This window comes from Pinus tabuliformis, chromosome 3_2 (assembly GCF_031772625.1).
Source record: "Pinus tabuliformis cultivar Carrire ecotype Pingquan chromosome 3_2, CPIR1, whole genome shotgun sequence".
Taxonomy (NCBI): domain Eukaryota; kingdom Viridiplantae; phylum Streptophyta; class Pinopsida; order Pinales; family Pinaceae; genus Pinus; species Pinus tabuliformis.
In genome coordinates, this window is record NC_142302.1 from 291903099 (window position 1) to 291975187 (window position 72089).

The 72089-nt window shown below is 34.7% G+C and overlaps 1 non-coding gene across 1 annotated transcript; it reads left to right on the forward strand.

Annotated features, from left to right (window-relative positions):
• Nucleotides 1–26585: 26585 nt before the first annotated feature.
• LOC149180750 (U6 spliceosomal RNA) lies at nt 26586–26688 on the forward strand. Its single transcript, XR_016257877.1, has one exon. It is a non-coding gene; the product is annotated as a U6 spliceosomal RNA (small nuclear RNA).
• Nucleotides 26689–72089: the final 45401 nt, after the last annotated feature.

Sequence of the window (72089 nt, forward strand, 5' to 3'; positions counted from 1 at the left end):
ATTTGCAGCTGGTCGTCCTCTTCCACCAAGTCCTCATCCTCTTCCAACTCTAAAAGCCATATTAACTTTCCATCTCCTACTTCTGAGATTCAATTCAATGTCAACGGGTTGCTCTGATACCACTAATGGTGGCCTGGGTTCAGGCGATATAGAGAATCTTCCAAATACATCTACAATTTCTTCTGAATCTGGCTAAATTCCTCCTTCCACTTCAATTGGTGCATCAATCATCTATTGTTAGACTAACTACTTATGAATTTCCCTTTTCTTGGTTACTATCACTACTCCATTCCCCTTAATTGCCCCAACCCTTGTTATCGAGAACAATTTACAAACAGAGCTCTTTTCCATTATCAGAACTGTAATTCCATAGGAATTACACAAAACACTATTGACAGGGATTTTGAATGGATTTAATGCAAATAGCGTAAATTACACTATCCGCACTTCAGCGAAAGGAAATGTGTTAATACGAAAAATACATAGTCGGCGGGGCTTTATTCCAAAGAAATGGAATAACACTATCAGCGGGGTTTTACGAAAGGGAACGTAAACACACTATCGCAATTGTCATTGGCAGTTCCAATGCTCTTTTCCCCGATGCGATATAACACGTGACTATCATCAGAAATCGCAATCAGTGATTCTGATACACCCTGCTAAGCATTCCCCATTAATACTTGCGATGCGATAACACTCATGGACTCGATAGGCTACCAAAACCCTCTCTATAATATCTTGGTTCCGCGCTATCAGTGTTTCGGACTTCGACGATACCAAAGGTCCTTCTCGCTCCACTGTGGTTCTCCGATGCGATAATGGTTCGGACTCGATACTGGAATGAGCTAGATTTGATAAGATTTCAGGTCCAGAATTTCATTCAGGCTAAGTATTTTCACGGTTTTCCTGTGTAAAATAGATTTTCCACTTAGAGAACTCAACAATGATTATTAGAGAAATAGGGCATGCCGATATAAGGGAAAACCACACCAACAAGCTTAAATCAAGTATTAATAAGAAAAACAAGGCCGAATCACCATTAACAGGGTTCAGAAGAAAATAACCGCAACCAAATACACATACAAATACTAGTTAACGGAGAACTGTAAGTTCAGATGCACAGAGAGGGTTTCGAAGATCATCATTTCTCTGGGATCAATCAATACAAATATGTGTTGATCTTTCCTTTTGAAAATAATTGATAAAGCCCACTTGGTCCTTATCCCTTTACAATAGCATGCCAATTACACATCTACTGGTTCATTTTAGCAACCAGTTCCTAAAAAGGAAACTTAGTTATTATGACTAACATTTCTATGAGACATCCCCCTCGAGAACCTCTATTACAGCTAATCCATGCAACAATTATTACAAAAAGATCTTATCCCTAGATTCTGTCCCTATCCTAAACTAGAAAAGCATGGAAATTGATGGCTAAAGGACACCACTCCTTTGCCTGTAGATTTTTTTGGATTTTTGGAGTAAGTTTGAAGATTTTTTTCTCTAAGTCACATGCTCCTACATTAGTTAGAGATTTTAATATTTGATTTCATTTGAATTTTTTAAAATTTAAAGTCGGAGATAAACCTACGGAAGAAGAATCACTCGATTGGTTTGAACATATAAGCTCTCTTCCTCCCATTCCCAATTCATATGAAATTAGTTCAAGTTTTGTTTGATCCCCTTCCAACATAAATGAGAATTCCAATATGCATGTTCAAATAAATTATGTTGAAGTGGCCTCACAAGCTTAGAAAATATTTCTAACCAAATGTAAGAAGACAACAACAACAATTTTGGAGAAAAACCTGCCTTGAAATCTGAAATTTACTCTGCAGTGAATTCAGAAAATCAGATTGCAAATCATCAAGTACAAGCAGTAATCAAAGTAAATAATATCATGCAAACTGTCGTACAAATTTTTGAATTTTTTGATGATGAGCAAACACCAAATTCAGAGAACTAAAGCACAATTCTTGAAGAAAGCACGAGTAGACAAAGGAATGATCTCCATTTTGAAATTTACAATGAGCATAATGTACAAGAATTCTCAAACAGAGACATTTTTAAATGCATTGTTTCAGATTCACATTTTTCCCTTTATCCTACTATTTTGACTGATCGTAATTTTCCTCATCTTGTGAGTACTAATATTTCAGAAAATAAAGAGGTTGATCTAAATAAATTACCAATAAGTTTTTATCAAGATAGAGAAACAATTATTGATTATTCTTTTGCCATTAATGAACATGAAATTTTTATTCCTCCTTGTTTTGATATATTGGATGAGATCGAAGGGAATTCTAGAGAATATTGTGAAGTCGTTTATGATAATTACTCTGACATTGAGGATGTTGATCTCTATTCTTCTCAAGAGAATTCTCATGAGAAAATTCAAATAACATCTAAAAATGAGGAATGTTTCAAATTAGAAATTATTCCAACCAATCCTCATTCTAGAGCAGCAAATTATCTTCATGATTTCACCATTCGAGAAAACATTCCAATTTACGATTCATATCATGATCAAGATATCATTCCTACTCATAATCATAATTCTCTTTTTAATTCACAAGTTGGAATTAGCAATTATTCAAATTCCATTATTCTGGCCAATCTTTGTGAAAAACATATTATTTCAAAACAATCCCAATTGTGTTGCAACATTAGTTGTACCAATATTGATTTCATTTTATTTTTTCTTTTACAATTATTTTGTTTAAATTTAGATTTATTTTATGATTTTATTTTTCAAATTTTTGACACTTTACGCTAGCATATTGAACACTTTAATAGAGAACACTCAATTGATGCATTTCCCGATTGAGAAATCAAAGTTTCATGTTATAACCATGAACATCAAAAGCTATTAATATTTCAATTTCAATCGATGTTCATCTCTTATCAATTGCGTCTTTCTTCTCAAAGGCAGTGTTAACAAAAGAGTTCATTTTAACAACCTCATCAGCAATCTAATCCAATTAATAATTTTCCATTTTATTTAACAAACTTTCATCCATTTTATGGCCTATTCGAAAACTATTTGGAAAGTTTTCCTTCGAGGAAGATTGTTAATAGTTTAACATTTGTAAATAACACTGACAATTTTTTTTAGGCCTTTGGATCTAAAAGCTCAACTCCACAATCTAGCATGTTATCTTCTCTTTTCAAACCTTTCCAATCATTAATAGAAAACCATCAAGATTTCTATGATCCAATTGGTATTCAACTGGAAAGGAAATTTCAAGAAAAGGAGATTTTAATTAAGGTTCTAACAATAACCGTGAATTCTACTTACAGATTTATTTTTCTTAGTTTAATTATATTTGTATTTTTATTACTAACATTTGAGCTATGTATATATGAAGCAATTAAAATGAGAGAATGGTTACGATGCAAATATGACTATACCTAGTCATTTTCATGTATATGGTTAGAATAGCAGTAGAATTAATTTATTTATTTGTTTTATGTAGTTAATTTATTCTTAATAGTTCTGCGGATAAAAAAATAAAGCAAAGAAATTAGCCCTTCTCATACATGTTCAATGAAAAAATTTCTACCCATCAGAAACTTTTTGATTCTTGCTTCCCTTTTTTAAATCAAAATTTATTATAACAATACCTCTACTCATGACTATGTCTCTGCGTATTTTGAATAATGTCTTGACTAAATTCAATTGAGTTTTCACTTGGCACCCATCACCTCAAAGCGACTTTTCTTAATTTCAAGATTTCCTTCTAAGATTTTCTTTTGAGATTAATATATCGAAGGTTTCGATGATAAAAAGCTTTTTCACATCATTATCTTGTGAAAAATATAATTGTCTGAGCTCAAAAGCTTAATACCAATTTGATTATTATTAATCAGTCTAACTTTTCACTATAATAACATGAAGCTTATGTTATTTTCCTCGAAATTAGTTAAAATGACCTTAAGGGTGTCCATTCTATTATGTGCAAACATTTGAATCTGTAATTATATACTTTCGTAATGAGTGGCTTTATCTTATTCTGATCTTTAGTTTATTATCTGATGCTACAATATGCATCATATTTATTTACTAAAGGCATTGTTGAATAGTCACTATAACAATACAGATTTTTCTCAAGTTAATTCAGAATGAGCAGAGGTAATAAATTGTTGTTTCAATTCAAAAGGGAGCATATTCTCATTTACGTTTCTAATGAATTCTATGAATTTCAAATTTTCTGAACATAAATAATTGATTTTCTTTAGCTTGATTTCCCACTCTAATTTGGAATAAATAATGAGATGATTTTGAACAAAGTCAGAATTTTGATAAATCCAAGGAAGAATTTTAAGATTTATGAGGTAAAACTTACAGAAAATTTCGTTCCAAGTATGCATTTACAAGTTCATTTTCATTTAGTTTCTATTTTCCTTAGTTTATTTCTGATTCTTGTTCTGTTTCATTTGCAGGTTTCCATTTATTTTTGGAACTTGAATTAAGCAACAAACCCATTTCAAATTTGCAAAAAGTTTAGGGAAATTTTATTTGTGATTCATTAGAATTTGAGCATTCTTTAACTTTCTTTTCATTCATTAGAAAACCCAATAGACATTTAAAACAATATCGGAAGATTCATATTGGAACATTTCATTTTGCCAATACTACAAAGTCCATACATCTCCGATGTTCCTTTTCGCTCATTCTCGGATAAAATGACTTTACCAATATTGTGATGTTCACATAATTCTGGACCTGCTATGAAATTTAAATCTTGTTCATAAAAATATTGCATCCATTGAACCACAATAATGGTAGGGGAATAATTTTAAAAGTACCAATGTCTTGGATCTGATATGATATTAAATTCTCATAATAAATTTATCGGGTCCATTCTTCATCGCATATCGGCGTATCAAAAATATTACATTCTGTACTAAAGTTTGTCAATCGCCAATTTCTTTTGAGGTCCAAAGCCGGTCGCACCTAATAGCCCTGTCATCCATCAAATGGCCGCAGTCACAGAATCATATTGGCATTTCCAACATGACTATTTTCCAATATTCCAATATGCCGATATCGCAATCACTTCATCGCATTTTATTTATGCTCATATCACAATTCTAAATCTATGATATGCGAAGTACAAAAGCATGATGTGACTATTCCTCAATCCTCAATATAACAATTCTTCAATATTGTGATCGCTCCATCTCATCGCATGTTCTCATATCGCAAATTTGCCATTGCAACAAATATATTGTATTGCAAAATTAAAATGAAACCTTATCTTAAAATTTTCCGATGCAATAGACTCCAATGCATACCTCTATGACATTAACATTTAAATCAATATATGGCATATCAGCAAAGGTGAAATTTTGCAATTTGAACTTTAAGCATGGTGAAGAAACATGCAATGCGAATCATCCGATAAGGCATTGTGTTGTATGAAATATTTTAAAGCAATCTTGGGTAACCACTATGGTACTAAAGCAATTGATAACAAATTTGCAGCATATTTAAATCATTTCGATTTTTCATATATTTTAGTTTTAAATATATAATTCCATAATTAATATGAAATTCAAGACTTCTCTATCTTCACATTTAAATTTCATTATCTTGAATTTGGTCTTAATTCTGGAGAATTTATAAAAATCATGGAGTTTATATCAAACTTATAATATTTTGAGAACATTCATCATTGCATATTTTCATGCTCATTTCTGATGCATTTGTTTTAATTTCGATTCCCTTTAACATAAAGCATTCCCTTTTTTACATTTTACTGCTTGCTTTAGTTTAAATAAAATAAATAATGATTTTGGGTTATAAGATTTTGGTTAGGTTGACTTCTTCATGTTTTTAATGTTAACTAAAAGAAGAAGTTAGTTAGTATTGGAAAAACTGATACCTCTCAAGTAAGATCAAATGCAATTATCCAATGGTAAGATTCATGTACCCACTTTCATTAATTTCCATTTCATTACTTTAGTTTCAGTTTTGTTTTTAAATTTTGTTGATATATAAATCTATTTTGCAGCTCTTCATAAAAGTTTTCAATCCTCCACCAGATCATATTTGAAGTCCTATACTATTTTCCTGGTTTGCTTTTGAGAAGCAGCGATAATCTTTGTTGAAACAACTACACTAGGAAGTTTCTAAACCTTTAGTTTATTTCTTTAAGCATTCCTTTTATTAGAAAATGATTAAGATGTTGTCTTGAAACAAGAATATTGACATCAGGCAGAAAGTTTTCATTGTGGCTGAATTCTATCATCACTACTATATAAAGCCTAAAACATTTACAACCCTGCAAGGTATAATTTATCTGAATCTCGACATAATAAGGAATGATTACATGATTATTTTCTTTTACTTCATTCTATTGAGACATTGGTATAAACATTCTTATTAGAGTTTATCTTTTAAAACTTCGATTTTCATTTCTGCTCGTACATTTTTTTTTCATTTTGTATTTTTGTTTGTTGATTTCTTTTTCAGATTAGGAATTCTTTTCCTTTTTTTATTTTTTTAGTTTTGATTTTAGTGACTCTGCCATAATTTATATGAAAGGCCTTTTTGTTACCTAACAATGGTCGGCATACACAGAAAAAGAATGATTAATAGTCAACCATTAGATTTTTCTTAAATCTCTTAATAAAGTTTATTTTTCTTATTATAAAGGTAGACATACTTAGGGAAGAGATTACAAAACAAGAGAAGTTGACAAAGTATCATAAAATTTGAGAAATTTCTTTGTCATCAAAATTGTAATTATTTTGAGATTTCAATATTTTATTAAGATCTTTCAAAATTCTATTATCAGTCAAGAAAAGTTATTTTTAACCAAGTAAAGACACTTTACCGCAAAACACCTTTAACTCTAAAATTGTTATTCTTAACTCTTAAGGAGTCGATAACTCTCCGTGTCCAAAAAAATCTTTTTTCTTAGAGTGTAATCTAAAAATATATTTAAACTTAAAAGATAAGAGGTCTCATCATGATCCTGTTTACGATGATCATAGGAGAAAAATAGGTTGGTATTACCAACACTGCTAAACAAACCAGGGTAATGGCTTATGATTGCAAACAATTATAATACAAGGGGTCTCATCATGAGCCAGCTTATTCTGTCCAATTATAAACAGTAAATGGCATTGTCAACTATCTGGCTACCAAACCAGGACAATGGCTTTTAAGAACTAAAAAATAAAAAACAAATACAAAGAAATATAAACATATATAAATGGATTTATCTCTAGGTCAATAATTCTTCAATAGATGGGATTCTGAATCATTGATGACTAAAGGGTAACCCTGTCGAGACTATAGATATTTGCTGGCAGTAGTGGCTCTACCTGTGACAAATAAGTATATTTTAAAAGCTAAGCTGTAAAGTGACCTATGCTTTATCTCTACATCTAAGTAAGGACTGATATTAAGTTTTGAAATATTTTAATTTATGAGGAATGTTGGGCGATTTAGTTGTCTGCTAAATCCCTGTCATTTAATTTATCAATCTGAGGGTATCGTAAACTTAGAAGCAAACCAAAATATATGGGACCTCAGATGAAACAGGTGTAGGAAGTTTATTTAGAATGGAAATGCATATTACAAATCTAAACCATCAGATCTATTTTATAAAAGCATAAAAATGTTTGATCAATGGAATTATTTTACTTTAGAAGATAGAGAAAAGTCTCTTGTTCAAGAGTCCTAATTGTCCTTCTACAATCTTCCTATAATAACATTTCCAAACACCTAAGAAAGCAGGAAAGAAAGCATATAAATGAAAGAAAGTAAATATTATTTTCAGTTCAGTTCTTAGCTCATGGAGAAGAGTCTCATAACTGAGGAGATCTTGGTTTTCCTTCTCACATAAAAACTAGCTACTGAAAGGAAATCAATCTTCACATAAATGTAATCTAGGAAAGCATATAAGAAAGTAAATCTTGTTTCAGTTTAGTCTAGCTCATGGAGAAGAGGCTCCTATCTGAGGAGATCCTGGTTGTCCTTCTGACATAAAAACTAGCTACTAAAAGGAGAACAACCTTCACACAACAAAACATGGCCATAATATGAATTCATACTGAAATGATTTATACGTATTTACAACAAAGAAATAAGATGAACATCATAATTAAAATTAGTATATTCACAACATTACTCTACAACAAAGTGTACTTATGTCAGTATGGGGATCCTTCCATTCCTCAATGAGCACACATGAAAAACTATCACACCTTAAGAATCAAACAACACTCATAACTCATGATTTGGAGAAAATGATATTATTCATGTTGAATAAACAATCATAAATCTGATGCTAATGAATAACTGATAATTGTTCTCCCTTCCTCCTTTCCTTTGAAGGATGCTCCTCTTATTTATACATGAATTAGGAATATCTACTCAATAAATGTAGATCCCTTAAATATCTACTAGACCCATACTTGTCTCAACTTATCCCTAAATATTAGATACAAATCCCATGACACATCAAAATCTCCATGATCTTTCTCCTTGGAATATGCTCCACCTCTTGAGTTGAAATTCGAATTTGATCTTGGGAGGCCACATAAGGGTGCCTTGGAATCTTCTAAATGATCTACACATGTCATCAAACTCAAGTCACTTTTAGGTATACGCAAATACATGCTATTTCTCCAACTTTTAATCATAAATTCACTCTATAACTTTGGAAAATGAAAATATAAACTCATATGGTAATGCAAATATAGTGTTATGTAATGATAATATGATGAAATGAGGTGAAAAAATGAGGATAAAGGTAAAAATGGAATGAAAATTTATGTTAATTTGGCGGCCCAACATACCCCCCAACTTAAGTTATTACATGTCCTCATGCAATCTATTACATTGATCATGATTTGATCTTTTGAATTCTCCTGCTTTTTCATGAACTTTGGCTGATATTGATTTTTTTAACTTCACATAATTTTCTTTTTGACAACTTTGTTCCTTTTTGCAAAGTCTTATTTCTTAAAAACATTTGATTGCAACATATTATTTTGGGTGGTTCTTGTGTGACAACCAAACTTTGATTAGTATTGGTTCTTGTGTAACAATACTTTCGTTTTTTTTGTGTTGCATCAAAAGACTTTGAAAACATTTAATCAACCATTCATTCTTTCATCATTATTTGCAAAACATGTAACATTTGAATCATAATGCAATAGTAGTTGTTTGGAAAAAGTATGTTGGTTAGGATGACATGTTCATGAAGGACATATATGACATATGAAACATGATAATGGAGTATGTATGTGAATATGAGGTATGAAAGTGAACATGGTGTAACATTTTCCAAAAAATATAATTTTAGTATTAAAGGAATTGGATGATAAAAAGCTAGAAAAGAACATACCTTTACTTACCTGAGTGGACAAACCGTGTATATGTAGAAAAGTGTAGCTCTTGATACTGAATCATGGAATGAAGAATACAATAATGTGATCTGTGTCTTGGTTGCATACATGATGGATGAAGTCATAAATGTGGATCCTTTATTACTGCTGAATCTGCTACTGAATCATATAGTTTTCATGTCGTTCCATATCGTGGCACAATTCTTTCCATGTGAATAAATGTGTCGATGTCAAACATGAAAATAAGTCATTGGATTACCGACCATTGATGAATGTCGTTAACCAATGTGAGGCAAACTCACCATTAATGTCAATGAGTGCCAAGGTACCCAAGTACATCTTGCAAAGTGCGAATAAATGAGCTGATGTCGAGCCACTTGCGAGATCCAACAAACAATGGACATTAATGTATTCCCATTGTTCGTTGGCGAGAAGAATTGCCATTAAGGAATGCAAGACTTAAGGTACTAATAATGACTCTAGTCTTTATCGCAGATACGATGCTGAGATCGATGGGTCAAGACTTGTTGAAAGGTGGGCCTTAAGGAATCCCACATCATTCAACGCGAGTTCTTACAAAATGATTGGTAGGACTATAGCTACAAGATGTTATGGTCAAATAGTTTTTATGGTAAGGAAAACAAGGCAATGTAGAGAGATGGTTGGTTTATTTGTGAGGGAAAAAGATGAACTGAAAAGAAGGAAAAAATGTATGCGACTCAGAAAAGTAGACATGCATGAAGTCATGATGGATAAGGCAATGAATCAGTGGACTTTAACATGAATGATTGATAAGGCTTTGAAGGAGAGGTGTGGGTAACATGGGTAACATAAGATTGGGTAACCTATTTGAAAGATTTTTTTGTATCGAAATATGTCCCAACATATGTAATTAGCTCCTTCAAGCTTCCAATGATGAGTGTGATTTCTGGAGATCACATTGGCATGGACTTGTCGCGCACCTGTAACAGCTTAGTACAAATTCTGCATGAAAATTGTGAGAGATTTTTGAAGGACATAAAATGTAAGAATGAGTATGAATTCTTAGCAACCAAGATATAAAATGAACTTTTTTTTACTTGTTTCTCTTGCCCACAAGTTCCTTTGAAGTATCTCTAGGAAAGTATAAATTTTGTTCAAGAAGTATGAAATGTCCATTTGCAAAAATTTTAATTTTATTTATTTGTTGTTGTTGTTTTTTTCTAAAACCAAAATTTGTTTTGTATTGTTATTTAAAAATAATAATAATAATAATAATAATAATAAGATCACAAAAATTTGTATTGTTTTGATTTTTTTCTTCATAAGATTTATTATTATGAATGTCTTAAAGGCACTAAGATACACTTACAATATGAAAAGTGTTAAAAGAATCCAAAGATCGTGAATTAGAAATGATTATTCACTGTTCACGACATGAAATTCTAAAAGCATTTATATAAAATCCAAATAAAGTTTTTTATTGATTATTATTACAGTGAAGCTACATATCACTAGCTACAAAACTGTAAACCACAATATGTAATCTAAACAAAATGTTATCATCAAAAAAAAAAATATGGCCAAAAACAAATGTTTGGGCACCGAATGCAAGGTAATCTTTAAAATTCCAGTCACATGCAATGTTTCAGATTCGTGATACTTACTTCTGAACCAAATCCTCCCTTTATATTCATGCTTCATCGATATGATAATGTTGAGGCGACAGAAGGATGCAATCAATTGAAAATAATTTTCAGAGTCACAGTGCCATCACGAAATTAATATTAGTCAGGCAAGGAGGAGATTTCTGAGTTGCAGATCTCTGCAATGTTATTTTTCAATCAATGAGTTTGATCAAAAGTATAACAGTCTTAGTAGTTCAATGGTGCAGGGCCTCTGCGACAATCTTCACTGTTTCACTGCAACTGAGAAACCTTATGCTAATTTGCGATAAAATTCCTTGTAGAAACTAAGCGTTGGATCCATTTTCTGATCTGGATATTGTTCTCGATTTAGCAGATTTCTTCTACAAAGTCGATGCCAGGTATGACATTGATTTTCGCTACACACCAGCTACCACTCGGAGATATTTCTTCACTGTTGGGACATGACTGTGTAGGTTATTTTTAATGGTTTGTAGCCAGATCACTTCACCTACATCATCGATTTTTCAATGAATTATGTAGCTGGAGATTACGGTGGAGCGACATTGTCCCACGTCAAATTACATTCCTTCTTATCTGCTAGCCAGGATTTTTGCACCTGCAACCAAAGAAAATCTGAATTAATAATATCGAAAGCGTCAAAATGAACAAATAGGAAAACGCTTTGCTGTTGGTTCTGTTGTATGTATATAGTACTTGTACATTCACGGAAGACACAGCAGAGCCAGAATTATATAATGCATCTTAAACCCTAGATCAAACCGAAACAACCAATGAAGAGTGGCAAACGCAGCAAAATCAGGATTCTTCGATCATGCTAGAGAATCTTGGCACGATCTCTTCCTTATTTTATGAACTGAAACCTGATTTTCCTCATGGATTTTCGATCTCCATTATTTTTGGGATTCGTTGTCATCTTGCCACTTTTTTCCAACGCAGCATCTCTTGTCTTTCTCTAACGCAGCAATTGACTTTCTCCCTCACAAACTGACAAACTCTACCTCGTTTCCATCATCAAGTGCATTCTTCGTTCCTTGTCCTCGTTGTCAAAACGAACAACTGAATGATCTCATTCCTTGGGCTCCAGGTGGTGTGCACAGGGAATGACCGGTTGACAAATATTCTTCCGTTGATTGGTTGTCCTTAGAATTCTGGCGAGCCATAACTATCTGGTGTTGCGCACAAAATATGGCCTATCGGCCCTTCAACTCTGATTGAACCACGACCTCTAATGTTCCCATTGCGTTGATCCCATTGTGAGTGTTATGATATCTCCGTGATCTTCATAAAAGGGAATGGTCAACTTGTTTAAGGAGATATACAATAGGTTTGGTTTTCATTTGTTTTTTTTGTTTTTATTACTTTTAAATGTATTTTTTATGCTTTGTTTTATTCATTGTCTTATTGTTTCTTCTTTAAATTAAAATAAAAAATTTTATTCCTATTTTTTTTTATGTTGCAACAATTAAGATTTTTTTTTTTTTTTTTTTAAATCAAAATCTTTTAAAAATACTTTTTTTATTCTAACCCTAAAACAATGTAGGATTTTTTATTAATTTAGGATGAAATTTTTTTAGCAAATGGAGACAAGTATATTCCAACCCTGAAAACATTTATAAACATTCTACTTTCTGATCCTCGAGATCATGCAAAAACACGAGAGGAGAGCATACTTATTCGAAACATAAAATATCATTCTACCTAATCTATGCTAATTGAAAATTACAAATCATTACGTGTAATTAAATTTCCAATGTAACCATTCACGCAATAGTAGTAAAAATATATTCATTTTCAATTTCGCAAATTTAAAATGAAAATATACAAGGATGATCAAATCTAGTTTTTGTGAGTGTGATATAATGAAATAAAAACAACATCGATCTAACCTCGTACTTGTTTGAAACCATTGAAACCACCTTTCGATAAGGCTTTCATAGGCATGATTTCCACTCTCATTCAGACCATGCTGCAACTTCTCTTCGTCCTCCTCAATCTCCTGTTCAAATAATTGTTCATCATCAAACATATAGGATTCTTCGAATGTTAATTCATTGTTTTCTTCTGGATGAGTAGTTAAGCTTTTGGCTACTGTCAAGATCTCTTCTTCACAAGAAGAGGAGATCCTAACATTTGCTAGGATCTAAGTGAGTTGTTCCAAACTTATACTCATCGTTCTTCCATATATACATATGGATTTTTATTGTATTTTTGTTTTCTTTTTTTTTATTGAATGGGGGTTTCTGATTTGTGTTCCATTTCTATGTTTTCTATATGAGAATAAACTTAAATGAAAATTCCTAAATGTAATTAACCCTAAATAAAAATGATCCTAAATAAAAATGCTTCCTAAGCAATCCTCCTAACTAGCTTAAATCTAAGTTTTCTTCCCCGGCAACGGTGCCAAAATGTTGGGTGATTTAGTTGTCTGCTAAATCCTTGTCATTTAATTTATCAATCCGGGGGTATTGTAAACTTAAAAGCAAACCAAAATATATAGGACCTCACATGAAACAGTTGTAGGAAGTTTGTTTAGAATGGAAATGCATATTACAAATCTAAACCATCAGATCTATTTTATAAAAGCATAAAAATGTTTGATCAATGGAATTATTTTACTTTAGAAGATAGAGAAGAGTCTCTTGTTCAAGAGTCTTGATTGTCCTTCTACAATCTCCCTATAATAACATTTCCAAACACCTAAGAAAGTAGGAAAGAAAGCATATAAATGAAAGAAAGTAAATATTGTTTTTAGTTCAGTTCTTAGCTCATGGAGAAGAGTCTCCTAACTTAGGAGATCTTGGTTTTCCTTCTCACATAAAAACTATCTACTGAAAGGAAATCAATTTTCACATAAATGTAATCTAGGAAAGCATATAAGAAAGTAAATCTTGTTTCAGTTTAGTCTAGCTCATGGAGAAGAGGCTCCTATCTGAGGAGATCCCGGTTGTCCTTCTCACATAAAAACTAGCTATTGAAAGGAGATCAACCTTCACACAAAAAAACATGGCCATAACATGAATTCATACTGAAATTATCTACAAGTATTTACAACAAAGAAATAAGATGAACATCATAATTAAAATTAGTATATTCACAACATTACTCTACAACAAAGTGTACTTATCTTAGTATGGGGATCCTTCCATTCCTCAATGAGCACACATGAACAACTGTCACACCTTAAGAATCAAACAACACTCATAACTCATGATTTGGAGAAAATGATATTATTCATGTTGAATAAACAATCATAAATCTGATGCTAATAAATAACTGATAGTTGTTCTCCATTCCTCCTATCCTTTGAAGGATGCTCCTCTTATTTATACACGAATTAGGGATATGTACTCAATAAATGTAGATCCCTTAAATATCTACTAGACCCATACTTGTCTCAACTTATCCCTAAATATTAGATACAAATCCCATGACACATCAAAATCTCCATGATCTTTCTCCTTGGAATATGATCCACCTCTTGAGTTGAAATTCGAATTTGATTTTGGGAGGCCACATAAGGGTGCCTTGGAAGCTTCTAAATGATCTACACTTGTCATCAAACTAAAGTCACTTTTAGGTACAAGCAAATACATGCTATTTCTCCAACTTTTAATCATAAATTCACTTTAAATACATAAAATTAATAACTTTGGAAAATGAAAATATAAACTCATATGGTAATGGAAATATAGGCTTATGTAATGATAATATGATGAAATGAGGTGACAAAATGAGGATAAAGGTAAAAATGGAGTGAAAATTTATGTTAATTTGGCGACCCAACAAGGAATTTTAATAAAAATTACAGTAAGATGATTCTTTCTTTTATTTAGACTAATGAACCTAGTCAAACATTCCAAAAAATAATTTTCTCTTCTTTAATTATTTTTACTTTAATTTTAGGAAAATCTCATTCATATCAAACAAAGATAACTGATTCTTCTCTCGTGTATCGCGATTGTTGTGATAAAACACAACCCCCCCATTTTTCACTTGTTTACTTCAAATAGTGGGGACTCTTTCTATAAAATTTTTGGCTAAACACCTTTACGATTTTTATTAAGTTAATTATCCTACAATTTTGTTAATTTTTCATTTTTTTAGATTTTCATTTTGATTGCTTTGTTGAAATAAATTTTTGCCAAGCTTTCCATCGATACTTATTTTGCCTTATTTGGTCAACTAGTTTGTAAATGGCATTCTTTTGAAGTTTAATCATTTATGTCGCATGGGTTAGAAATGAGTAAAATGTACAATATTCCATTTTTGTAATTAAATTAGTTCAATAATACATTTATTTTAAATATGAACCCTTAGTTAGTTATTATTAACATTTTTCATTTTTCACTTATGATCCTATTACATAACCCAGTGAAATTATGGAGCTTTGGGATTTCAGTAATTTGTTTCAATTTTCTATTTTCAAATAAATTACTAATCTCAAAAACTCAAAATATCAAAGTGGTTGTAGTTTATTTTTATTTCTTCCAAGAGTGGTTGTAGTTTAGATAGACAAATTATGCTCCAAATAATCTCATTTAGCTTTAGTCCCATAACTTAACTAAACCTTATTAAATTTAAACCAAAAAATAAAATAATATATATATATATATATATATATATATATATATATATATATATATATATATATATATATATATATATATATATATATATACACGATCAAAAGATCGCATGAGGAGTTCTCAAATGAAACATTTTTAAAAATCCCAATAACCTCATTCTCCCAATCTCCTGATTTGCCGATTGTGAAAAGGCATAAGATATTAAACCTAAGTCTCATATGAACCTTGTAATATTGATTTTTAAGTTTCAAGTTTTCATTCATACGTATGAATGAAGTGGTAGTATTAATGTTAATTATTTAACTAATTTATAAATAGTTAATTTGTTTTATAGTTAGATTAAAATTAATTATTGGATAATTAAAATCTAATTTAGGATTAGAATTTAATTAAAAATTCTGATCTTTTTTAGCCCAGCAATAGAACTTCTAGAATTATGCTAGAACTTCTAGAATTATGCCAAATGAGGCCCAAGATGACTCATTGGAAAGATAAAATCAATGAGAAAATTTTTGAAGAGGTTTCACTAACATATTTGGTTATTTACTAGGAATAAAATCAGGTAGAAAATCAAGCTCCAAATTTTTAAACAAAATCAATTTTCTGAGTTTTATTTTCTTCATTTTCATTTGCCAAAGCCTCTTCTAAGTGTAGATTCATTCATCAATAATATCCTTGGCCAATTAAAATCATCATATGCATCAATAGAAAGCTCATATTTCTTTTTTTTAATTAATTAATTGCATTTGATTGGATTTATTTTAATGCCAAAAATGACATCTTGATTTTATTGTTGCATCTTAATTTATTTTGATTTCTTTTTGCAGGAAAACATATGAAGAGATATGGAGAAAAGATTTCAATCAATAAGAATGCTCGAGTAATTAAATATTGGAATTTTGAGCAAATAAAATTGGATTGAACAGATTTATTCTTCAACAAACTTTCTTCTCAAAAATACCTTCGGAAATATTATAAATGATAGATTGCAGAATGCAATAAGGGGTTGCTCTCCTTTGCAAATTTTGGACTTCTAAAAGCACTTCCACGGTAGGAATTTAGATTTGTAAAAGGGAGGAGAGAAAATATCAGATCTGAAGATTATTGAGGATATTTCTTTTGTATATTGAAATACATATGATGAGTAGAGTTTGCACTATTGAAGCTCTAGTTTTGAAAGCAGAAGTTCAAGCAATGTAAAGGACTGTTGGAGACCAGGGTCAGAGAAATGGATTCAATAAGTTGGTATTTCTAATACAACTGTTTCAAATACTAGTTTCATTTTTATGATAACAGGAATGTGTCATTTTTTTCATGTTTGTGCACTTGTGTTGATATGGGTAATTTGTCTCAATATTGTTATTATGTATCTATGTTTTTATGGATTAAATTATGATTTCTGAGTAACTATTTACTCAAAAATCTGTCTTATAAAACTAATTTATTAAATACTGATATGTTGAAAACTATTTCCACATATTATTATTTAATTATTGGATTTACAAATTTGACAATCAATATCATTTTTGTGAATTACTCCTTGAGTGTTGTTGGTTTATTATTTCAGTTATGAGGTCTCAAGAGGATGTGTTTTGGTATTCACAAATGTCCGTTAATTGAAGTACTTCATTAGCTTGATATTAACTAAAAGCAAGACATATTTAAATCCCTATCATTTAATTATCTTTCTCTTAGATGGGTTAGATTGATATCTACCTAATTGAGATAGGATTAGAATTAGTTTCTTCTACTTGCATTATAGAATAAATTTGCATTTAGATTAAGTTTTACATTCTTTTAAGTCCTCCTCTCAAAGAGACAAAATTGTAGTTATGGCTTGGCTGAACCCAAATCAGCTTAATGGTCATTCTCTTGCCCGATTAGCAAGAAGAAGTGATTTGATATCCCTGTCTATTGGTAGTTAGAGATACATCGTAAATCAATAGCAATAGGGAAAAGGTAAATGAACCTAGTTAAACCAGTGGGAGCCACTACTTCAAATGGAAAAGGAGCTGCTTTAAGGTCCGGACCAGGTGGCTATCCCCCAATGTTGAGGCAGACATTTTTGGCCCTCAACATTTTTGGCACTAGGAGGGCATGAAACTTGTTCTCTATTGGACTCTTTTCAATTTAAAATTTTTATTTAAATCACGATGGCTCCTCTTAAACATTCAATTTTGAGTTGTATCCATGGATGTGCATCTTCCAATACTCCACCTGAAGTGGTAAGACTCGTGTTTCAGGTAAATTTTAATGGTAAGAGAAATTCTTCTGGTTTTAATCATGTCTTTCAATTTATTCAAAAAGTTTCAAATTATGATTTTCAAGGAATTGATGAAGGCATTTTATGCAGAATTTGTACTCTCACATTTGCGGCAAAAGCCAAAAAGTGGTGTGGAACTCTTCCAGTTGCCTCAATTCACAGCTGGGATCAATTTGTTACTATTTTCATTTGTAAATTTAACGGCTATGATTATAAATAGGTATGTGATGAAATTGAATATCTACGAAAATTTGAAAATGAGTATGTTAGAGATTTTAATATTCGATTTCATTTGAATTGTTTAAAATTTAAAGTCGAAGATAAACCTATGGAAGTAGAATCACTAGATTGGTTTGAACATATTTTCTCTCTTGCTTTCATTCCCAATTCATATGAAATTAGTTCAAGCTTTGTTCCATCCCCTTCCAACATAAATGAAAATTCCAATATGGATGTTCAAATAAATTATGATGAAGTGGTCTCACAAAGCTTGGAAAATATTTCTAACCAAATGTAAGAAGACAAAAGTAGAAATTTTGGAATAAAAGCTACCTTGAAATATGAAAGTTATTCTGCAGTGAATTCAGAAAATCAGATTGCAAATGATCAAGTACAAGCAGCAATCAAAGTAAATAATAATAGGCAAACTGCAGTACAAATTTCTAAATTTTGTTATGATGAAAAAATGCCAAATTTAGAGAAACAAAGCACAATTCTTCAAGAAAGCACGAGTAAACAAATAAATGATCTACAATATGAAATTTACAATGAAAATAATGTACAAGAATTCTCAAAAAAAGAAATTTTTAAATGCATTGTTTTAGATTCACATTTTCCCCTTTATCCTGATATTTTTACTCATCGCAATTTTCATCATCTTGTTAGTATTTCAGAAAATAAAGAGGTTGATCTAAATAAATTACCAAAAACTTTTTAACAAGATAGATAAACAATTATTGATCATTCTTTTTCCATTAATGAACATTAAATCGTTATTCTTCATTGTTTTGATATATTGGATGAGATCGAAGGGAATTCTAGAGAATATTGTGAAGTCCTTTATGATAATTACTCCGACATTGAGGATGTTGATCTCTATTCTTCTCAAGAGAATTTTCATGAGAAAATTCAAATAACATCTGAAAATGAGGAACGTTTCAAATTAGAAATTATTCCAACCAATTCTCATTCTAGAGCTGTGAATTATCTTCATGATTTCACCATTCGAGAAAACAATCCAATTTACGATTCATATCATGATCAAGCTCTCATTCCTACCCATAATCATAATTCTCTTTCTAATTCACAAGTTGGAATTGCAATTATTCAAATTCCATTATTCTGGGCAATCCTTATGAAAAAGAAATTATTTCAAAACAATCCCAATTGTGTTGTAACAGTAGTTTTACCAATAGTGATTTCATTTTATTTTTTCTTTTACATTTATTTTGTTTAAATTTAGATTTATTTTCTAATTTTATTTTCAAAGTTTTTAACACTTTACACTGACATATTCATCACTTTAATACTAAACACTCAATTGATGCATTGCCCGATTGGGAAATCAAAGTTTCATATTATAGAAATGAACATCAAAAGCTATTAATATTTCAATTTCAATCGATGTTCATCTCTTATCAATTGCGTCTTTCTTCTCAAGGGCAGTGTTAACAAGAGAGTGTATTTTCACAACCTGATCAGCGATCTAATCCAATTAATAATTTTCCATTTTATTTAACAACCTTTCATCCATTTTTTGGCCTATTCGAAAACTATTTGGAAAGTTTTCCTTCAAGGAAGATTGTTAATAGTTTAACATTTGTAAATAACACTAACCATTTTTTCAGGCCTTTGGATCTAAAATCTCAACTCCAGAATCTAGCCTATTATCTTCTCTTTTCAAACCGTTTCAATCATTAATAGAAATCCATCCAGATTTCTATGATCCAATTGGTATTCAACTGGAAAGAAAATTTTAAGAAAATGAGATTTTAATTAAGTTGCCAACAATAACCGTGAATTCTACTTACAGATTTATTTTTCTTAGTTTAATTAGATTTGTATTTTTATTACTAACATTTGAACTGTGTATATATGAAGGAATTAAAATGAGAGAATGGTTACACTGGAAATATGACTATATGTAGTCATTTTCATGTATATGGTTAGAATAGCAATAAAATTAATTTAGTTTGTTTGTTCTTTGTAGTTAATTTATTCTTAATAGTTCTGTAGATAAAAAAATAAATCAAAGCAATTGGCCCTTCTCATACACGTTTAGTGAAAAAATTTCTACTCATCGGAATCGTTTTCATTCTTGCTTCCCATTTTTTAAATCAAAATTTATTACAACAATACCTCTACTCATGACTATGTCTCTCCCTATTTTGAATAATGTATTGACTAAATTCAATTGAGTTTGCACTTGGCACTCATCACCTCAAAGCCACTTTTCTTAACTTAGAGATTTCCTTCTAAGATTTTCTTTTGAGATTAATATATTGAAGGCTTCGATGATAGAAAGCTTTTTGACATCATTATCCTATGAAAAATAAAGTTGTGTGAGCTCAAAAGCTTAATACCAATTTGATTATTATTAATCAGTCTAACTTTTCACTATAATCACATGAAGCTTATGTTATTTTTCTCAAAATTGGTTAAAATGAGCTTAAGGCTGTTCATGCTATTATGTGCACACAATTGAATCTGTAATTATATTCTTTCATAATGAGTGGCTTTATCTTATTTTGGTCTTTAGTTTATTATCTGATGCTGTAATACGCATTATATTTATTTACTAAAGGAATTGTTGAACAGTCACTATAACAATACAAATTTTTCTCAAGTTAATTAAGAATGAGCAGAGGTTTTAAATTGTTGTTGCAATTCAAAAGGGAGCATATTCTCATTTATGTTTCTGATAAATTCTATGAATTTAAAATTTTCCGAACATGAATAATTGATTTCCTTTAGCCCGATTTCCCACTCTAATTTAGAATAAATAATGAGATGATTTTGAACAAAGTCAGAATTTTGATAAATCCAAGGAAGAATTTGAAGATTCATGAGGTAAAATTTACAGACAATTTCCTTCTAGGTATCCATTTACAAGTTCATTTTCATTCAGTTTCTATTTTCCTTAGTTTATTTCTAATTCTTGTTCTATTTCCTTTACAGGTTTCCATTTATTTTCAGAACTTGAAGTAAGTAGCAAACCCATTTCAAATTTGCAAGAAGTTCAGAGAAATTTTATTTGTGATTCATTAGAATTTGAGCATTCTTTAATTTTTATTTTATTCATTAGAAAACCTAATAGACATTTAAAACAGTATCAGAAGATTCATATTGAAACATTTCATATTGCCAACACTACAAAGTCCATACATCTTCGATGTTCCTTTTTGCTCATTCTCCAGTAAAATGACTTTACCAATATTGTGATGTTCACACAATTCTTGATCTGATATGAAATTTAAATCAGGTTCATAAAAATATCACATCCATTCAGTTGCAATAATGGTAGGGGCATAATTTTAAAAGTACCAATGTCTAAGATCTGATATGATATTAAATTCTCATAATAAATTTATTAGGTCCATTCTTAATCGCATATCGGCGTATCAAAAATATTGCATCTTGTACTTAAGTTTTCCGATCGCCTATTTCTTTTGAGGTCCAAAGTTGGTACCACCTAAGAGCCCTGTCATCCATCGCATCGCAACAGTTGTAGAATCATATTGGCATTTCCAACATGACTATTTTCCAATATGCTGATATCACAATCGCTTCATCGCATTTTATTTATACTCATATCACAATTCTAAATCTGTGATGTATAATGTACGATGTGTGAACATGTGCGAAGTACAAAAGCACGATGTGACTATTCCCCAATCCTCGATATAACAATTCTTCAATATTGTGATCGCTCCATCTCATCACATATTCTCATATGGCAAATTTTCCATTGCAACAAATATATTGCATCGCAAAATTAAAATTAAACCTTATCTTAAAATTTTTGATGCGATAGACTCCAATGCATGCCTCTATGCCATTAACATTTAAATCGATATATGGCATATTAGCAAAGGTAAAATTTTGAAGTTTGAACTTTAATCATGGTGAAGAAACATGTAATGCGAATCATCTGATAAGGTGTTGTATTGTATGAAATATTTTAAAGAAATTTTGAGTAACCGCTATGGTACTAAAGCAATTGATAACAAATTTGTAGCATATTTAAATCATTTGGATTTCTCATATATTTCAGTGTTAAATATATAATTCCATAATCAATATGAAATTCAAGACCTCTCTATCTTCACATTTAAATTTCGTTATCTTGGATTTGGTCTTAATTCTGGATAATTTATAAAAAACATAGAGTTTATATGAAACTTATAATATTTTGAGAACATTTATCACTGCATATTCTCATGCTCATTTATGATGCATTTGTTTTAATTTCGATTTCCTTGAACACAAAGCATTCCCTTTTTTACATTTTACTGCTTCCTTTAGTTTAAATAAAATAAATAATGATTTTGGGTTATAAGATTTTGGTTAGTTTGACTTCTTCATGTTTTTAATGTTAACTAAAAGAAGAAGTCAGTTAGTATTGGAGAAACTGATACCTCTCAGGTAAGATCAAATGCAATTATCCAATGGTAAGATTCATGTACCCACTTTCATTAATTTCCATTTTGTTACTTTAGTTTCAATTTTGTTTTTAAATTCTATTGATATATAAATTTGTTTTGCAGCTCTTCATAAAAGCTTTCAATCCTCCGCCAGATCATATTTTGAAGTCCTATACTCTTTTCCTGGTTTGCTTTTGAGAAGCAGCGATAATCTTCGTTGAAACAACTACACTAGGAAGTTTCTGAACCTTTAGTTTGTTTCTTTAAGCATTCCTTTTATTAGAAAATTTTAAGATGATGCTTTGAAACAAGAAGATTGACATTAGATAGAAAGTTTTCATTGTGGCTTAATGTTTTCATCACTACTATCTAAAGCCTAAAAAATTTACAACCCTGCAAGATATAATTTATCTGAATCTTGACATAAGAAAGAATGATTATATAATTATTTTCTTTGACTTCATTTTGTTCAAACATTGGTATAAACATTTTTGTTAGAGTTTATCTTTCAAAACTTGGATTTTCCTTTCTGCTCTTACATTTTTTTTCATTTTTTATTTTTGTTTGTTGATTTCTTTTTCAGATTAGGAATTCTTTTCCTTTTTTTATTTTTCTAGTTTTGATTTTGGTGACTCTGCCATAATTTATATGAAAGACCTTTTTGTTGCCTAACAATGGTCGGCATATGCAAAAAAAAAAAAAATGATTAATAGTCAACCATTGGATTTTTCTTAAATCTCTTAATAAAGTTTATTTTTCTTATTATAAAGGTAGACATACTTAGGAAACAGATTACAAAATAAGAGAGGTGGACAAAGTATCATAAAATCTGAGAAATTTCTTTGTCATCAAAATTGTAATTATTTTGAGATTTCAATATTTTATTAAGATCTTTCAAAATTCTATTACCAGTCAAGAAAATCTATTTTTAACCAAGCAAAGACACTTTACAGCAAAGCACCTTTAACTTTGAAATTGTCATTCTTAACTCTTAAGGAGTCAATAATTCTCCATGTCCAAAAAAGTCATTTTTTATAGTATAATCCAAAAATATATTTAAACTTAAAAGATAAGAGGTCTCATCATGAGCCTGCTTACTATGATCATAAGGGAAAAGTAGGCTAACATTACCAACACTGCTAAACAAACGAGGGTAATATCTTATGATTGCAAACAATTATAAGACAAGGGGTGTCATCACGAGCTAGCTTGTTCAAGTCAATTAGAACCAGTGAATGGCATTGTCAACTATCTCGCTAGCGAACCAGGACAGTGGCTTTTAAGAACTAAAAAATAAAAAACAAATACATAGAAATATAAACATATATAAATGGATTTATCTTTAGGCTAATAATTCTTAAATAGATGTGATTCTGAATCATTGATGATTAAAAGGTAACCCTATCGAAACTATAGATGTTCGCTGGCAATAGTGGCTCTACCTGTGACATATGAGTATATTTTAAACGCTAAGCTGTAAAGTGACCCTTGCTTTATCTCTACAGCTAAGTAAGCATTCATATAGAGTTTTGAAATATTTTAATTTATGTGGAATTTTAAGAAAAATTACTGTAAGATGATTCTTGCTTTTATTTAGACTAATGAACCTAGTCAAACATTCCAAAAAATAATTTTCTCTTCTTTAATTTTAGGAAAATCTCATTCATATCAAACATAGATAACTTGTTCTTCTCCGGTGTGTCACCATTGTTGTGGTAAAATACAACTCCCCCATTTTTGACTTGTTTACTTCAAAAAATGGAAACCCTTTCTATAAAATTTTTGGCTAAATGCTTTTTAGGATTTTTATTAAGTTAAGTATCGTGCGATTTTGTTGATTTTTCATTTTTTCAGATTTTCGTTTTGATTGCTTTATTGAAATCGATATTTGGCAAGCTTCCCATCGATACTTACTTTGCCTCATTTGGTCAATTGGTTTGTAAATGACACTCCTTTAAAGTCTAATCATTTATGTCGTCTCAGTGAAAATTGCGTAAAATGTACAATATTCCAATTTTGTAATTAAATTAGTTCAATAATACATTTGTTTTAAATATTAACACCTAGTTAGTTATTACTAACATTTTCCAATTTTCACTTATGATCGAATTACATAACCCAGCCAAATTATGGAGCATTGGAATTTTAGTGATTTATTCCAATTTTCTATTTTCAAATAAATTACCAATCTCGAAAACTCAAAATATCAAAGTGGCTATAATTTATTTTTATTTTTACCAAGAGTGGTTGTAGTTTAGATAGGCAAATTATGCTCTAAATAATTTCATTTAGCTTTAGTCCCATAACTTAACTAAACCTTATTAAATTTAAACCAAAAAATAAAATAATATAAAAAAAATATATATATATATATAATAAAAAATTTATTATGCAATCTTCCTCGAGAATACTCGAATGAAACATTTTTAAAAATCCAGATAACCTCATTCTCCTGATCTCTCGATTTGCCGATTGTGAAAAGGCATAAGATATTAAACCTAAGTCGCGTATGGACCTTGTAATATTGATTTTTAAGTTTCAAATTTTCATTCATACATATGAATGAAGTGGTAGGATAGATTAATTTAATATTAAAATAAATATTTAATATATAAATATTAAATTTTGAATTAATTAATATATGAAATATAATTAATTTAATTTAATTAAAATTAATTATTAATTAGAATATTGTTAATTATTTAATTAGTTTATAAATAGTTAATTTGTTTTATAGTTAGATTAAAATTAATTATTAGATAATGAAAATCTAATTTAGGATTAGAATTTAATTAAAAATTTTGATTGTTTTTTAGTCCATTTCCAGAATTATGCCAGATTTGACTCATTAACTTTGAAAGCTCATAGATTAAGTTTTACTTGGCCAAATGAGGCCCAAGATGGCTCATTGGAAAGATAAAATGAAGGAGAACATTTTTGAGGAGGTTTCACTAATATATTTGGTTATTTATTGGGTCTAAAATTCGGAAAAAAATGAAGCTCCAAATTTTTAAACAAAATCAATTTTCTGAGTTTTATTTTCTTCATTTTCATTTCCCCAACCTTCTTCTAAGTGTAGATTCATTCATCAATAATATCCTTGGCCAATTCAAATAATCATATGTATCAATAGAAAGCTCATATATTTTTTTTTAGTTAATTAATTGCATTTGATTGGATTTGTTTTAATGCTAAAAATGGCATCTTGATTTTATTGTTGCATCTTAATTTATTTTCACTTCTTTTTGCAGGAAAATTGTAGAAGAGATATGGAGAAAAGATCTCAATAAATAAGAATGCTCCAGCAATTAAAGATTAGAATTTTGAACAAATAAAATTGGATTGGGCAGATTTATTCTTCAACAAACTTTCTTCTCAAAAATACCTTTATAAATGGCAAATTGCATAATGCAAGAAGGGGCTGCTCTCCTCTCTAAATTTTGGACCTATAAAAGCACTTCTGCAATAGAAATTTAGAGGTGTAAGAGGGAGGAGAGAAAATCTCAGATCTAAGGATTATTGAGGATTTTTCTTTTGTATCTTGAAATATGTATAATGGGCAGAGTTTGCCCTATTGAAGCTCTAGTTTTGAAAGAAGAAGTTCAAACAATGTAAATGACTGTTGGAGACTAGGGTCAAAGAAATGGATTCAATAAATTGGTATTTCTAATACTACTATTTCAAATACTAGTTTCATTTTTATGATAACAAGAATATGTCATTTTATTTATGTTTTTGCACTTATATTGATATGGGTAATTTGTCTCAATATTGTTATGATGAATCTCTTCTCTTATGGATTAAATTCTGATTTGTGAGTAACTATTTACTCAAAAATCTATCTTATAAAACTGATTTATTAAATAGTGATGTGTTGCAAACTATTTCCGCATATTATTGTTTAATTATTGGATTTACTGATTTGAAAATCAATATCATTTTTGTGAATTAATCCCTGAGTGTTGTTGGTTTATTATTTCAGTTAAGAGGTCTCAAAAGGATGTGTTTTAGTATTCACAAATGTGAGTTAATTGAATTACTTCATTAGCTTGATATTAACTAAAATCCAGACATATTTGTCTCTTCGGAGACATCCAATAAAATTGGAATGATACAGAGAAGATTAGCATGGCCCCTACACAAGGATGACACGCACAAATCGAGAAATGGTCCAAATTTTTAAAAGGATCGAGCCATTTTGAGAGCGGGAGTGACAACAGGGGAAACACAGTGGCTAGGGTTTCCATACCGAACAGAGTTCGATCCTAATGGAGAGTGGTAGGGGAGGGAGCTCGGCTCCCTCCTACAAAGATGCAGTGTCCAGCAGAAATAAATCACCAACTGCAAATAGTAAATACAGTATGAACTACAGAAACAGGGACAATGAAAAGGAAACAGATGGGACCAGAACAAAAGAGAACAACATCACAAAGGACAAAGAGGAAGAAGACAAAAGTCTGGGGGCAAGAGACAAAAAACGAAAAGGCCCTTGCAAACCAAAAGCAGAAATCACTCCTCGAGTAATTTTAAATGACCCTGCTCTGCAGGAGTGCAGGGAGCATATGGGAACCTTCACCATTATCTCTAAATTCATGGGACTATGGCCCACTGAAAAGGCTTTACAGACGTGGATCAAGTATCATTGGAAGCCCAAAGGAAGCATTGACCTACATCTTGGGTCAAAAGGATTCTTGACAGTAGTGTTCTCTAACATCGAAGACAAAACCAGAATATTCGAAGGAGGACCCTATTTTTTTGCTATTGCTGGTCTCTATATCAGACCTTGGAGAATGAAGTTTGTCCTCGAGAGGGAGACCTTCTCTTCGGTTCCTGTATGGGTAAGGCTCTACTCTCTACCTCTTGATTATTGGCAAACTGAATCATTGGCCACCATTGGCAATAACCTAGGACGCTATGTTAAAGCTTCTAAAGCCACAAGAAGGGGAAAATATACCTCATTTGCTAGGATCTGTGTGGAAATGGATCTATTAGGAGCACTTCTGGATGAAATCATCCTAGAAGTTTTTGATGAGGAGTGGGTGCAGACGGTAGACTATGAACATATCCCCTTCAGATGCCAAGGTGCCACAAACATGGGCATCTATTAAGAGACTGCCCTCTTAGCAAAATAAAATAACAAAGAAAAACTTTATACAACGATGGACACTGAAAGCTTTCAGAAAGTGGATGGTAGAGGAAGGGGAGGAAAAAAGGGATCAAAGCAACGACATACTGAGGGGCAAAAGGGTAGTCAGAACAAGTTTCAAGTTCTAGAAGAGCTGGAAGAAATCACAAGACAGAGTCAAGATCAGGAGGTAGAGACTAAAGAAAAAGGAAAAAAAAAAGAGGACACAATTTATTCCCCAGACATTGACCCCCAAAAAAAAACCATGAGAAGTGAAACTGAAGTGGAAATGGACTAGGAAATGATCCAAAGTGAAACGGATCTGGAAGACCACGAACTTCAAGAAATACTCGATAAGGAAAACCTAGATCTGGAAGGATTTCTGATGCAAGGAACAAAATGAGGAATAGATTCTCTACCACAAGAAGGCTGCAACAGAATACATCAGTTGTTTTTATGGAAAACACAGGAACGAGGAATGGAGAAAGTTAAAAATATCCACAAACAAGAGAACAGAGGAGTGAAAACAATGAAACTAACTCCAGGATTAGCCACCAGAAATCCATGAAAGAAGAGATGCAGAAAAAAGCAAAATGAGCTCCTGATGGAGTGTGGAAAGCTAATGATAGATTCGGGTAAGATGAAAGATCTAACCAGTTACTCATTTACAAATCTTTAATTATGAAGTTTATATCCTGGAATATCAGAGGTCTAGGTAGTAAAAGAAAATAAAGATTGCTAAGTAACAAAATGAAACTAGAAATGCTAGACATAATCTTCATACAAGAAACAAAATGCTCCATTCAGAAAATAAAACAAATCCACAACAAATGGCTCAGTAAATTTTAGTTTCTAGAAGTCAAAGCAGAGAACACAGCAGGAGGCATTCTTACCCTTTAGAACCTCCAAAAAGTTAGCATTGTAGATGCGGAGGCAACGAGAAATTACTTATCAGCTATCATTCAACCAATGGGGATGTCTGAGTCCTTCCTAGTTACGAGTGTCTATGGTCCTCAGAGAATAGATGAGAAGCTTAGATTTCTGAATTCTCTGGTAGATCTTAGAAGCAGACATAAAGAAATCCCATGGGTCATTGGAGGAGACTTTAACATGATTAAATCTCTTTCGGAAAAAAAAGGAGGCACCAGAATCCTCAGTAGAGATTCAGTAGGATTCCATTTTTTCATTGAAGACATGAAAATGGTGGACTCTGAAATGCATAACAGTCTTTTTACTTGGAACAACAAAAGAGAAGGCAATGCTCATGTTGCCTCCAAGTTAGACCAGTTTTTAATCTCTAAGAAGCTTATGCTCACAAATACAGAAATATTTGCTAGTGTTCTCCCTTTTGGAGGCTCTAACCACTGGTCGATTCAATTAGAAATCAAGGGAATTGATGCTCCTAGAAACAGACCCTTCAGATTTGAGAATATCTGGCTCTCCCACACATATTTCATTAGCAACATTGAGAAATGGTGGTCCAAAGATCTACAGGTTCAGGGCTCCAAAATGTTCCTCCTCCACAAGAGACTAAAGCACATAAAAATCAAGCTCAAAGAGTGGAACAAGAAGGATTTTGGTAACATTTTTGTAAACAAAAAATCAGTAGAGATCAAAATGTAGGAACTAAATCAAGCAATGATCATAGATGGTTTTGATAAAACAAAAAGTGAGAAAGCTGAAAAATACAACCTTGATTGGGAGAATTTATGCAAATAAGAGGAAATCTTTTGGAGACAAAAGTCTAGAGTTCAATGGCTCAAAGAAGGTGAACGAAATACTCGTTTTTTCCACCATTCCACCATAGCCAATAGAACACATAATATAATCTCCTCAATATTGAATGAAGATGGGGAGCTCCAGACCTCCCACAAGAATATTGAAGCTCTGATGGTTCAACATTTCAAAGAAATCACAAATGAAAATAATCCAGATAGATACCAACACATGAAGGAGATTATAAAGAATATTCCCAAAATGGTGTCTAGAGCAGATAACGTTAATCTGAACAAACCAATAACTGAAGCAGAGGTTACCACAGTGATCAAAGACATGCAGAATGGCAAAGCTCCTGGTCCAGATGGTTTTAATGTAGACTTTTTCAAAGCCTGCTGGAATGTTGTCAAACAGGATATTTTGGAGGTGGTTGAGGACTCCAGAAGAAGCAGATCCATTCTGAAAGCCCTCCACACCTCCTTCATCTCCCTGATCCCCAAACAGGACTTATCCCTGACTCTTGATAAGTTCAGACCCATTGCTTTATGCAATGTTGTTTACAAAATTATTTCCAAGATCTTGGCCAACAGACTCAAACCACTTCTTCCTTCTCTAATTTTTGGTGAACAGTCTAGTTATGTGGAAGGGAGGCAAATCCTGGATAATATTATTCAGGATCACGAAGTTGTGCACTCTCTCACTAGAAAAAAGTAGGCCGGCATGATCATGCAATTAAACATTGCAAAATCATATGACAAGGTGAACTGGATCTATATCAAAAAGGTCCTTTCCACTTTTGGGTTTGACTATGACTAGATCAGATGGGTTATGGCCATGGTTACTTCAACCAACTTTTCTATTCTGGTGAACGGCTCACCCTAGAAGATCTTCACTCCTTCCAGAGGCCTCAGGTAGGGAGACCCACTCTCTCCCTTTCTGTTTATACTCATGATGGAAGGATTGGGTCGAACCATTAAAAATGCTAAAGTCTCAGGAAAGATCAACGACCTACAATTAATATAGAATGGCCAAACCTTGACTCATCAACAATTTGTGGATGACACCATGCTGCAGGGTATCCCCATAGTCAAGGAAGCTACAACATACAAAAAAATCTTAAATGACTTTGCCTCGGCTTCAGGTATGGAAGTCAATCTCTCCAAATCAATTTTTTTTTTCTTTAACACTTACATTGCTATTCAAAGGAACATCTCCAGAATTCTGGGCTTCCAAAGGGAGGTCCTCCCTTCTAAATACTTGGCAATCCCCCTTACGGATAAACCAATGCACAAAAGTATCTGGGAATCGGTGCTCAACAATATGCATGATAAGATCAAAAGATGGACCTTTAGAGCGTTGAACCTTGCTGGCAGATTTATTTTGACGAAGGCAGTTCTTCAATCTATCCCCATTTTCTTTTTATCAACCTTGTTAGTTGGCAAAGGGGTCTTATAGCAATACAGGAACATTCAGAGAGACTTTCTCAGGGGCAAGGAGGAAACCAAAAAGAAATGGGCCCTGGTTTCTTGGGATAAAATCTATAAACCCAAAAGTCATGGAGGCCTAAGCTTAGACGATCAGTAGATTCTAAGTAATGTTTTAGGAGCCAAACTCTGGTGGAGATGGGTTAAAGAACCTGGGGTGCATTGGGCTAAAACCTGGAAAGAAAAATATGCAAGATCCTGGCAAACGAGTGATCTTATCAGAATGTCAAGAAACATAAAAGGCTATCACATCTGGAATAAAGCCTAGGATAACAGGAGCCTAGTACAAAACAATAGCTTCCAGGAAATGAGAGCAGGAGATCAAGCTCTGTTCTGGGAAGATAAATGGCAACAAGAACCAATGTTGTTAAGGGAGGACTTTATGAGCATCAAGCAGGAAACTATTTTCCAGGGATTAATAAAAGTTAGGGATTTCTGGAAGCTTACTCATGACACTGAGAAATGGAGAAGCTGGAGGAAAACAGAATGCAGAGGGGATGGCCCCACAAAAGCAAAAACAGAAGAACTCATGAAAATATTAGAACAGAGGAAGATCTTGGTTACAGAGGGGCAGGATCAGTTAAGATTGGGCCAAAACAACGAAGGCATCTTTAATATCAAATAATCAAAAAGAATTACCCTTAACCTAGAACCCCGCATTTTAGCAAAGTCCTGGCATAAACTTTGGAGCCACCAAGGCTGGATGAAGATCAAATTGTTTATCTGGTTAGTTCTTCACAAGAAAATGTTAACTTGGGAGAACATTCAGAAGAGGGGGGTGATCGAGCCTTCTAGATGTCAATTATGTGAGGCTCAAGAGGAGACAATGGAGCATATTCTCAACAACTGCACCTATACCACCTGGTTATGGGATTCTTTCAACTTCATTTTTCATCAGACAGACAGAGACAAAGGAAGCATCATTAACACCCTGAACAAATGGAGAAAAAACTTTTCAAAGCATGAGTTCCTTAATTTAGCCTGGACCTTGTCTCCTAGCTTCATTATCTGGAATGTTTGGAAGGAGAGGAATAAGAGAATTTTCAAGGGTGGAAAAACTACTCCTCTCTCCCTGATGGAATTGATCTTAAAGCAGATTAAGGAGACCGTTTCCACCACGGTGCACAACTATCCCTCAAATCCTCCCACTTCGCTTCAATTGAAAACTCTCAAGCAGTTGGGAATGCACGGGATCATCCTCAAGGGTCTTAGTAAAAAGGAAAGAGTGTTGGAAAGGGAAAAGTAGTACTGGCATCCTCCACCAAAAGGTTTTCTGAAATGAAACATTGACGAGGCTTCAAAAAGCAACCTGGGGACTGCAGGTTATGGAGGGGTGTTAAGAGATGAAGAAGGAAAAATAATTTTCATTTTCCACTATCATTTAGGCAAAGCAACCAACAACATGGTTGAATTAATGGCTCTGGAACAATGTCTAGAGCTTCTTAAACTCAATCACATTTCTAATGTTCTCATCGAAGTAGACTCTGAGATTTCTATAAATGCAGTTAAAAAAATCAGCTTTGGAACAGCACCTCAAAGAGTCTCAAAACACTGGAGACTTATACAGGTGTACCAAAGAATCCAAAATCATCTCCAGAGTCTGCAAACAGTTAGCTTCAATCATGTTCAGCGGAAGGCGAATAAACTTGCAGATCTTCTGACCAACTTGGGGGTGATTAATCCAGACTGCAGGATCAAAATGAATTGGCAGGAAAAGCCTCCAAGCAGGCTAAAAGCTCTCTGCGACACTCAAGCCACAGAGGACAAGGAAATTTTTGACTTTTGGGCACGAGAGGCAAGCCATGTTTAAAGCTTTCTTATGCATGTTCTTTCTCTTTTCGATGGTTGGCTCTTTGATACAGGGATTACTCTGCTTGGTGAAAACTTCCTTTGGGATAAGGGCACTTATCTCCTTCGTGTCTGGAATGGTGACACAAGGTTTCATTTATAGTTTCAAAATGTCTCGGTGACAAGCTCTGTTATCAGAGTCAACAGTTTGTCAGGCTGGAGTGATCCCCCAAAGGAAATTCCACGGCACTTTTCTTGCGGTTCAGAAAACCAAGTGTTAAGTGGTTTTCTTTTGATCGCTAGGCTCACTGACGGTAAGTGGTTTTTGCCCGTTGAGATCGATTCCACTCATCTCTCAACACGTGGCAGGGGGGGTTGCCTTACCACCCTTCATCACGCCTTAAATACCTTGCTTATTGGCTCTCCAATATCTCTCCACGCCGTCCATTTTTGCGGGGGCAATCGACGATTAGATTTGGTCGGGCTAGTTGGTGGGGACACGAGTTTGTTCAATATTTGAGTGTTTTCGATGGGAGGTTTGGCGGACATTGACTTTAGGTCAAACTATAGTCACGAGAACATTTTGATTGGTTAGTTCATCCCTTTTTTGGTTTAGTGGGTCACACCCTTGATTGTACAATCTCCTTGGTTTCGTAAGCCTTGAGTTTCTCAGGCCTTTTGTACTTATTGTACCTTTACTTTTGAGTTGTTGAAATAGAAGGAAAGTCTCTTGCTTTAGCAAAAAAAAACTAAAATCCAGACATATTTAAATCCCTATCATTTATTTATCTTTCTCTTAGCTGGGTTAGATCTATATCTACCTAATTGAGATAGGATTAGGATTAGTTTCTTTTGCTTGCATTATAGAATAAATTTGCATTTATATTAAGTTCTACATTCTTTTAAGTCCTCCTCTCAAAGAGGTAAAATTGTAATTGTGGCTTGGCTAAACCCATATCAGCTTACGGGCCATTCTCTTTCCCGGTCAACAAGAAAAAGTGATCTAATATTTCTGTCTATTGGTAGTTAAAGATACATCGTAAACCATTGGTGATAGGAAAAAGATAATTAGACCTAGTTAAACCAGTCAGAGCCACTATTCCAAATGGAAAAGGAGTTGCTTTAAGGTCCAGACCAAGTGATTATCCCCCAATGTTGAGGCAGACATTTTTGGCCCTCAAAACTACCTCACTAATTGAATAAGTAGTCTTTACTCGAATGAAGTGAGCTACCTTTATCAACCTAGCAACTACAACCATGATAGAATCATGCTACCTTGATGTCCTCGGAAGGCCTATAATGAAATACATCGAAATGACCTTCCATTTCCATATAGGAATCATAATAGGTTGATGCAAACCACCTTGATGCTTACACTTTTCTTTCACCTGCTAACAGTCCAAACATTTGGCCACAAAAATTTCCACTTCCTTCTCATTAGAGGAAATTTCAGCCTAAAAGTGGCCTCCTAAGGAAAAATAATAAAATAAGTTATGAATCTTGGAGGGAGAAGACTAAAAATATATATATTATTTTTTAATTGTACTTTTGCCTTATGTCCTTATAGATTTACTCAAATTTCAAGTGTAGTTACTTGTTGGATGCAGAATTAAATTCCACATCCAATGAGTACTCATTATCCATACTTTTGAGAGGACCCACACTAATAAAAATTGAATATACATTACAAAAGTTTCTTTGACACACTTTTTTAACATATCTTCAATTTTGATCAGTGTGGGTATTCTCAAAAGTATGCACAATGGGTACTTGTTGGATGTGGAATTTAATTTTTCATCCAACAAGTTTCTACACTTGAAATTTGAGTAAACATATGCAAACATAAGCCAGAAATATTATCAACAAAATAGTTTTTCTTCTTTCCCTCCAAAACATTTACGTGTACATCCTTTTAAATTTATAGGGTTTTGATTGGTTTACATATTATGACATGGAATTTGCATGAAAATTTCATGGGCACCTTTATGCTAAAATTTCCTCTAATGTAAGATTCGGCCAATAGTATAACTTCTTCACTATTGTCAATGACTTATAATATCCTAGGTGACCTAAATATGGCTTGACATGAAACTCTGTAAAGATAAGCTTCTTGAGTTACTATCATCCGGCAGATAGATATTGTTCTTGAATCTCATTAAGACATCTACTATGAGATGATAGTCCACATACTCATCACCTGTACCCTACTGATGTAACATGTGCCTAACCTACTTGTACCTGTCATCTTGTTGTCCTACCTATAAAATTTGATCCTGTAAATTTTTCCCATATGATCTCACTGTTGTAACATGGTTCAACTTCAATTTCCTACTGAGATCATTTGCGACCATATTATTCTTACACTTGACATATCTAATCTCGAAGTCAAAATCACTAAGGGTAGCCAATGATATAGCTTTTGTAGCATTCACATTCGGTTGTTGAAAAAAATATCTCAACCCAAATTCATTTCTCGTCAATACAAACCTCGTACCAAGAAGAAAATGTCTCCACATCTTCAATACATGAATAATATTTTCCAACTCAATATCATGAGTCACATAGTTCTGCTTCTGCTCATTCAATTTCCTCGAATCATACCACACCATCTATCCCTCCTCCATAAGGGCTCCACCAGGATCTCTCTTGAAAGCATTTGTACACACTACGAACTCTTTATTAGGCTCTGAAATCTTAAGAAATGGAGTCTTTGTCAACAATTGCTTCATTTGTTAAATTCTTGCATATTCCTTCATCCATTAAAAATTCTTACCTTTTCTCTACAATGATGTATGAGGATATTAAATGCATGAGAAGTCCCTGATGAACCTCCTCTAGTAACATGCTAACTCCATTAATGATTTGACTGCATCCACATTTCTAGGAGCTATCGATTCCCCGATAGTTTTTATCTTTTTGAGACCAATTTCTTTGCCATCCTTGGAAACGACATGTCTCAAGTAATGTACCTCGGTCTGAAAGAAACTGCACTTGCTAAGCTTGGCATACAACTGATGATGTCTTAGTAATCTCAACATTGTTTCTAAATGCTTGACATGTTCTTCCTCATTCTTAGAATATAACAGTATATCATCAATGAACAAAATAACAAACTTGTCATGATAAGGACACATTAAATTATTCATCAATCACATAAAGTAGTTGGAGAATTAGTCAACCCAAAAGGAAGTACAACAAACTCATAATTTCCATACCTGATCCTCAAAGCAGTCTTGTAAATGTCCTCTTCTTTGATGCATACCTGATGGTATCCTAATCTCAAATCAATCTTTGAGAACATTGTTGCTCCCTTTAACTCATCAAATAAGTCATCAATCCTCAGCAATGGGTACTTGTTCTTTATCGTCCCCTTTTTCAGCTACCTGTAATCAATGCACAATCTAAGAGTACCATCCTTCCTCTTCACAAATAATATTGGTGCACCGGAAGGTGATACACTTGGCATAATATATCCCTTATCAATCATTTCCTTCAGCTGTAACTTCAACTATACTAAATTTGGTGTACTCATCCTACATGGTGAATTTGATGTTAGTGTTGCCCCTCGTACCAACTCAATAAAAAAATTCCACTTCCCTGTGAGGGGGAAACTCTGAAATACCTATGCAAAATACATCCTAAAATTGTTGTAAGACATGGTACCTATTGAATATTTCTGCATCCTCAGCATCCTTACCCTTTTCATTGGAAATATGAATTACAAAAATCACGCACCCCTTCTAACACTACAAGATTCTATTTTCCCCATTATCATCCAATCAACCAATAGCCTTTTCATAATAATCTAATTTAGTCCTGTGCGGATAAATTAAATCCATACCCAAAATCATACTATATGATTCCAATGGTAGTACATTCAGATGTGATGTTGTAGGCATACCATTCAACTCAAATGCACAAGCTATTACCTAATGATGAACTCTATTCTTAGTACTTGTATCCAACTACACCAACCAAGACTCTAGATGCACTTCGTTTTCCAAGCCACACTTATCCACCATGTCAGGATTAACATAACTATAATTAGATCCAGCATCAATAAAAATAGAAACATATCAACCACCAATCTTACCTTCCATCTCAATAATGGATGCTTGATGATATTCCTTCTTTTTCCCCACAACTACATAAATCCAAGGAATGTTATGACCAGCATCGTGATTTTTTTGCACCTCCTGAGCACTATATATTTGAGGCCTACCTCCATCGTACAATAGACAATCCTTTTGGCTATGACCCTTTCCACATATCCAACACTACAATGGTCCTCTACCATCACCTCTAATCTACTTCTCTCTGAGCTGTGACCCATATCCCTTCTCAACTACATTGAATTTCTTGTAGGGTGCAACATTTTCTTTCTCACTTCCATCTTGAGGTATTCCCCGCTTTGGTGGCCACTTCCCTTTCAAATTCTCATTCCCCTTCAAATCATGTTTAGGCTTAGATTAATTCTTTGACTGCTCATAACAATGCTTCAATTTCTGGATGGCCTCTTCCTACGATATAGGATCATCAAACTCAATATGGTCTCTATATGTTGTTGGTAATCCACTAATGAATCTATGAATCTTAGCCTTCTTATCCCTGAGATAAGTTACATACCTCAACAACTACAAGAATTTGCTAGCATACTCATTATTTCTCATATAACATGTTGAGGGTGCTAGACCTACCAACATTCAGGGGACCTCCTAGATATGAAGTACCAATTAGACCTCACACTGTTTGGTGTATGAGTCCCAGTAGTGGGTGTTAATGATATGCCTTGGCTACGAATATGCATAAAGTGATGTATGGTGACATTGGTGAGAGCAACCGTGTGGCCCTATGTAATCTCAAGTGTGATGCATGGAGGTTCCAAGACACGAAGGGAAAATAGGCGAGCCCCTTAGAAGCCTGTAATAGTACGTATCTCAAAAGGAACACACGAGCATAATGACATCACAAGATAATATGCGAAATATTTTACAAGTTAACCATGATGAATTAATACAAAAAACACACATTCAACAAGATTCATACCAATTCAAATGAAATAGTTCATAAGAATAAGTGTAATTTAAATAAAATACATTGCAAATACAGCAAGAATAGTCCTAATATATTGAAAATATATGCATGAAACTGTGCCATCTCTTAGCGTTTATGAAATTGAAATTTCCAATCATATATAGAACATTGATGAACCACTATCCCCAATAGTGGAACGTGAATTCAACAACTCATGCTCCTCCAAATAAGTATACTCCCTCTACTCTATAAATAAGCCAAGGCTCCCACAAAACTCTAAAGCTCTTTCTAAGCCTAACCCTAGCCAAACACTTGGTTCCCAGAATCCCTTTATGTGAGTTATGAGGTTATAGTCATAACAAGAGGGGGTGACTCTTCAACAACCCTTTGTGACTTTTGTACTACCCTCATGACTCTTCAATTTCTTTAGAAAATAAATCATTACATTACATCATGAATATTCACATTCTAATATTGACACTTGGAATTCCACTTACAAATTAATTGAAAATAATATTACAATTTACACTCATGTTCATAAAATAAAAAATAGAGTACAACCAACTATATAGCCTAACAATAAAAAATACTATGATTCTTGATTTTGGGGAAACTCTAGCTCAGCAACTTCAACTTGATTTTTGTCAATCATGTAGTGTTGCCAAGCTTAGTATTGTGCGATGACATCCACAAACTATGTGATAGTGTATGGTTGGAAGCAAACTCTAGCCTCCATGACATCTAGGTACAATGACTTGCAGCTAGTTCCAACTTCCTTCTAAAACATGATCAACACTATCCGCACTTGGACAGGGCTACCAATGTAATTGTGCATGTTCTATCTTTTCACCTCGAAGTCCTCCTTGGTGTAAATCTATCTGAGCTACTCAAAGTATTCCTTTATCTCCTTTTTGACCTCATTGCTAGGTTTGGCTTCAGTGACTGAGCCAAGCGATGTGATCTTCTATGTCTTTACCAAGAAATCCAGACTATTGTATATATGTGCATATGAGGCATGAATGATACCAATAAATGATGTGAGTTGTTTGTTGTTCCTAATCAACATTCATACTCTTTCCTTCTCCACCTCTACATGTGCCTTCATTTTATTACCAAAGACAAGTTGTGCCCCTTTTTATCGCATTGTACATTCATGCACAACAACAATTAAAATTGCACATTTATGAGAGTTTTCAACTTGTATTTACACTAATGATACAAGTCATGGACACAGAAAAATACCTTATGCATGATAAGAAACTCCTCATAGAGATCTTGCATGGTCTCTCTAAGTGTGAATACCTAGTTAAGTATCACTGCCTTCATTTCCTCCAGGTGGATCTTTACGAAATTTGAGATCTGACCTGCTACGCAGATCTATTCAACCTCTTTCTTGGAAACCTACAAGTCCTTTTCCAATTTCTTATTGTCATCCATCATACAATGCGTTTTTTACTTTTCTGCACTTGTGAAGGAAACGTTGACTAAGGAAATGGCTCCCGGATCTCTCCTAGTGTCAGCCACAATTACCCTTTTTGTCATAAAAGCAGGAGATACAATATCATCTTGAAAATGCTTCTTACGTGTGTATACAATCTTCTTCTGGAGTTCATCGTATCAAATATTTTGCGTGTGCATAACTAGATCAACATCAAGATGACCAACTTCCCCTTCCTTTTCTCTAGCTGACACTGCTACTAGATGTGTTGGAGACTGAATGGTGACATTTTGTGTGTTAGACATCAGTTTGACATCTTCATTCTGTGACCTCGATTCTACATTGGTTTAATTGATATCTATCAAATTTTCAATCTACTAAACTAGCTCTTGATTCTACATTTGTTTGCCCTCCTCTATTGGTTTTCGATTCTATTCTTTCTCTTCAACTTATTTTTGCATTATTTCCTCTACAAATTTTCAATTCCTTTCTTATTCTTCCATATTTTTATTTTGTTCTTGTTCTTACTTCTGGTTTTCTTCCTCCAATCTCCTCTTCTCTTCCCTCTTCTTATGTTCTCTCTACATCATATGCTTCCACTTTTCCTCTTATGTTAAACTCGCTCTCATAATAGCTAGATCCTCTTTCATCTTGCAGCTTCTTTCTCCCCCTTGCTATGAGCAACATTTCTCTTTCCTTTATCCTTCATGGGGTTGCTCCCTTCTACTGGCACTTCTTCTGTAGTTGCTGCCTTCTGGGAAGTGACCTATGAAGTTCCTGCAAAATTTTCTGGCCTACAGGTCTTGGAGGCATTATAACAATTCTTCCATGGATCCTCCTCCTTCCAATAAACTGTCCTGCTGAGCCACTGAAAGTGAATTCTCGCATAGTCGTTCTTGCAAATACCATGGGGATTGTATGGATTAAAGTCTCAAGTATCAAATGGAAATTTCTCTTTTGCCTCGCCTTCGGTATCTGTGACTTTCATGTTCTTTATCTCATATAATCCAGTTTTCATAGTTAGAGTTGGCCAAGTTTCTTTCTTCTCCCTATACAAAGAAGCTGATAACCCTGTGGTGAGGTTATATGACACTTATTCCATGACAAGCTTGTCGGTGGCATACACTAGAAAAACATGTGACGACTTCTCTCTACTGAACAATCTAAGCAAGGTGCCATCCTATGATGCAAACCAATTTGTGATCGCTGATATTGCCTCCATTGTCACAAGTGACATGCAAGGTGTGTCTTCCTCAAAGATCATCCTATATAGCGGAATGAGGAAGTGGTCAGTTAGCTTCTCCATAGCCCCGCAATGGATGCAATGCAAGAGAAGCTTGTAGTGGATGTGCATGACAGGATTTTGAGGTGACCAAGCTCAGTTCATACCATGGAATGCATTATGTGCACATATTGCATGAAGTAAATATGCAAACATATAGAATCTCACTTTCATGCCCTTGGGAGGATTCAAGGTGTTACCTACATGGATATTTAACTGTTGAGCCCAAAAATAGGACTAGTTCAGAGGCTTCTCATTGTCCAGAACCTAGTTCAAAAAGATTTTCCACCCTTTTGGAAAGGTCTATGTGCTCTCTTGATTGTATATTTTGCAAGCTAAGATGATCAACTCTGAATAGGCCCTCATGAGAGACCTTTTATTATATGTGTTGGTAGGTGTGTGTCAAAACATTGATGGCTCCTTCACCCAACTGTTAATAATATCTTTTTTTTCCAAATAGTCGTTGGTGGAATAGAAGAGTGAATTCATGAGTATTTATGGCCCAGGAAAATGGTATATACGTCAGTAATCTGCTACCAGAAGACTAGCAACCTTACGTCCGCTGGTAGTGCTCAAAGTAATGGTTTTCACATCAATATGTGAGATAATCCAAATCATGACATCTACACATGGGACATTGATGTATACCTTTCTTTCCACGACTAGTTGGACCCTATATTAGGCGGACTGACCTACCTATGGTTTTGTCTGTTGGTTTTGCACATGGTTTTGGGTATGACAATTTTATTCCCATGGTATTTGGTAGATTTAGTCAAGGGAACTATGGTTATTTTCTAATCTAATGTTAATGGATTGGGTTTTATGAATGTTGTCACACACACACACACACACACACACACACACACACACACACATATATATATATATATATATATTATAAAATTGAAAGGAAAATAATGAAAAATAAAGATGGTAGTCCTCATTTTGAGATCTAACAGAAAATCTTTGTGTATATTTGTTTTATGTTTTATATTTATTGCAATTGTTTATTTTTTATTTTTTAGAATTCGTATTGAGGTAATTTTTATATAGGGTTGAAATCTACATTTGGTATCATAGCTTTTTTAGCTTCAATGGGATGCCTTTTCTACTGAGGGGTTTTGGTCGGGCCTATGGTAGACCCTATTTAGTGGGAGATCTGTGGGATTGGTTCTTGCAGTGAAAGAAGATAGAAAGCAGTGAAAATATAGAGATCAGGAAATTTAATGGTCAGAGTTTTGAGTTGTTGAAGATCAAGATGGATGATTTGTAGGTGGATAAACATCAGTGGATTGTGGTAGATCCAAGTACTAAACTAACAACAATGCCAACAAAAGACTAGGAAAAGTTTGATCAGAAGGCAAAGAGAACAATACGATTGCGTATCTAAGATTTATTATTGTTGAATATATCAGGGGAAGCTACTATGAAGGATTTGTGGTTCAAGTTAGGGAATTTGTACCAATCTAAGTCTCTAGTGAACAAAATGTTCCTGCAAAAACATTGTATAACCTGAGGATGTAGGATGGAGACTCAGTGACAGATCATCTAAATGCCTTTAACATCATGGTAAGCTAGTTGTTATCTATTGATATAAAAAATTTAGATGAATATAGGTGCATCAGTTTGTTGTTGTGGGATAGTTTGGTTTTTGGAATAGGTATCTAATCTAGCATTTTTTTTTCTTATAGATGCATTAGAATTACATGAAATAGACCACTTAAAAACCATGGAACATAAGCATATAAAATGAAGTTAAAAGATAGATAATCACACATGAGATCAAGGCACAAAGATTTGATTATGGAGTTCATCGAACTTGGACTACATCTTCAGGTTGTACTCAATAGTGGGGAGGCATTCATTCATTAAATGGGATGGAAAGAGAGAAGTACAAGAATAATCTTACATAAACATCCTTATACCTCAAATCTGGAAGATAGATGGAAAATGGAGAGCCCAAATCTAGAAAATAGGAAGCACCACTAACGTCCTGGCAGAAATTCATGCAGAATCGCCTATCTAAACACCTAATTCGGATAATCGGGCTTTTTGCACCCTCTCGGAACCTCTTACTATTCATGGCGAGGTCTCGGCCTTTGATTGGGTCAGATTACTATTGTGCACAATATTCTATGCCAATTGCCCCCTCCTTCTTCTGACACAAATGGTCCTTTAAATAAGTTGGCGGCAAATACCTCAAAACCCGAACAGTTCCAAACAAACATCGAAGTTTAGCAGGTAGGCCTTTTTTGAATAGAGATTCTCAGCCCTGAATAAAACATGGGAAAAACCCTTTCAAATATCATGAAACTACCTTAACTACGCATTGAAACCCAAGGCCTTCACCGTCGACGGTTCTTCATGAGCATTCCCAATTGGAAAATAAATCAACCCATGCTTCAAGCACTTTGCGATATGGCGAACCCACCAGGGTATAAAACAGAACATATAAAAAGATCGCATCGGGAAACCCCATCACAATCGCAATCGGTGCTTAAACCATTAGCGTATCGACCCAAACACGCGCTCTACGATAACATGGACCCGTCGGGATTATAAATTACAATGGGTAATACATTAGGTCTGGAACCATATCACAATCGCAACTCGAATTACTGTTGGATTCGGTTCATAAACACTAGCCCATTTTCGATTGCGATATGTGATACATTGCATCGCAACTAGGTTTTGTCACGGCTAATTCATAAACACCTATCCACCTCCAATCCGCGATATACAATATTGCAATCGCAAATCGGCAATGTTAGGGGCTGATTCATTAACCCGCGACCTCTATTTTTTGCGATATGTGATATGCAGGACTAATGGCAGCTTGCCACTTCGTGCTTCCCCATTCGCTGAAAATTCTTCCACGTCAACTCCTCCTACCACTTGGACAAGTCAAACTTGAACTTTTACTTGCTCTAACTTCTTTATGTGAACTCAAATTTGAGTGTCATTCACACCATTAGAATCAGGATGACAAGAACTTCGATCTAATGCTAAGATTATCTAGATTCTGCCACTTTGAGTTTTGAGCCTTTTAGCATGCCACTGGTACTTTCTAAAGATCCACTTGGATCAATCCTCCAGGATCCCCCTAGATCAATCCTCTTGGATCCTCCTAGATCAATCCTCCCCACTAAGAAAAGATTTTAGTCCTCCAAAAGGATTAAATAATCTCAACCTCTATGTACTTTGTTTACAACGTAAGTATCCTATAGGTCATCCTTTCTTCTCCTTCACCTTTGTCCTTCAAATCCACAAGTGATGAGCCAACACCTGAATCCCCTGCAAACCTGTAGTACAATATATTTCAAATTACATGTCTAGCTATATGACCAAAAACGAACCAAGCATCCCATACTTGCCACGAGTTTATAACACATGCTCTGTGGTTAAGTTTACATAAAAATGGAAACAATACTCCAACTATCAATACAAGGCCAAACATCATTGTTGCTTCAAAAATTGATGGAAAACACATCATCACTGCAACACATAATTTACAAAAATAAGGCCAAACGCTATTGTTGCTTCAACAAGAGATGGAAAGCACATCATCACTTTCAAAGTTTAAAATGTGACACAAAATAGGGCCAAACATCATTGTTGCTGCAACAAGTGATGGAAAACACATCATCACTTTTACAGTTTAAACATGTAATACATTATTTAAAAACAAGACCATGACATTCTACTAGACCTAGAAGAATAATCTCCCACTTATCAAAGTGATTGGGTCATCTACTTCTGGTGTTTTCGCTGGTTGAACAACTATTTCGCCTGGTTCATGCATGGATTCTTTGTCCTTGTGATGCTGCTCTAGATGGAGCCTCCGACACGTGGCTCTTTAATGACCACCTCTGTCATAATGACTACAATAAGTATTCTTCCTCCATATCTGCTTTACCTTCTTCTTGAAGTCTCTAGTTAATCTCCCAATTTGAGGAAGGTGATGAATAAGATGCATAAGCATCGAAAGATGTGGATGATGCATTTATTTATCTTTCTCCATGGCTACACACTCGGTCACTCATGCTCACAATTCTTAACAAGCACAAGACACTTTGCTTCCCCACGAGCTTCAACATTCACAATGTCTCCTTTTCGTGATGCATGTCCTTTGAGGCTAATCTCTGGTTAGTGTACTCATGCTATTTGAATCAACTAAGCCATGCTGTGATACCACTTGATCCAAGATTTTTCTCTTATAGATGCATCAAAAGTACATGAAAAATAGCAATTAAAAACCATGGAACATAAGCATATAAAATGAATATAAAAGAGACATAATCACACATGAGATCAAGACATAGAGATTTGATTACAGGTATCATCCAACCTAGACTACATCTTCGAACCTTAATCAATAGTTGGGAGGCCTTCATTTGTTAAATGGAATGGAAAGAGAGAAGTACAAGTAGATTTTTACATAAACATCCTTATACCTTAAATCTAGAAGATAGCTGGCAAATGGAGAGCCCACATCTAGAAAAAAAATAGCACCACTGACTTCCTGGTGGAAAATCATGTAGAATCACTGATTCGAACACCCAATTCAGATAATAGGGCTTTCTGCACCCTCTCAAAACCTCCTTGCTGCTCAAGGCGAGGTCCCGTCCTATGGCTGGGTTGGTTACTGTTGTGAGAAATATTTTATGCGAGTCTCCCCCCTCCTTCTTCAGACACAAATGGCCCTTTAAATAAGATGGCGGAAAATCCCTCAAAACCCGGGTAGTTCCAAACAAACATCAAAGTTTAGTAGGCGGGCATTTTTCCAATATAGATTCTCGGCCGTGAACAAGACATGGAGACAACCCTTTCGAACATGGAAAAGCTCCCTTAACTCTGTGTTGAAACTGGCAGTCTTCACTGTCGGTGGTTCTTCATCAGTGTTCCCAATCAGTGAATAAATCAACCCATGCTTCAACTACTCTATGATATGGTGGACCCATCAAGCTATAAAACACAACATATAAAAGCATCACATCCGAAAACCCCATCGCAATCGCAATCAGTGCTTAAACCATCAGTGTATGGACCCAAACTTGTGCTCTACGATAACATGAACCTGTTGGGATTATAAATCACAATGGGTAATACATCAGGTCTAGAACCTTGTCACAATCACAACCGGGATTACTGTTGGGGCCGTTTCATAAACACTAGCCCCTTAGTGATTGTGATATGTGACACATTGCATCAAAACTAGGTTCTACCAGGGGATGATTAGTAAACACATGTCCACCTTCGATCTGTGATATGCGATATCGCAATCGCAAATAGGAAATTCTAGGGGACGATTCCTTAGCCTGCGACCTATATTTTCTACGATATACGATATGCAAGACCAATGGCAAGCTACCACTTGGTTCTTCCCCATTCGGTGAAACTTTTTCCACGTCAACTCCTCCTTCCAACTAGATAATTCAAACTTGAACTTTGACTTGCTCTAACTTCTTCATGTGAACTTATATTTGAGTGTCATTCACACCATTGGAATCAAGATGACGAGCACTTCGATCTGATGGTAAGTTTATCTAGATTTTTCCACTTTTATTTTTGAGCATTTTACCATGCCACTGGTACTTTCTAAAGATCCACCTATATCAATCCTATACGATCCTCCTCGATCAATAGCAATACAACTACCTTGAATTTTGATGAACTATGCTCATCGTTTTTGTCAGAGGAGATGAGACAAAAAAATATGGAAAGCCAAAATGGAGATGCCTTTTTAGTACAAGGACGGACCCAAAACAAAACAAAAAAAGTCCTCGAGTGGGAGACATAAATATCTAGGAAAACCTGTAAAGGTCTATTGAAAATGCGAAAAGGATGGCCACCTCAAAAAATACTGTAGATCTAAGGCTCCTGAGAAAGGAAAGGGATTTGATGATCATCCTTCTTCAGAGGTGAAAACCACCTCAAATGAAGGTGGGGATTTGTACTTGGATTATTCTTCTAGTACACATGTAGATCATGAAGCACAATTGATTGGCTTTGGTGCATCCTTTCACTTCACTCCCCATAGGGATTTTTTTTGCGAGTATTAGAAATATGATTATGGTGATGTCTTCTTAGGGGATGATAGGAAGGCTAGAATAGTTGAATGTAGAAATGTCAAGTTGAAGTTACAAGCTTGAAGGATTAAAACACTTCCAAGTTTTATTCATATTCCTGCTTTAGCCAGAAATCTAATATATGTAAGCAAGATGTATGATGCAGCTATGAAAATAGTGTTCGAGAAAGATACCTACAAGATGGTTCGGGGAGAATTTGTATTGATGCAGGGAGTTTGGATTGGATGGGTGCAATGGTTTTGTGGTTCTTGAAACTAGAGCAGAAAGTCTAGTGGTCTCTAGAGAAAATACCATGACATGGTATCAAAGGATTAGACATATTAGAAGGAAGGGCCTTCAAATACTTCATGGTAATGGTATGGTAGAAGGTATTCTAATTTCTCTCTCAACTTCGATTTTTCTGAACATTATGTATATGGAAAGCAAAATTGCGTGAGTTTCCCCTCTCGTGCTAAGAGGGAAAAAGGGACATTAGAGCTTGTGCACAATGATGTGTTTGGACCTATGACGGTTCCATCGCTGGGTAATTTTTTCTACTATTTATCATTTGTAGATGACTAAAGGAATACATGGATATATTTCCTCAGGAATAAATATGAAGTCTTTGACAAGTTTAAAGAATTTAAGGCTCTGGTGGAAAACTAGACAGAGAATAAGATAAAGGTGTTGAGGAAAGATAATGGAGATTACTGCAAGAAGGAATTTGAAGATTTATGTAGGAAGTGTGGTATAGCATGAAAAAAGGCTACTCCATACACACCTCATAAAAATAGAGTTGCAGAAATAATGAAGAAGATGTTGATGGAAAATGAAAGAAGCATTCTCAATGGTGTCGGGTTGGGACATGAATTTTGGTCAGAGGCAATGGAGACTACATGTTACCTGGTTAATAGATCACCTTCATCGATGTTGAAGGAGAAGATTCCACATGAGGTATGGACTGGTAAGAAACCATCTCTTTCACATCTGAGGGTATTTTCCTTTGATGTATGTGTACATGTTCCAAAGGATAAAAGAACCAAGTCGGATAGTAAATCTGAAAGGTGCATGTTTATTGGGTATAATGATGGTTTAAAAGGTTGTAAGCTTTAGAACCCAGAAATAATGAGGGTTGTGCACAACCAAGATGTTGTGTTTAGAGAGGTGAAATATGTTATTAAACATGAAGTCCTACCAAAGTAACCTAATAAGATAGAGTTTAAGCTAAAGGAAGAATAATTAGACTCTACAATAGAACAAGAATCAGAAGATGAAGAGACAAAAACTCCAGCTGTGAGAATATCAGTTCCAGAAAGAAGGCAACCAGAAGATATAGTCCATTTGATTTATTTATTTTTAATTTTTCTTTATATATTAATGATGATGATCCAAAAATTGTCATGGAGGCAATAGATTCAGATGATGGAAAATTATGGAAAGAGGACATGGTTGATGAAATGAATCTTTGGAGAAAAATGAGGCTTTGGGTATGGTGTAGTTGTTGGTTGGAAGGAAACCCATTGGAATAAAATTGGTGTTTAAGAAGAATATAAATGCATAAGGAAGGGTGGAGAACTATAAATCTCAATTGGAAGAAAAAGGTTATTCTGAGGTCCCGAGAATTGACTTTGGTGATATTGTTTCTCATGTTGCCAAGATAACTTCTATTAGATTACTTTTATATTTTGTTGCAGCTTTTGATTTTGAGGTAGAACAAATGGATGTGAAGACAACATTTCTTTATAGGGATATAAAAGAAGAGATCTACATGAACAAACCTTAAGGATTTATGGTGAAGGGAAAGAAAGAGCCGGTATGCAGGTTAAAAAAGTCTCAGTATGGGTTAAATATTCACCAGGAATGCTATACCAGAAAATTGATACATATATATGGGGACCTGAATTCGCCAAAAGAAAATCAAACCACTCTATGTATTTTAAATTAAATTGTGACCATGTTATTTATCTGGTCTTATATGTGGATGATATGTTGTTGATTGGAAATGACAAAGAAATTATCTAGGATTTGAAGACCCAATTGTCCTCCAAATTTGAGAGGAAGGATCTTGGTGTTGAAAACTATATTTTTAAATTGAAAATAAACTAGATCGGGAAAAGAGTAAGGTCTGGTTAAACTAAAGGAAGTAGGCAGAAACAGTATTACAGAGGTTTAAGATGGAAGATAGTAAACTAGTGAAGGTTCCTATTCCTGTAGGTGTAAAGTTGTATGTTTAATAGTGTCCCAAGACACAAGAAGAGGAAGAGGACATGTCCCTTGTTCCATACGCAAGTGAAGTCGGTACCCTAATGTATGCAATGGTCTATACTAGACTAGACCTTGCACATGTAGTCGGCATACTAAGTAGGTCTATTTCAAAACTAGGGAGGGAGCATTGGACATCATTGAAGCGCGTTTTCAGGTATTTATGTGGCACTAGTGATTATGGTCTCTTCTACCAAGGAAGACCAAGATTGGATAGATTTTTGGACATCCATGGTATTGTTGACGTAGGCTAGGCTGGAGATATAGATCAAAGAAGATATACAAGCTGGTATGTGTTTAACCTATTCAAAGGAGAATTCAGTTGGATGGGCAAAAGAAATTTTATAGTGGCCCTTTCAACTACATAGGTTGAATACATGGCAGCCACTCATGTAAGCAAGAAAGAAGTTTGGCTACAGATATTGTGTTCAAGTATGGTGTTGGTATAATGAGCTATAAGGATAGACTGTGACAACCAAAGTGTAGTTTTCTTGATAAATAAACCTTCTTATCATTCAAAGACAAATCAAATTAATGTTCAGTATCACTTTGTGAGAGATATCGTTGAGGAAAAAAAGGTGTTGCTGGTAAAGATTGACATTTTGAAGAATGTTGTAGATGCATTGAAGAATTCTATGAGAACCAAGAAGTTTTCTTGGTATAGAGAAATAATGGGCATTGTAGGGCTGGACCAATGACTCCTATGACCCCTATGTGGGAAGGAAAACAACAAGTGGGATAATTTTGGGTGTGTGTTATATTCTTTCCATGACTAGTCGCATGCGCGGGGGGTGGGGGGCGGGGTAGAAAGGGGTGTGATAGCCCCCCCACTTGTTCATTGTGTCGGGCACAGAAAGGGGGTCACAAGTGGGCACATCCCCCTATCAGGGGGGTTGGGGGGGGGGGGGTAGGCGCACTACACGGGGTCCAGCATAGTGTCCCAAGAAATTTCTTTTGGACCCTATATTACGTGGGTGGACCTACCTATGGTTTTGTGCATAAAATTTGTACATGGTTTTGGGCATGATGGTTTTCTACCCATGGTATTTGTTAGATCCGGTCAAGAGAACTATGATCATTTTCTAATCTAGGTTTAATGGATTGGAGTTTATGAATGCTTTGGCATGTATATATATGCATTGTAATATTGAAAGGAAGATAACGAAAAATCAATCTGGTAGTCCCAGGTTAGGGATCCAGGGGAAAATATTTTTGTATATCTGTTTTATGTTTTATGTTTCTCGCCATTGTTTATTTTCTATATTTTAGAATTCATATGTAGGTAATTTATATACGGGGTTGAAACCTACACTTTGCTGAAAAAGCTTCATTAACTTTCTGCCATGTAAGATGTATGTCCTTTTCTACATACAATTGAGTGTCTGAGTAAACTAGCCAATTTACTAGTGTTTTCTCAACTACCTCCTCGGAACTGCTTTTAGTGGTGTCTTTTTAAGTAGTTCTCTCATGTGCCATGGTAAGAATTATTGTTGGAGAGAAGTTATCAACAACTGTGGTACCCATGGGACAGAAAAGGCACTGATGGAAATCAAACATTAGCTTTTGCAATTCTAACATGAAAACAAGATTAGGTAGGAAACTGGCGCCCTAGTGAGAAATATTGCACAATTTTCCTAATCAAGTGAGACAGACTGGTTTTTGGCATTGTGCATTTCTCAGTCCCAACATCCAGTGTGCAGCTTGAAGCTTGACATTGTACAATGTGCAGGCTAGGTTGGGGAGTGACCGGGAAAGACTATGCATTATGTAGTCTCAGTGGCCAAGGGGTAGACTAAGCCCTGGAACTGCACAATGCATATTTGGGATAGCCTATACTATTCACTATGTAGTCTCAAAGGCCAACCCTCAAGTTGATATTTTGAATGATGTAATGTTGAGCTGGGGAAATGTGAAAATGGGCTAAGGGAAAGGGAAAACTATGGCTCGTGTAAGTGTGGGAAAAATGTAGATCTGAAAGATAATGAAAGTAAAAAAAATAGATCTGACTAAGCGTTCATGTATCACTGTGAATCAAGTGCAAAAACTCAACAAATGGAAGGAAAATCAAATAGTTGAGGAGGGTCGTCGAATCAGTGATCCTCGATCTAGAAAAAATAAAAAATAACAAAATAAATAAATCAATGCGACACCTATGAAAGTAAAATTACAAACTAAAACAAAAAAAAAAAGTTAAAATACCAACAACCACCAAACGAAACAAGAAAAGCAACACTCATAGAAGCAAAATAACAAAATATGATAGAAAAGGTAGCCAAAGATGACAAAATAAATACTTAGCCAGAAAGTGACAGAAACTCCACCAAAGGTTCCTTGATCTCCTTGGGAATGCTAGATATCTAACATTGGATAAAAAAATGATCTCTAGAGGCATCTATTAAAAATATTAGGGAAGATTGGGTTTTATGAAGCCCATGCCTAAAATAAGGAAAAACCGACACTTGGTAGAAATTTCTGAAAATAGGGATTGTGGAACCTTGAGGAAACTAATGATGGATGCCTAATTTATATGGATTTCTTTTTTATTTTTCTTTTTCTTATTATTTATTTTTTGGGAAACTTTCCATGCACACTTCGGGAATGATTGCACGGTTATGGGGTGTTGGGCAACTTTTTGGCTCAGTGCATTACGTACTGTCTAAGTTCAAGGAGAGGATTTTGCGATTTCTAACCTTAGTGATGGGATTTCATCCATGACTATGTAGTTCCCAAGATCAAAGTTGAGCTTCTTGTTAGGATTATGCAATTTCCATCGTCAAGGCTAGCTTTCCCTCATGGATTATGTAGTTTCTATAGGTAAGACGAGAACTAATCCAAGATCAAGTAAGAAGGTTAGCTTGCGACTCAAAAGACCAGTTAAGTAAGAAAACAATAAAACACAAGCATAGATAAAAATACTAAGTATCGATTAGATCATGAATACTTGATGAAAATCAAAGGTAAGATCATGTCATTAGAAATGAAGGCATCAAAATCAAAGCATAGGCAATATTTTGGAGGGTGGTTGTAGCTGCTACAACACTTAGCAACACATTAGTAGAACTCCAGGTCTTTCTATGGGTTTTTTCTCATGTAAAATAGGTCTAACCCTTTAAGAAGTATTGTTTAGTTCATCGATTACCATAGCTTCTTTACTTAACGTGAATTAAAGATATAGTCCCTATCATTCTCTTGATTGGAATCACACTTAATCAAGTCAAGTGAGACAAATTTGTTTCAATTGGGGATGAGGAGTATATAGATTCAAAAGTGAAAAGAAATGTCAGAGTCTTAGTTTTCATCTTTTGTGTTGCTCCGCTACCAGCAGACCTGGATAGTACCCTGATAGATTCACTTCAAGAACACAAACATTTCTCCACTACCAACGAGCTTGGACAACACCCTGATGGAGTTGCTTGCTTCACCTCTCTGCACAGGAAGCCTTTCTCTTCTTTCACTTTTATTGTTTCATTTTGTTCATAGAATTATGCATAGGAACTTATTGATTTAATGAGGTAGAAGAGGGATCCCGAATTATTCAGAGCAAAATGGATTTTCCCTTCAAAGAAAGATATTTATATATACCTTTGATGCACATGTTAAGGTTTTCCTCTCATCCTTACTCTACTTGACTTAACTGAGAAGGATTAACCGAAAATAAGTTCAAGCATTTTGATTCCACTATGGTTTTCTCTGAAAGGAACATATTTTCCATCAAAGTATCATCGACTAAAGAATTCAAGGCTCACGTAAATATAGGGAATAAACAAATAACCAAGTGTTGACTGTAGCAAAACGTCCTCGTGAACTTCACCATGCTTGCTTTGAAAACAAAACATGGTCTCATGCTTAAGTTACTCTATGATCAAAATAAAATAAACAAAATAAAATATCGGAGTGGAAAAAAAAAATTCAAAGCAAAAAAAACAAGTCAAAACAACAAAGAGAAATACAAAACTACTCCTACTCCCAAACTAATTAGAGAATAGGCTAGACACACATAAAATGAAACTTCCAATTTAGGCATTGGCACATTGGCTAGCTTATGTAATTTAGGTAATTCATATCAATAAATAATTTCAAGCATAAAAATAAACAAAAAGATAAGGCAATGCATACCAAGACGTTCGAAGTATGAAAATTCATGGAGAAAAGTATAAAAGAAATGCACATGGAAAGAAATATACAGATGGATTACCGTGTTTAGGTAGACTATGACTTGAAGATACACAACAACAAACATTCAAACAATTAAAACGAGTGAACATAAATAAATAAGAAATTTTTTGGCTTTTGAATCATGTTCGTCAGGCATGACTCCTCCAATGATTGAGCGATAGGATCGTGTAATGCAGATGGAGGATGCAAACATTGTGACAGGGATTGATTTTCAATATGTGCGACAGTATAATGAAGAGCCCTGAAAGATAAATCATTGTTCTTATTGGAATTAGAGCTTATCTCAATACTTCTAGAAACCTGACATAACCATAAACTCGGGCTAAAGTGCCTCGAAAGTTTGTGAAAGTTCCAAACCATTAGAAGGTAGATCATCAAAGATCAATGGCTTAGAAAAGTCAACAGTGAAAAAATTAGAATCATGATCAGATGAATGATTGAAAAGATTACAATATCCATGATCACAGAGTTCAAGATAAAAAATACAAACATAATCATGATCTGATGAATTATAAATAGGGGAAGATATAAAATAAGAAATTCCACCTTCTAATTCTTTAGAATGATGAGATTATAGATTAGGGAGATTTAAAAGAGAACATTTTTCCTCTCCACATTCAGATGAAAAAATGACATTCCACAATCTCCAAAAATGATGAGAAGTAATAATATAATAGAAACTAAATTTTCACAAGATTCAACAGGAATGATAGAATTGCTGAAAATGTTAGGATAATGAGGGAGAGGTGCAGAAGGATAAGAATCAACCTTGATCACATATTCTTGTTCAAATGTGGACTCCCACACATAGTCATCATAAATTGTATCACAAGTTTTCTATGGAACACCAACTCCATCCATAACTTGATCCTCATGAACATTTAGATAAACATTCGAAAGAGGTGAATAGAAAAAATCACAATCTAGAGGACCAAAGGAACTAAAGGAAGGAGGATATGGAGATAACACTTCATTGCGAACATCAAATTCGCATTCCAAACTTGCACTAGAATTCTAAATATGTGGGGTGAGAGAAGATGGTGGTAAATTAGAAGATGAATTCTCATGTTCCCCCGCCTCAACCTATGGAACTAGATCTGTTTGATTTGGAAGGATATGAAGAGTCACTCTAGGCAACAACTTCATCCGTTGCAGATTTTAAATCTCTAATACCACAATATGTTGGAAGACATTTGAAAGATTCATCTTCATGTGGATTCATCTAAATGCAAATAGGAAATTCAAATTTCTCTTTCATTAAAGGAAAATCAACATCATCTTTAGAAAATTCAAAGAAAAAATGAATGAAATGATTGTGAAAATCATCAAGAGATTCATCAGGCACTTTTTGCAATCACATAATTTTCTTGAACATGGATTTATAATCATACCGATCAAAGGCACAATGAATTTATCTGGCAAGATGTTCAAAAGAGTGTATGTAAGCAACATGAAATTTGTAACACCATTCCCTTACACGCCCTTCAAATGTAAGAGTGAACAATGTATAAGCAACCTCCTCACAATGAATATTATGCTTTATGCAAAATTCAAGAAAACGAGCAGTGTGCTCAAAGAAGTTTGTTTCATCCTCACCATGGAGTTTAAGATTTGAGAAGTGATTAATGATTTCCACCAAAACTATTAAATTTTAGGTTTTATAAAAACATGTTGGCACTGTGATATGGGACAAAGCCATTAATGAGTGTGGAAAGTTCAAACAGGCTTCATGGGCTCAGCTTGTTATTTGGCCATCCTTCTCGCACTAGAAATGTTGATGGGGCTAGACCTGTGAACATTCAGGGGATATTCACAATATCAAGTCCCAATTAAACCTCACACCATTTCATGTAGGATTCCCTGTAGAGGGTGTTAATGAGATGCCTTGGCGGTGAATATGCATAAAGTGATGTACGGTGACATTGGTGAGAGAAAGTTTGTGACCATCCCGAAAGTCAAGTCTAATGCATGGACGTTCCAACACATGACGGGAAAAGAGGTGAGCCCCTTAAAAGCCTGTATTAGTACGCAACATGAAAGGAATACATGAGAATAATAACAACACAATATACTATGCGAAATAATTCACAAGTTAACCATGAAAAACTAATACAATAACACACATTCAATAATATTCATACCAATGCAAACGAAATAGTTCATAATCATAAGCGTAAGCTAAATAAAATAAATTGAAAATACAACAAGAAGAGTCCTACTATATTCACAACATATGCATTAAAGTGTGTTGGCTCTGATATTTTATTAAAGTGAAATTTCTAATCATATATACACCATTAAAAAAGCACTAAACTCAATAGTTGAACGTGAAGTCAACAACACCTGCTCCTCCAAAGAAGTATACTCCCTCTACGCTATGTAGAAGCCAAGGCTCTCACAAAACTCCCAATCTCTTTCTAAGCCAAAGCCAAGCCAAAATATTCGCTCCCAAATGCCCTTTACATGAGTTAGGAGGTTCTATTTATAACAACAGGGGGTGACTCTTCAACAACCCTTTGTGACTTTTTGACTACCCTCATGAATCTTCAACTTCTTTATAAAATAACTCATTACATTACATCATGACTCTTCATGTTCCAATATTGACACTTGGAATTCTACTTACAAATTAACTACAAATAATATTACAATTTACATTCATACCTATATAAGAAAAAATAGGGTAGAGCCAACTATATAACCTAACAAGACAAAATACTATGATGCTTGAGTTTGAGGAAACTCTATCTCAAAAACTTTCACTTGATTTTTGTCAGTCACGTAGCATTGCCAAGCTCAGTATTGTGCAATGACATCCCCAAAATGTGCGATAGTGTTTGGATGGAAGCAGACTCTAAGGCTGAATGGAATCCATGTACAATGCCTTGGAACCAGTTTCAACTTCCTTTTGAAGAATGATCAACATTATCCACACTTGGACATGGCCACCAATGTAATTGTGCATGTTCTTTCTTTTCACCTCCAAGTCCTCCTTAGTGGAAATCTATCTCAGCCGCTCCAAGTATTCCTCTATCTCCTTCTCGACTTGGTTCATGGGTTTGGCTTTAGTGAGTGAGCCAAACGATGGGATCCTGTGGGTTTTAACCAAGAAATCCAAACTGTTGTATACTTGTGCATATGAGGCCTACATTTTACCAATAAATGAGGTGAGTTGTTTGTTGTTCTAGATCAACATCCACACTCTTCCTTTATCCAACTCTTCATGTGGCTTCATTTTCTTACGAAAGTCAAGTGGTGCCCCTTTATATCACATTTTCCATTACACCACGACACTAATTGCAACTTGCAAATTTTTGAGAGTTTTGACAAAGTCTTTACACTACTACTGCAAGCCATGCACATGGAAAAATTCTTTATGCATGGTAACAAGCTCCTCATAGAGATCCTGGATGGTCTATCCAAATGTTGATACTTGATTAAGTATCGTTCTTTGTGTTGTTTCTATGTTGTTTCTTCTTCTATTGCACATTCTGAGATATTGCATGGAGCTATTCAGCCTCTTTCCTGGTAGCCCACAAGTTCTTTGCCAATTTCTTATTCTCGGCCATTAGACACAGGGTTTTTGACTTTGCTGCATCTGCAAAGGCCAAGTTGGTTGAGGCAATGGCTTTATGATCTCTCCTAGTGTTGGCCATAATTACACTTTCTCTCATAAAAGTAGGAGATGTGAGATCATTTAGAAAACTCTTCTTACGTGCTTCTATAATATTCTTTTGGAGTTCATCATACGATAGATTTTACATGTCTATAACTATATCAAGGAACAACTTCCTCTTCCTCACCTAGAGTTGACTCTACTGCTAGAGGTTGTGGAGACTGAATAATGACCTACTGTGTGCTAGAAATTAGGTCAACATCTTGATTCTACTTCTCTAATGTTACCTTTTTGTCATCGATCTCTATTAAATTTTCCATTTTTTGAACGAGCTCCTGATCTTACATCTGTATGCCTTCCTCCTTTGCTGGTTTTCATTTTTCTTCCTGCTCTTCAATTTGTTTCTATGTTGTTTCTTCTTCTATTTCACATTACCTTTCTTCTTCTTCCTTCTTTTGCTTCTCTTCTTGCTATTTCTTTCTCCCGCCATCCTCCAATCTCCTCTTCTCTTCCCTCTTCTTCCATTCTTCTCTCTACATCCTTTGTTTCCTCTTTTCCTCTACTCCTAAGGCCACTTTTATAAAAGTTGGATCCACTTTCATCTTGCGACTTCTTTCTCCCCCTCAACTATGAGAAACCTTTATATTCCTTTTATCCTACACGGGGTTTCTCCCTTATGTTGTCACTACTTATGGAGTTGTTGCCTTATGTTAAGTGACATGTGAAGTTCTTGAAAAAATGAATGGATCATGGGTGTTAGAGTAATCATAGAAATTATCCATGGATCCTCCTCCTCCCAATGAAATGTCTCATTGAGCCACTGAAAGTGAATTCTCACACAGCGGTTGCTACAAATACCACATGGATCATATGGATTAAATTCTCGAGTAATGAATGAAAAATTCTCTATTTTCTTTCCTTCAGTACTCCCAAATTTCAGGTTCTTTATCTCATACAATCCAATTTTCATAGGAAGAGATGGCCAAGGTGCTATCTTCTTCCTGTGCAAAGTAGTTGATAACCTTGTGGTGAGGTGATATGAAAATTCTTCCATGACAACCTTTTTGGTGGCATACCTTGGAAAGACATGCAACGACTTCTCTCCTCCAAACACTCTCAAGAAGGTGCCATTTTGTGAGGCAAACCAATTTGCGATCTTTGATATTTCCTCCATTGTCGTAGGTGACATGCAAGGTGTTTCTTCCTCAAAGATCATCCTGTATAGTGGAATGAGGAAGTGGTCAGTTAGCTTCTCCATGATCCCTCGATGGTTGCAATCCAAGAGCTTCTTGTAGTGGATGTGCATGATAGGACCTCAAGGTGATGAAGCCCAGTTCATACCAGGGAATACGTTATGCACACATATGCATCTAGTAATTATGAAAATATATATAATCTCACTTTCCCACCCTTGGGAGGATTAAGGGCATTACCTACATGAATCTTTAACTGTTGAACCAAGAAATTTGACTAGTTGAGAGGCTCCCCATTGTTCACAACTGGATCAGAAATATCGTTCACCCTTCTGGAAAGGTCTATGTGCTCAACTGACTGTAGATTTTGCAAGCTAAGATGATCAACAACTAATAGGCCCTCCTGAGAGCTCTTTTCCTATAGGTATTGGTGGTTTTCTATCAAAACTTTGATGGATCCTTCACCCATCTCTTAATAACATATTTTGTGCCCAAATAGGTTTCGGTGGCATTGAAGAGTGAATCATTGAGTGATTCTCACTCAGGCGAATGGTACATACATCGATAATCTATTGCCAAAAAAGTAGCAAGCCTCTATCCACTGATAGTAACTGCTCAAAGTCATAGTTTTCACATCAATATGTGAGCCCATCCAGTTGATGACATCTAAATCTGGGAAGGTTGGATATTTGCATGCAACCTTGTGTAGCCTTAATCTATGGACATTGATATATACCTACTGGTCCTCTAGATTTGTTATGAAGTCCTTTGCTGAAAAAGCTTCATTAACTTTCTTCCATGTAAGATCTGATTCCTTTTCTAAATACAATTGAGTGTTTGAGTATATTGGAAAGTTTACATGTTTTTTATAAACTTCTTTCCTTGTACTGCTTTCAGTGGTGTATTTTGAAGTAGTTCTCTTGGGTACCATGGTAACAGTGACTGCTGGAGAGAAGTGCTAAAAATTGTGGTACCTGTGGGACATAAATGATACTCATGGAAAGAAAAGATTAGTTTTTTCAAATCTACCTCCAAAGAAATATTAGGTAGCAAACCATTGCACTAGTGAGAAATATTGCATAATATTTTTAAGCAGGTGATGGGGACTATCTATGGGAACTAAACATTACACAGTCCCAATAGCCAGGGTGCAGCATAAGGCTTGAGACTACACAATGCATAGTCCACCATGTGAAGTGAATGGGAGAGACTACACATTGCATAATATCAGTGTCCAAGGGGAAAGCAGAGCCCTATTATTGTGCAATTTCTAGTTTGGCTATCCTTATACTGTGCATTGCCCAGTATCAAAGGCCAAACCTCAACTTGAGCTTCTAAATTGTGCAATGCCCAGCTGGGGAATGTGAAAATTGGCCAAGGGAAAGTGTAAATTCTTCCCTGTGGAAGTGTGGGAAACAAGCATATATAAAATATAATGAAAGTAAAAAACATATATTTGAGTAAGTGTGCATGGATCACTATGAATCAAATGCATAAAATCAACAAATGGAAGGAAAATTAAATATGTGAGAAGGGTCATTGAAGTGACAATCTTTGGTGTGTAGAAATAAGAAAATCAATGCAACACTTATGAAATGCAAACCAAAAACTAAAACAACACTTCTACAAGATAATACAAGTTAAAAATCCAGTAACCATGAAGAGAAACAAGAAAAAAAGCACTCATATTAGAAAAGCATCAAAAGATGACCAAAGAAAACCTCACCTAGAAAAGCGATGACAACTCCACTGAAGGTTCCTTATTCTCCTCGAGAATTCTAGAACTCCAAGATCGAATTGGAAAGTGGGCTCTTGAGGTGTTTATTAAATATATTTGGGTGTATTGGGGTTTATGATGAGCATGCCTAAAATTAAGGAAAAAGTGACACTTGGTGGAAATTTCAAAAAATAGGGACTATGCCACCTTTGAGAAAGTAATGATGGATCCCTCCTTTCTAGGGATTTCTTTTTGTCTTTTTGTCTCTTTCTTATTTTTCCTTTTTTGGGAGACTTTCCTTGCACACTGCTAGTAAATATTGTGCAATTCTGGCAAACTAGGCAACTTTTTTGGTCAATGCATTGCATAGTTTCTTAGTTCAAGGAGAGGATTGAACAATTTCTGACCTTAGTGTTGGGATGCCATCCATGATTGCATAATTCTCAAGCTCAAGGTTGATCTTCCTATTAGGATTGTGAAATTTCTGTCATCGAGTTTAGCTTTCACTCATGGATTGCGTAGTTTCTGGAGGCAAACGTGGAATTGCTACAAGATAAACTTAAAAGGTTACCTTGTGACTCAAAATATCAGCTAAATATGAAAACAAGCGAACACAAGCACATATAAAAATAACAAGTCTCGAACATATCATGAATACTTGACAATAGTCAAAGGTAATCTCATTTCATCAGAAAGGAAGGCTCAAAAATCAAAGCGTAGGCAAAATTTTGGAGGGTGGTTGTAGCCACTACAACAAAACCTATTTGCAACTCATAAAACTACTTATCTATGTCATCATAAAATCTATCTGATAAGTAATTCTTCTTTAAGAGACTTTTGAACTCATACCAAATCAAGTCTTCTTCCTGAATTCCCTTGACATTCTTCACATCTTCTCACCATTATCTACTTTCCCTTTAAGACTGAAGGTGGCTATCTTATCTTTCATGTTCTATGAGTAGTTATGCAATCTGAAGAATTTATTCATTCAAAGAATCATGCCTCTACATCTTTTGACTTCATCTCTCCATCAAATGTATGAGCTTTCACTTTCTTAAAATCCTCTAGAAAATACTCCCTCCTCCTATAAAGATGATGATGGTGATGACTATAATGATGTCTCCTAGATGAGGAACAAGAATGATGCCCATAAATACCAGTCCTCCTTTTAGGTGTATCCAATGATCTGCCACCTCTAATTGTTTCCCCTATATCCCACCTATATCTAGACTGAGACCTACTACCATATGCTCCATTAGTTTTATCTTCTTTCTATTGAATGATCCTCAATTGTCCCTATTTCTTCAACTATGACAAGCTTTGAAGAATCACTACATTGAGTTATACCTACTTCTCTTGAGCCCTTTCAAATCTTTCCTAAGACTTGATCAACATAACAATGTTTTGTTTGTAACTTCTAAACTCTGTCCTCATGCTCCTCGATGTATTTGATATACCAGGAGAATCCTCTTCTCCTCACTGTCCAACTGATCTATAGGGAGAGTCGCAGGAACTATAGTATACCATTTTCCTCATCATCTTTGATCCTCTTCTTCCTCCAAGTGTACCATGTCAGATAAACAAAATAGATACCAAAATCAAATCCATACCTCATTGATGTTCAGGGGAGACTTATCTCATCTGTAAACTTAGTCCACATTGGCATGATACATGTGTAATAATAATCATATCCATATAGTAACATAGCAAGATAACAACATCATGCATGACCATACTAAATATATACTATAACTCCATTCATTGTGACCATAACCTTGAAAAAATTAGACGTTAACCAAAGAGAGTGCAACTTCACTTTGATACCAACCTGTAATGCACTTCTCCCACATTTACCCACTTTCATTGGTTTACCCGGGGTAAACATGAGCTGAGGGTCACTATGATAAGGATAAACCTCCTATGTGACCTTAAGGAAATGGATACAAAAACTTGAGACCGTACTGACTTCCCTCGGGTGTTACGAGACCTCCAGGAGAAACCGAAACCTTCTAGGTGTCCAACCCCTAAGATAAATCTCTTTGTCACTAAACTAGAGCCTCATCCTCTCCCCTTCCAAGGCATGTAAGTAACTATATCCCATAGGCCTTCCTTCCAGCTACTGTGGACTTTTCCAGTGAGTTCTATGCGATCGACCCTGAATTTTGAACAACATTTTCAGGGTTAGGACTCAGTCTTTTACCCTGAACTCAGTGAAACTTCCAAAAATGATGAGTGTCATATAAAAAAAGCTTATAAACCAAAACTTGAACCAATAATTGACCTGAACGCTCCCAATCGAGACTAACATTCCATTAAAGACTTGGTAAACATGCAACCTATAAGTCATGAATGCAAATATGAACATAAGGATCTGAAAACTCATCTGATGTTTAACAAGAAGTAAAAATTCCTTCTCATAATAGTTTTCATAATACCAATTAGGTCATGCATTCATTATTCATTCAATTACAATTAAAAACATGAAGAGTTCCATGACTAAGATTTGTCATATAACCATGCTTATAACCATCATATAACCAGATAAAAAACAATGATAGAACAACCATTGAAGCCACATAATAACAAGTAAATTTACTCATTGAGATAAAGAGAAACTTAGCTCTTATTAAGCATAGGAAAAATCCAACTAGGTCTGGAACTTCCATGTACCACCTGACTATAGATTGGGTTGAACCAAATATTCCTTTAAGCTAATCACCATAGTGCCATATTCCAAACATGAATGTGGGATCTCATGGGATAAACCAATCCATATAAAAAAAAGGGAATCCAGAAGTTAAACCCCCCCACCCTCACCATACTATGATCGCATCTAAACTGGTGTCGAGATCGCAGAACTGAACCAAGCATGGATCTTCAAATTCCTTCACCATCCCTTGAGGAATTTTCCTCTATCCACCGACCTGTTGAGGGCTTACCAGACAAAACCATCTCCACTCCCAACCCTTGGGATTTTACTCAGACCACCTCACCTGAATCCAAAACCTTATGGAAATCCAAAGCTCAATTGAGAAAGAATTCCATAACACCATGCTTATCTAGAAATGGAAAGGCAAGGCTAAAGGAATTGTCAAAACCGGGAAAAATCCATTCCACCGAAATCATAATAACCAAATACCAACATGCACATACCATGTATGTCAAAACCAACTAGGAAATCATTCATGCAGCCTGTTACCTGTAAGTATTCATGTTGAAGCTTCTTGATCCAACTCTTCCTTTATTGATTCTTTCTTTCCTTTTCTATCCTTATCCCTCCTTGACCTTCCTTGTCCTTCCTTTGCTTGCTTTCTTTCCTTCTCCTCTTTGTGCTCTTCTCCTCTCTGAATCCAATTCCAAAACTAAACTAACAAAAGGCTACCAACTGATGCTCTATTTTCTTTTTATTATTTGTGCCTCTAATTTCTTCATTTTCCCTTAATTTTCCTTCAATTACCTCCTCACATGAAACTTGTGACATTTCACCTTCCCTTTCTCCTAATTTCCTTTATTTTCATAAAATAAACTCCAAAAATAACGTTTTTCCCTTTCAAATCCTTTTCCATTGCCTTTTACAATTCCCCTTAGCCATTAACACATCAAATGATGCCCACTACAATATTTTCCCCAACATTCGACTTGGAATAAGTGTCCCTTGACCTTTGTTTTATTTTTCCTTTATTAAATTTATTACTTGAGATTTTAACCTGCAGTTGTTACAAAAAGTGAGATAGAGATGCATACAAAATTATAGGAAATTTTACTTCTGATATGCTACTATAACTATTGTTTTGGATTGATAACATGTTCACAAGGGCTAGCTTAGCAATTATATACTAATATTTACAATGTTTTGATTAATTATATGTAATTGTTAATGAATATTGGGCATTTCATGATTGGTACTATGAACGTATAATATTTTTTTGTTGTAGGGATCTTGATATTATGTCAAAGATTTGAAGGAGTAACTTATTTAGGGTTTCATAGTGATAATGTAATGTTGAGTTTCCACAGAATTTTTAATTGTCATATGCATGTTGTTACTATGCCTATATGGTTTGATTAACTAATTTTATATTGTTGGTGCTAGGGTTTGGAACTATTGATGTAATGTGCATATGTTGTTGAGATAATGGAGAGAGAGATTTTGATAATGATGAGCTATGATTTTGTTAGAGCATGTCACTAGGGTTTCGAAACTTCATAATATGATCGTTGTATTGATGTATTGTTGAGTTGCAATGGGTTTGATGGTGTTGATTTATTTCCAGGGTTTGATTATTGTTAAAATGATGTTAGGGTTTACTTTTTACGGTGATGAGAATGATTTTCATGTGCAACTAATTTCTTAGAACCAAAAAAAATTGCATTGTGTTGAGAAGAGAGTTTGAATTTAGTTGTGTTGAAGTATTATTAGTATTGAGCTTAAAATATAGAGTGTGGTCATTTTCAAAATTGGATGAAACATGGCCTACAAAATTTTAGTTTTTTGTAGGTGGATCCAATGTGAAATATTCTGAAACAAGGTCCAAAAGAGTCTAAGGGTTGGAGCCTTTATTGAAGGAGTAGTAGCTTCCCTCCGGTGCTGGTCAGAGAACTTTGTTAGGGACTACTAACTTCCTTCTAGTTATGGTGAAAGAACTAATCAAGGGGTGGTGGCTCCCCTCCAGTGGTAACTCGAGAAAGAATTGGAGGTAGTGGCCTCAAGTAGATAGGGGCCAATGCATTGGTGGTAGCTAGTGTATGATGTAAAATAAGATCTTTAACATTAATAATAAGAGGAAAAGGACAATAGAAGTGGTGGTGGTTCCCAGTTGGGTTTTCCACCTAATATCTAGTGTTTATGTGTATTAGATGGTGATCTCATGTATTTGTTGATGTTTACTTGTTGTGTTTCTACTCATGTCTCATGTTTGATAATATTTATATGGATGATTTTATATAGTTTCTCATGACAAGTTCTTATTATATGTTAATTAATCACTGGTAGAGTTAATGCTCTGTAAAGAGGAGTAACACTAGGGTAAAAGTTGAATTCTAATGAAATACGCATTCACCCCCCCCATTATTTCTAACATATAGTCCTTCTTTATCCCATCGAACCCAAACGCAAGTAGAAATAATGAAAAAATGGAGAGCTACACGGACATTATCCCTGCAAAAATTTAAAGAGCCATCTTAGATGCAGAAAAGTAAGTTAAGAAATCAAGGGAATACATTCATAATCAACATGTTCATCAGGACCCCAAGGATCATATTTAAGATGTGGGGAACTCAGTTAGAGTTAGAAAAGCCTCTTACATTCATAGTGTTAATATCTATTGGCATATGAAGGCCTTAATTGGTAGATTTGTAACTTATAGAGCTAATCCATAGCAATAATGTAACATCCCCAGGTTAAAATTTCATGTAATAAAAGTTAATAAAGGAAAAATAAGACCATGGTTAAGGGAAGCTTATTCCAAGTTGAATGTTGGGAATAATAGCCAAGTGGGCATAAGTTTATGTGTTTATGGCTAAAGGAAAATTGTCAAAGGAAATGGCTAAGGCTTTGAAAAGCTAAAAGAGTAAGTTTGGCATTTATTTTACGAAAATAAAAGAAATTAGGATAAAATGGAGGTGAAAGGTCACGGGTTCCATGTGAGGAGGAAATTGAAGGAAAATAAGGGAAAATGAAGAAATTAGAGGCATCAATAATAAAAATACATTAGAGAATTAATTGGTAGCCTTTTCTCAGTTCAGTTTTGGAATTAGTCTTAGAGAGGAGAAGAGCACCAAGAGGATAAAGAAAGCAAGAAAGAAAAGGAAGGAAAATCAAGGAATGGAAAGCAAATGAAATCATAGAAAAGAAAAGGAAAGAAAGGATCAGGCAAAGAAAATATGGATCAAGTAGCTTCAACGAGAATACTTGTAGGTAACAGGTTGTATAAATGATCTCCTTGTTGGTTTTCACATCTATGATATGTGCATGTTGGTATTTGGTTCTTCTTTGTCATTGGAATGGGTTTTACTGGGTTGGAAAGTGGATTTTATCCTGTCCTTCTCATATTTAGATAGCCATGGTGTGATGGGGTTGTTATTGGTTTGCGATGTGGACTGCTAAAAGATTTTGGATTTGGATGAGGTGGTCTTAGGAAAATTCAGAAAGGCCTAGGAATCCTTTGACTCGTAATGGCCAGATACATGATAAAGCCTAAGGGTGAAGATGGTAAAATTACTCACAGTATTGGAGAAGAAATTTTGAGGCATCCAAGCTAAGTTTGGTTTTTTGACCTCGACATTGGTTTAGGTGAGATCACAGTATGGTGATGGTGGAGGCAATTTAACCTTTGTATTTTCTTGGTTGTGTTTTGGGTGTATCCTATTATCACTCCTTCGGATCTCAAATGCTGACGAAGAATCCAGCTGAGGTAACCACAGACCAACCTTTTGACTTGGTATCTAGCCCTACCAAGATGGAGAGGGCTCTCTCAAAAGAATCATAGCCGAGAGGGATGGAGAGATTAGGGTTTTAGGCTAGGTATAAAGTGGAGAGTTTTTTTTTTTTATTTGATTCGGTGGGTTTATTGTTGGATGAGGGTATTAGGTCAAAGAGACTTGGTAAGGGATAATGAGATATGATTATAGACATTCAAAGGGGAGAGGTAGTGTTGGGTCCCTATAATACTAGTGATTACCCCATTACTATTGTAGTTATACCCCTTATTTATATTGATGTACCCATGTAGTGCCCATATTGTTACTATTGTGCCACATAGAAGCCCACTATTGTTATTGTTGTGCCCTACAATATTATTGTTATGTAGGCTTTGATTGTATTGGGACCACTTAGACTCCTATATATAGAAAGGAGGTATTTTCATTTGTATCATCCAAGAATTGTTCATTTATGTAATGTAAAGGAGGCTTCCCCCTCGAAGAGGCTGAATTCTAAGTCGTGGATCTCTCTTTTCTATCTTTTTGTGAGCTGGTTTCATAACATTTGGTATCAGAGCTTTGGATTCTAGGGTTTCGCTGCTCCAAACAGGTCATCGTGGCATTTTAGCTATAACTTTTTTTCTGTAACGTTTCAGAAGTCACAAAAAAAATCCATTTGAGAAGAATTGGAGCTGAACCTTGGGTCCAAATTTCAGAACTTTTCTCGCGATATTTTCGGAGATATGATCTGAGGAAGTTGGTCTTTTTGCAGACTCCTGAATTACATTCAAAACAGGTGACCTGGGGAAAATCGTCATAACTCTCTCTCTGAGGATCGGATTGAAATTTCGTAAAAAGGTACATAAAAAGGACGGACTGTAGTTTCTTGTGGGTGAGTTTTAGATTCAAAGGTTGAAACAGTGACTCGTGGCACGTCGTACAAGTTCGCTCTACTGAACCAGTCTAAAAGCATGTCACTGTGGGAGATTTCACATAACTCTTCCTTGGAGAATCCAATTTGGCTCAGACTTGTGGCATTGGAAAGAGGACGCAGAAGGCTACTATAGATAGCAATTTCAGAACTGGAAGATCCGAAATCACAGAGATACATCAGATTCAATATCAGGCTTCTATAAAGTGAAAAAAGGTGTGTAGTTTTTTTTAAATTTTTGTGTAAGCTTGGTTTAACGGAATTCAAAGGGCATAGTAAAGCATTATTATCGGTAACTGATGCCCCGAGGAAAGAAAATGCAAACACCTAGTAAGGAACCTGAAAGCTCTAGCATGACTCATGAAGAAGAGGAAGAAATGCTACATGATATATCAAAATTACAAGAACAAGTGCAACAAATGTCACGCTCACAAAAGCTAACAGAAGCTAAGATAAGTGGCGTGGAATCTAAGGTAAATGGCGTGGAATCTAAGATAAAGGGCATGGAAGCTAAGATGGATGGCATGGAAGCTAAGATGGATGGCATGGAAGCTAAGATTGACGCTAAATTTGATGGCATGGATGATAAGATGGATGAATTGAAGAAGTTGCTACAAGAAAGGGTCACTAATGGTGAAAAGGTAGTAAAGGAAACTCATGATGAGAATAAAAGAAATGTTAATCATGATTCCATAGACTCTAATGTTGGATCGAATACTCACCATGTTCCAAAAATCGATGTGAGGAAGTTTGATGGGAAGGATCCCGCCACATGGATATTACAGATGGAGCAATTCTTCGATCTCAATAATGTGCAAAACACACAAAAGGTACGTATGGCAACTTTATATTTGGAACCAAATCAGTTTGTATGGTATCAATGGCTTTGTTCTCGTAAACAATTTATCACTTGGGCAATTTTTACGGAAGAATTGATAGCACATTATGAGGATACAAAAAGCAACACTTTTTTTAGCCAATTGATGAATCTCAAACAAAAGGGTTCAATAATGGAGCACATTGAGGAGTTCCAAAAATTGAACATAAGGATAAAAGATATTCCAGAGGAGCATAGGATTGATGTGTTCATAGGGTCTTTAAAGGATAATATCCAACACGATGTGCGCCTTTGGGAACCTGATTCATTAGAGAAGGCATTCAGGTTAGCAAGAAAAATGGAAAGCAAAATTATGGCAACTAGGAAGCATACCATTCACAACTATAAAGATGGAAGTGTTGTTGCCCATAGTCTTCCACAACCAACAAGGTTGACACCGCAACAATTGGAAGAAAAAAGAGCAAAAGGGCTTTGTTACAATTGTGATAGCAAATACACAAAAGGTCATAAGTGTGCTGAGAAGAAATTATTCTACATAGATTGTGAAGAGGAAGAAGAAAAGGAGCAAGAAAGGTCAAAAGAAGAGGATATATTCCAGGAACAAAGCCTATATGAAGAACAAATAAATCCGACCATATCTTGTAATGCATTGGCGGGAATTACCACTCCTCAAACCATCAAGATAGAAGGACAAATCAAGAAGAAAAAGGTGATAGTGTTGATTGATTCAGGAAGCACCCACAATTTTATTCATTGTAGGGTAGCAAAAGAATTGAATTGCTTCCTATATCCAGCACCAGAGTGTCAAGTGATGATTGCAAATGGAGGAACAATAAATTGCTCTGGAAAGTGCCATAATATCAAGCTATCCATGGGAGAATATGTATTGACTAGCCCAATGCTTTCCATTCCAATGGGAGGTGCTGATGTTGTACTAGGAGTCCAATGGCTACAATCCTTGGGTACAATAGCTTTTAATTTTCAAGAACTTTTCATGAAATTTTCTGTGGAAGGAAAGGAAGTTGAATTAAGGGGTATTGCAGGGAAACCAGGAAAGATAATCAGCTCTAATGGTGTGACAAAGCTTCTAAAAAAGGAGCAAAGGGGTGTAATTGCACAATTATGTTCGCTAGATGTTTCCACATTAGAATCATCTATTTCTCCAGATCTCCAAAAAGTCCTGGACAATCATTCCAAGGTATTTGAGACTCCCAAAGGTCTCCCACCTATGCGTGATCATGATCATGCTATTCATCTGATTCCAGGAAGTGTTCCTCCAAACATCAGGCCATACAGATATCCCTATGTCCAAAAAAGTGAAATTGAACGTATGGTTGCAGAAATGCTAGAGGCTGGTATAATTCAACCGAGTCAAAGTTCTTTCTCTGCTCCAGTAGTATTGGTGCACAAGAAGGATGGATCATGGCGCATGTGTCCGGATTATAGGGAGCTCAACAAGCTCACTATTAAAGATAAGTTCCCCATTCCTGTCATTGATGAATTACTGGATGAATTGCATGGATCAATTTACTTCACCAAGTTGGATCTTCGTTCAGGATATCATCAAATCAGAATGAAGATTGAAGACATTCCGAAAACGGCATTTAGAACTCATGAGGGTCATTATGAATTTTTGGTCATGCCTTTTGGCCTTACCAATGCACCTTCAACATTTCAAGGTTTGATGAATTCAATTTTCAAACCATTCCTTAGAAAATTTGTGTTAGTATTTTTTGATGATATACTTATCTACAGCAAGTCTTGGAAGGATCATGTTGAACATGTCGACAGGGTGCTACAACTATTGGAAGAGAAACAATTATATGCCAAAAGATCCAAATGTTTCTTTGGAGTCCAGGAGGTGGAATATTTGGGTCATATTGTATCTCATGAAGGAGTTAAGGTAGACCCTACCAAAATTAAAGCCATTAAGGAATGGAAAATCCCCACATCCATAAAGCATTTGCGCAGATTTCTTGGGTTGACAGGGTATTATCGCAAGTTTGTTAAGAATTATGGGAGAATAGCAGCACCTCTAACAACATTATTGAAGAAAGATGCATTTTCATGGACTCCGGAAGCAACAAAGGCCTTTGAACATCTTAAAGAGGCAATTTGCCAAGCACCGGTCTTAGCTACACCGGACTTCACAAAAACCTTTACTGTGGAATGTGATGCTTCAGGAAATGGAATTGGTGTTGTTCTAATGCAAGATGAAAGACCCATTGCCTTTGAAAGTCGTCCAATCAAGGGAAAGTTTCTAAGAAAAGCTATTTATGAGAAGGAAATGTTGGCAATACTCCATGCACTTAAGAAATGGCGACCCTACCTAATGGGAAGACACTTCAAGGTAAAAACAGATCATGATAGCCTTAAATACTTTTTAGAACAAAGATTATCCTCTGAAGAGCAACAAAAATGGGTCACAAAGATGTTGGGTTATGACTTTGAAATCATCTACAAAAAGGGGAAGCAAAATGTGGTGGCAGATGCACTCTCAAGGAAGGATGAGGATGTGGAAGCATTGTTGTGCGCTATTTCTATCATCCAACCAGATTGGATAAATGAAGCAAGGGAGGAATGGAAGAATGACGAAGAAGTATGGGCACTTATTCGAAAGCTACAACAAGATTCCAGTACGTCTGATACATTTAGCTGGAAAAATGATTCGTTATGGTACAAAGATCGCTTATACCTCTGTAAGAATTCCCAGCTAAAACAAAAGATTCTTATGGAATTACACACTTCTCCCTTAGGAGGGCACTCAGGATTTTTAAAAACTTACCACAGGGTGAAGAAGGAATTTTTTTGGGATGGCCTTAAATAAGATATTCATAAGTTTGTGGCAGAATGTTTGGTTTGCCAGCAAAATAAAGTTGAAACAATTAAGACACTCGGTCTATTACAACCTTTACCCATTCCAAGCCAACGTTGGGAGGAGGTATCAATGGATTTTATCACAGGTTTACCCAAGTCTGAGGGAAAGAGTGTCATCATGGTGGTAGTTGACAGACTTACCAAGTATGCACACTTTTGTGCATTATCACATCCATTTAAAGCCAGTACAGTTTCTACTGCATTTATGGAAACAATTCAAAAGCTACATGGAAACCCAAAGATTATTGTAAGTGACAGAGATCCCATTTTCACTGGAAATTTTTGGACAGAATTATTTTCTTGTCTTGGTACTCAGTTAGCTCATAGCTCATCTTATCATCCTCAATCTGATGGGCAAACTAAGATAGTAAACAAATGTTTGGAAGGATACCTTCGTTGCTTTGTATCTGATAAACAGACACAATGGGCCAAATGGTTGCCTCTGGCTGAATGGTGGTATAACACTTCCTTTCATACAGCAACAAAAATGACCCCATTTATGGCACTTTATGGGTATCAACCACCATCCATCACATCATATTTAAGAGAAAATTCTAAGGTTCAAGCAGTGGAACATCACATCGAACATCAACAACAAGTCCTCCAACTCTTAAAGGATAACCTTGTGTTGGCACAGAATAGAATGAAACAACAGGCAGATCAGCATCGCAGTGAAAGAAGTTTTGATGTAGGTGATTGGGTATTCCTACGGCTACAACCATATAAGCAAATGTCCCTCAAGCAAGCTAAGAAGGATAATAAATTATCACCAAAGTATTATGGTCCGTACAAGGTGTTGCAAAAGATTGGTACTATGGCATACAAATTGGAGCTTCCTGCAGCTTCTCGATTGCACCCAGTTTTCCATGTTTCATGCTTAAAGAAGGTTATAGGCGAAAAGCTCCCAGTTCAAACAATATTGCCAGAACTTGACGAAGAAGGAAAAATTATATTGGAACCGGAAGCAGTTATAGAAACAAGAACTCGACAGCTACGAAATCGATCAATTTCAGAGTACCTTATCAAGTGGAAGAACTTATCCGCTGAAGATTCCACATGGGAGGACGAGAATTTTATGCAGAAGTATCCTGAACTACTCAAGCGTTGAGGACAACACTTTTTTGAAGGAGAGGGGCATGTTGGGTCCCTATAATACTAGTGATTACCCCATTACTATTGTAGTTATACCCCTTATTTATATTGATGTACCCATGTAGTGCCCATATTGTTACTATTGTGCCACATAGAAGCCCACTATTGTTATTGTTGTGCCCTACAATATTATTGTTATGTAGGCTTTGATTGTATTGGGACCACTTAGACTCCTATATATAGAAAGGAGGTATTTTCATTTGTATCATCCAAGAATTGTTCATTTATGTAATGTAAAGGAGGTTGCCCCCTCGAAGAGGCTGAATTCTATCTTTTTGTGAGCTGGTTTCATAATAGGTAGGCAGGAGGCATAGCACTTAAAAGGTGGTTTGGTGAGATTGTTTAAGACTGATGAGGAGTTAGGAAGAGCATAGGAGATGTATTCTTCCTAAAATGAAGAAAAATGGACAAATTATGATAACTTTCCCAAAACAGAGCATGAGCAAACATGTATTCTACCTATCA